At 35.9% G+C, this 72,089-nt stretch overlaps 2 protein-coding genes and 1 long non-coding RNA gene across 3 annotated transcripts; 1 reads left to right on the top strand and 2 right to left on the bottom strand.

The window, feature by feature from the left end:
* Positions 1 to 16,905: 16,905 nt before the first annotated feature.
* On the top strand, positions 16,906 to 19,716 carry LOC141605638 (uncharacterized). The gene is made up of 3 exons (XM_074424500.1): positions 16,906 to 17,063; positions 17,761 to 17,798; positions 19,353 to 19,716. Exons 1-3 carry the CDS (start codon positions 16,991 to 16,993, stop codon positions 19,464 to 19,466), a joined length of 225 nt encoding a protein of 74 aa, XP_074280601.1. The 5' UTR covers positions 16,906 to 16,990; the 3' UTR covers positions 19,467 to 19,716.
* A 17,943-nt stretch (positions 19,717 to 37,659) lies between these two features.
* Positions 37,660 to 40,735, bottom strand: LOC141609001 (uncharacterized). Its single transcript, XR_012527118.1, has 2 exons — positions 40,427 to 40,735; positions 37,660 to 37,839 (listed from the first exon to the last, which is right to left on the bottom strand). It is a non-coding gene; the product is annotated as an uncharacterized LOC141609001 (long non-coding RNA).
* Positions 40,736 to 43,940: 3,205 nt separating this feature from the next.
* LOC141605637 (flowering time control protein FY) lies at positions 43,941 to 54,684 on the bottom strand. Its single transcript, XM_074424498.1, has 18 exons — positions 54,192 to 54,684; positions 53,849 to 53,940; positions 53,674 to 53,742; positions 53,457 to 53,561; positions 52,101 to 52,196; positions 51,938 to 52,020; positions 51,311 to 51,382; positions 51,132 to 51,229; positions 50,855 to 50,914; positions 50,719 to 50,779; positions 50,542 to 50,629; positions 50,307 to 50,370; positions 49,104 to 49,182; positions 48,013 to 48,102; positions 47,480 to 47,568; positions 46,157 to 46,659; positions 45,317 to 45,532; positions 43,941 to 44,366 (listed from the first exon to the last, which is right to left on the bottom strand). The coding sequence occupies exons 1-18, from the start codon at positions 54,538 to 54,540 to the stop codon at positions 44,301 to 44,303; spliced, it is 2,280 nt and encodes a 759-aa protein (XP_074280599.1). The 5' UTR covers positions 54,541 to 54,684; the 3' UTR covers positions 43,941 to 44,300.
* Positions 54,685 to 72,089: the final 17,405 nt, after the last annotated feature.

The following is a 72,089-nucleotide window of genomic DNA, read 5'->3' as shown; positions in this document are numbered from 1 at the left end:
GTTTTAAAATAGTTTCTGACCTGTAGGGTACTCGATCAAGTAGCGTTGGTACTCGATCGAGCAGGAGGCACTCGATCGAGTACGTCAGTTACTCGATCGAGTAGCCCGGTTTACGGGTAATGTTTTGTCGGGTTTTGTTAGTAATGCGATTTAGTATTTAAACCTTTCCGTCACTTTCATAAAATGCTTTTACAAACTTAATTACTTTGAAAAGAGATTGCAACCTACGTACTTCGCATCCGTCGCATTATTGACAAATCCCGGAGCTTGGGAGGTCGAAATTCATCGTTCTTTACACTCTTGTGTTCTTTGCGTCGAGGGTAAGATCTACATACTGTTTTTATGGTATTTCATTAAGGTTGTTTAAACCCTAATTTAGGGGTTTGGGGGTTTTGTTGTCTTTTATGATTGTTAGTAATTGTATAATCATATGTTAGGAGGAGGATTCGTAGAGGAGGCCTTTTGATAATAGCTGTTGAGACCGTCTGACTGTATTGCATTCCAGGTAGGGTTTCCCTACTCATTTTTAGTCACATGATGTGTTGGTTGTGCTTTGTGATTGTTGAATATTATCATACGAGTATTGTGACGGTTGTTGGTTTTGATTGTTGATAGTAGTTGTGGTTGATTGTATCTGTCTGTGTTCTTCGGGGTGCGTCCCTGGCTGAGTGGAGTCACTTGCAGGAGTGGCTTCACGCCCATTATTCGCCTTCTGTGGAACCCGCCACAGAAGGGATGTGCACATTAATGGATTTGGGTTTATCGCTCGATGGAGATGAGTGGGGCTTACGTGGGAACGGCTGCGGTCCGTCCCCCACTGGCGGCGAGGAGTAACCTGTTGCGATGGGTACTCTGGCAGGGCTACACACTTTAGTGTGTAGTCAGTATTGTGGAGTTGATGATGGAGTTCGGAGTATATCTGTGACGATTGAGCTGTGATGTTTGTTGTATTGTGGAATTATATAAACTGTGTGATTAGTACTGACCCCGTTTATTGTTTTAAAAACTGTGGTGATCCATTCGGGGATGGTGAGCAGTTGTTGAGAAGGTATGAGTCGAGATACATGGGATAGCTGGGATGTGTCACCTTCAGATGATAGAGTCTTCCGCTGTAGCTTGAGTAGTTCATCAGACATTTCATTTAGTTGTTTAGACAGTTGTTTTGGGAGCTTGTAGCCCGTATTTTGGGTATTTGGTTTTGGATTGTTTTTATTCACTAAATTATTACTATTTAAATGTTGTTTCGTTATTGTCTTATAATTATCATTGCCTCGGGAAACCGAGATGGTGACATCTTTATACCTAAGTGGTCCCGGTAAGGCACTTGGAGTATGGGGGTATCACAAAGTGGTATCAGAGCGACGATCCTGAAACCTGTAACTAATGAATATAATGAACATAGGGAGTCAATTAAAATGAACCCGGAGTAAAGGTTGTAGGAGCTAATCCAAAGGCTTGGGAGACGTCCTAAAGTCGCGAACTCGCCCTAAAATTTTGAACCGGTCACATGGGGGGTATATGTCAAGGTTGTATGTGGTGTCCGTTAGTTTGTATGTGAACGTAACGATACATGTTGTGAATTGCTGGAGTATGTGAATTGTTAGTTTGGATGTTGGGAGTGGAGGATTGAAATCGTGATTGAAAAATTGGTGGGATGTTTTATATGTTGGTTAGCATAAAGAAGCATGATGGTTGTTTATTATGTGGCATTTAATAACATGAAGTAGACTAATTTTGTTGATTGTATGAGGAATTGTGTAGAAATGCATGCGTAGTTATATTATAATGCTGAGATTATGAAGCTGCATAGTATGTTGGGTTATGTGAGATAACATGCGGGTAGTATTCTCGAGTCTCATGACTCGATCGAGTAGGGGGGTACTCGATCGAGTGGGTGAGGTACTCGATCGAGGGGGTCTGACTCGATCGAGTGGGTATTTGACGTTTTTATGATCAGAATCGTGTTTTGGGTACTCGATCGAGTACATAGGGCACTCGATCGAGTAGGGGGTCACTCGATCGAGTGGCTAGGCTGCTCGGTCGAGTATGTCAGAGATCAGAAGGTCTGTTTTGGGTCTGGAGTCGGGGCACTCGATCGAGTACGTGGGGTACTCGATCGAGTAGCCTCTACTCGATCGAGTAGGTTTAGGCACTCGATCGAGTGGGTTCTGGGCAGGTTGTTTTCGTGTTTTGGGTTATGGTATGTATGTTTATATCTACCTTTTCTTATATAGTTTCAAGATGTTGCCAAAGAAAACCGCTTTGTATGCGAGAGTTGAGAGCATGAACATCGACGATATAGTTAAGATGTTGGAGCATCAAGATGCTCTTACTGAGGCCCTAAAGAGAGTGGGGAAGGATAAGGAGGTTGATCACTCTAAGATCAGTCTTTATATAGCGAGGTTAACCCAAAAGAGTATAAGGGAACCGGGGAGCCAATTCTTCTTGACAATTGGCATCGTGAGATGGAGAACATTCTGGATCTGGTACATTGTCCTGATGAGATGAAAGTAGAACAAGCTGCGTTCTACTTGAGGGAAGCGGCTGGTAAGTGGTGGGACAAGGTGAAAGAGAGTGCTAGAGAGATTTATGCGAAGTAGGGTCTGCCTGCTATACCTTGGGAAGAGTTCCGGAGGGCTATGAGGAGAGAGTTTGTACCTGAGCATGTGAGGAGTAAGCTGAGAGAAGAGTTTGATGGGTTTAGGATGACATCTGATATGTCGGTTGCTGAGTACTACAAGCAGATTAATGAGAAGTCTAGATATGCCGAGGACATGGGTTTGAGTGAGGAGAATCTAGCGCTGAGATTTGAGAGGGGGTTGACCCCCAGGATTATGGAAAAGTTACCCGTAGGAGTCCTTACTGATGTTAAGCAAGCTTATGAGAGGGTTGGGAGAGCTGAGAGGTTGGTGGAGATGGCTCGGGATAGAGGAAGTGAGAAAAGAAAGGCTGAGAGTGAGGGTGGTGGCCAATCTAACTACAAGAAAGGCAACCACAATCAGGCTAGAGCGTTTTCTTCTGGCTCGGGGTTAAGTGTTGGGGCTTCTTTTGGGCGTGGCCGTGGGAGCGGTAGTAGTAGTTGGGGGATGACCTGCTTTGGCTGTGGCGGTGTAGGCCACAAGAGACATGAGTGCACGAGTGTACCGGGAGCTTTTCAGAGATCGGCTCAGGGGAGCTATTCTCAGGGGCTGGCACAGAGTTATGCGAGTAACAGACCGGCTGGGTCATGGTCTAACCGGGGAGGTTAGAGCAACCAGGGTGGAGGTAACCGCAATGGCAGTAATTCTTATCAGAAACCAGCTACGAACAACAACAACAATCATGGATCGGGTGCTAAGCCGACTCCTTCAGCCAGTACTGTCCAGGGAGGTGGACAGAAGACCAGTGGAAAGCTGTATATGATGGACAAGAAAGCAGATAAGGACGACGCACATGTTATCACTGGTACCTTTCTTGTTAACGGTATTCATACCTTTGTTTTGTTTGATTCGGGGGCGTCTCAGTCGTTTGTATCTTCGAGTCATGTTAAACGGTTGGGTCTGAGGGTATATGAGTCTGTAAGTGAGAAAGTTTTTATACCTTCGGGTGAGTCTGTATCATGTGGGAGGTTGTATAGAGATGTACCTATGATAGTTGGGCAGGTTGATCTACCAGTGGACTTGCTAGAGTTTCCTTTAGACGGTTTTGAGATGATAGTCGGGATGGATTGGTTGGGAAAGTATAAAGCTAAGATAGACTGTCATCAAAAGAAAGTGTCTTTGAGAGGTCCTAAGGGCGTTAGTGTGTCTTATCGTGGGTTTGTGGTCAAACCCAAAGTTAAGTTGATTGCAGCTGTGACCTTGAAGTCCTATCTGAGGAAGGGATGTCCTTTAATCTTGTGCCATGTGAGAGATGACCGGATAGAGAGTCCGATAGTTGATCAGATACCAGTGGTGGATGAGTTTGCAGATGTCTTTCCAGAGGAGATTCCGGGGTTGCCACCGAAGAGGGAGATAGATTTCACTGTTGATTTGAAACCGGGGACGGGGTCAATCTCTAAGGCACCGTACCGGATGGGTCCTAAAGAGTTGGAGGAGCTCAGGAAGCAGATAGATGATCTGATAGAGAAGGGATACATTAGACCTAGTGTATCACCGTGGGGAGCACCAGTTCTTTTTGTGAAGAAGAAAGATGGGAGCTTGAGGTTGTGTATAGATTACAGGGAGCTGAACCGAGTGACGGTGAAGAACAAGTATCCTTTGCCAAGGATAGATGACCTGTTTGATCAGTTGAGTGGTGCATTAGTCTTTTCCAAGATTGATTTGAGGTCGGGGTACCATCAGGTGAAGATTAGAGAGGTGGACATACCAAAGACAGCTTTCACGTCGAGGTATGGCCATTATGAGTATGTGGTGATGTCTTTTGGGTTATCTAATGCACCGGCTGTGTTTATGGATTTGATGAACAAAATCTTCAGTCAGTTTTTGGACAAGTTTGTGGTGGTGTTTATCGATGACATCTTAGTCTATTCCAAGACTAAGAAGGAGCATGAGGAGCATCTGAGGATTATGTTGCAGACCTTGAGGGAGCATGAGTTATATGCTAAGTTGTCCAAGTGTGAGTTCTGGTTAGAGAGAGTTGCTTTTCTGGAGCATGTGATCTCTAAGGATGGGGTAGCTATGGATCCGGTAAAGATTGAAGCAGTGACCAAGTGGGAAGCACCAAAGAATGTGGCTGAGATCAAGAGTTTCTTGGGTTTAGCTGGATATTACAGACGGTTCGTGAAGGATTTCTCCAAGATTTCTAGACCTATGACAGCTTTGATGAGGAAAGAGAACAGGTTTCGTTGGGATGAGAGTTGTGAAACGGCGTTCCAAACATTAAAGGAGCGTTTGACCACAGCTCCTATCTTAGCATTGCCTGAAGGGAGTGAGAACTTTGAGGTTTATACAGATGCCTCAAAGAATGGGTTGGGATGTGTGTTGATGCAGAACGGTAAAGTGATTGCCTATGCTTCTAGGCAATTGAAGCCTTATGAGGAGAATTATCCTACACACGATCTAGAGTTGGGTGCAGTAGTGTTTGCTCTCAAGATTTGGAGACATTACCATTATGGGGCGACCTTTAAGTTATTTTCTGATCACAAGAGTCTCAAGTACATCTTCACTCAAAAGGAGTTGAACATGAGACAGAGGAGGTGGATGGAGCTGATTGGCGATTATGACATGGATATTATCTACCATGAAGGGAAAGCCAATGTTGTTGCAGATGCTTTGAGCATGAAGAATGTACATTCTTTATGTACAGCTCTATCTTTGATGAGGTTGAGAGATGAGGTGGGGAAGTTTGGGATACATATGATGCAGAGAGGGGATGCCATGGGAGATTTGACAGTACAGCCTGATCTTTATGATGATATTCGAGGTAAACGGGTGTTGGATCCTAAGATGGTAGAGTGGAGAGCTGGAGTAGAGAAAGGGACAGTGTCCAGATTCTCTATTCATTCAGATGGTAGTTTGAGGTTTAATGGGAGGTGGTGTGTCCCTAATGATGAGGAGCTGAAAAAGACAATCATGACAGAGGCACATTATACACCATATTCAGTACATCCAGGTGGTGACAAGCTATACAAGGATTTAAAAAACACGTTCTGTTGGCCTGGAATGAAGAAAGAGACAGCTGAGTTTGTGGCCCGTTGTTTGGCATGCCAGAGAGTTAAAGGGGAACAGCGACGACCACAAGGTAAGATTCAGTCTTTAGAGGTACCTGAGTGGAAGTGGGAATCCATTTCTATGGATTTTATCGTGGGTTTGCCGAAAAGTCAACAGGGTAACAACATGATATGGGTAAGTGGATCGACTGACCAAGTCAGCTCATTTTGTGCCGATGAAAGATACATGGACTAAGGCACAATTAGCTATGGCTTATCGGAAGAATGTGCTAAAGTTACATGGGGTCCCTAAGGACATAGTATCTGACAGAGATGCGAGGTTTATCTCAAAGTTTTGGAAAGAGTTACAGGAATCTTTGGGAACGACTTTGAAGATGAGTACAGCATTTCATCCTGCAACAGATGGTCAGACTGAGAGAACAATCAAGACTCTTGGGGATATGTTACGAGCTTGTGTGATGGACTTTGGTAGTAGCTGGGAACAGAGATTAGATTTGATAGAGTTTTCTTACAACAACAGCTATCACATTAGTATTAGTATGGCACCGTTTGAGGCCATATATGGGAGGAGATGCAGTAGTCCAATTTGTTGGGACGATAGTGCTGAGGCAGTGGTTCTAGGACCAGAGATGGTACATGAGATGGTTGACCAGATTAAGATAATCAGGGAAAGGATGAGAGCGGCTCAGGATAGGCAAAAGAGTTATACAGATCTACATCGCCGGGATATAGAGTTTTAGGTTGGGGACAAGGTTCTTCTGAAAGTGTCTCCTATGCGTGGGGTTATGAGATTTGGGACGAAAGGCAAGTTGAGTCAGAAGTTCATTGGACCTTATGAGATCTTAGACCGAGTTGGAGAGGTTGCTTATCGTTTGGCTTTACCAGCTGCATTGGAGAGTGTTCATAATGTGTTTCATGTATCTCAGTTGCGCAAGTATGTGAGCGATCCGTCACATGTGTTAGAGGCAGAGAGCATAGAGCTAGATGAGTCCTTGTCTTATCTTGAGGTGCCTAAGCAGATTCTTGACCGGAAGGTTAGGAAGACTAGGAGTGGTGAGACAGTTTTGCTTAAGATCCTTTGGTCTAATCATGAGGTCGAGGAAGCTACGTGGGAGGCAGAGGAGGCCATGAGAGAGCGTTACCCCTTTCTTTTTGATCAGGTATGTATGGTTACGGGGACGTAACCTTGTTTCTTTTAGGGGGCTAGGAGATGATCGCAAAGAGTTTTTAAGAGTTTTACACCCTTTTTGTGTTGTGTCGATATGTTTTGTTGTGGTTGAGTCGGGTTGAGTTTGGTTAGTAGCATACTTTTATGTTGAGTTTTGTTTTGGTTGTTGTGTCGGGAGCATAGTAGTATATCTTTATTTTGGCTGTGGTTTGAACTTCGGGGACGAAGTTCTTTTTAAGGAGGGAAGACTGTAATACTACGGTTTTATGAGTCTCTGGGTACTCTATCGAGTAGGCCTTACTCTGTCGAGTAAGGGTGTTTTGCGTTTTAAAATAGTTTCTGACCTGTAGGGTACTCGATCGAGTAGCCTTGGTACTCGATTGAGTAGGAGGCACTCGATCGAGTACGTCAGTTACTCGATCGAGTAGCCCGGTTTACGGGTAATGTTTTGTCGGGTTTTGTTAGTAATGCGATTTAGTATTTAAACCTTTCCGTCACTTTCATAAAACGCTTTTACAAACTTAATTACTTTGAAAAGAGAATGCAACCTACGTACTTCGCATCCGTCGCATTATTGACAAATCCCGGAGCTTGGGAGGTCGGAATTCATCGTTCTTTACACTCTTGTGTTCCTTGCGTCGAGGGTAAGATCTACATACTGTTTTTATGGTATTTTGTTAAGGTTGTTTAAACCCTAATTTAGGGGTTTGGGGGTTTTGTTATCTTTTATGATTGTTAGTAATTGTATGATCATATGTTAGGAGGTGGATTCGTAGAGGAGGCCTTTTGATAACAGCTGTTGAGACCGTCTGACTGTATTGCATTCCAGGTAGGGTTTCCCTACTCAGTATTAGTCACATGATGTGTTGGTTGTGCTTTGTGATTGTTGAATATTATCATACGAGTATTGTGACGGTTGTTGGTTTTGATTGTTGATAGTAGTTGTGGTTGATTGTATCTGTCTGTGTTCTTCAGGGTGCGTCCCTGGCTGAGTGGAGTCACTTGCGGGAGTGGCTTCACGCCCATTATTCGCCTTCTGTGGAACCCGCCACAGAAGGGATGTGCACATTAATGGATTTGGGTTTATCGCTCGATGGAGATGAGCGGGGCTTACGTGAGAACGGCTGCGGTCCCCCACTGGCGGCGAGGAGTAACCTGTTGTGATGGGTACTCTGGCAGGGCTACACACTTTAGTGTGTAGTCAGTATTGTGGAGTTGATGATGGAGTTCGGAGTATATCTGTGACGATTGAGCTGTGTTGTTTGTTGTATTGTTGAATTATATAAATTGTGTGATTAGTACTGACCCCGTTTATTGTTTTAAAAACTGTGGTGATCCATTCGGGGATGGTGAGCAGTTGTTGAGCAGGTATGAGTCGAGATACATGGGATAGCTGGGATGTGTCACCTTCAGATGATAGAGTCTTCCGATGTAGCTTGAGTAGTTTATCAGACATTTCATTTAGTTGTTTAGACAGTTGTTTTGGGAGCTTGTAGCCCGTATTTTGGGTATTTGGTTTTGGATTGTTTTTATTCACTAAACTATTACTATTTAAATTTTGTTTCGTTATTGTCTTATGATTATCATTGCCGCGGGAAACCGAGATGGTGACATCTTTATACCTGAGTGGTCCTGGTACGGCACTTGGAGTATGGAGGTGTCACACACATAAACACAAATTATGAGATAATTTGACTTTTAATTAGAGCGTCTAATTAGGATCTATGATCTTTCAACAGCTCGGTCGAGTGCAATACACTCGGTCGAGTGAATCCTTCACTCGGTCGAGTGTCACAACAATCATAATGTTTCCAGAATCTTCCATAATCCACTCGGTCGAGTGGCCATAATACTCGGTCGATTAGGACACACTCGATCGAGTGAGACCTTCACTCGGTCGAGTGTGGCAACTTACAGGAGCTCTTTTGATTCTAGAATGGCATCCACTCGGTCGAGTGGTAGGGGCACTCAGTCGAGTGCTATCTAGTCGACCAAGTTCCTCTCTTCACTTGGCCGAGTACATAACATAAGGGCTATTTACTCTTCTAACTCACACAAGCCCACATATAACCCTATTCACATGTTCCTATACGCAAGCAAGAGAGAGAATATAGACATATGCACAATATATGACACACGTATGATGGTACTTAACACGTATACTTACTCTTATACATCCCACGTATATTTCTCAAAAGTCTACCATTATTTAGCACATTATCATGTAAGACATCACCAAGCATACCAAATTCCACAACATCAAGCAAGAAGTATGCAACAATCATATGCACCAAACACGTCCCATTACCTACGCGTAGTGACCGTCTCAAGTTAAGAGGGCAAGTGGTCAAACTTGAGATGTCTCCCAAGTTTGTCACAAACCCTCTAAAACTCAAACCGGGTTCATTTTAAATTGACTCACCCTAGTTCATTGGTTAGGCTCCAAAATCGTCGCTCTGATACCACTTTGTAACACCCCCATAAGTCGGGGCCCTTCCTCTAGGCAATTCCCATCATATGGAGGTGTCACAAGCCTTGGTTTCCCAAGAGTGTAGTGCGAACAACAAGTAAAGAAGTACTTTAGATTACATAACTAGTTAAGTTATAAAGTTAAGTAACCACAAGTTAGGGGATATGAAAATCATCCCGAAAGTACAACCAAATCGAATGGAGTTTAAATGTCAAAAACTAAATAAGAACAAGTGGCAACAACGAGGTAGACCGCTCCCAAGCCCGCTACTCAAACATGTGCACCTGTCGACACTGCTCCCCATATGGCCGGAAATCACCATATGGTTCATCACAGACATTCAAACCCAAGTGTTAGCCAATGATATAAATGTTCAATAATAAATGAGAGATGCAACTAACTTACTAATTTAATGAGGTGTGAAAACAAGATAAGTGTCCACCAACACATCTCCTTCAACCGTGACTGGGACACGCCCACGACGTCACCAATACCACTAAGGTACTCGGAACACGTCCGTGGTACCGGGCCCGAGTGCGACTCGAGTCCCCTGCCAGACAACATGCCTCACCGCATGAGTCCCTCCATAACCCAAGTACTCAATGTGCACATTCCTTTAGAGTGGGAAGCTCCAAGGGAGACTTGAGCGGAAGACGGTTTCCCAACCGTCTTCCGTCTCCAAAACCATCACCAACATCCTCCGACAATCTCCAATGTCAACAATTCATCAATAACAAGAACAATTAACTAAACAAGCATGCCATTAAATTCATACAACAACCAATTCATGCTCACAACTTCATTAATTCATTTTTCTTCTTTTAATTGCTTATTAACATGTTATAGTGCAAAATAATTAATACTAGGTTCATTCACCATACTCATTCTTCCCAAAATCATCATGAGACCATAATATGTACCAAACCCTAATTGTCCAAAACATGCTATAATGCAACTACTATGAGATAAATGTAATTAATGGTATTAAATGCACAATTAAACACTCATAACACCATAGCTAAGTAGAGAAACCCTACCTTGAGCTTATTTCCACAATTCCACAAGCTAATCCCTAGAAATGCTCCTCAATGAAGCTTCATACACATATTAATTATTATAATCAATACTACAATCTATTATAACGACATACTAACTTAACTCCTTGAATTCTTACAACATAATTAAGTAAAGAGTAACTTACTAACTAAATAAAGTTGTTAAGACAAGAAAGAAGAGAAGAGGAAGTGTAGATCCACTTACAACAAAGGATAAAGGCTAAGGAGACAAGAACTCTTCTATAGAAAATTAGGGTTCTTGACAGGATTTGATGTTGGAGAGTTTAGAGAGAAGTTGGGAAAATGTAGAGAGTGGTGAATAGTGTTTGAGAGGGGTTTTGGTGTAGGAAATCTGAAGTGATAGGGTTATGAAAGCGATATCTCACCAAAAATTTCCCGTATAAAACTCACTCGGTCGAGTGGAAGCCCACTCGATCGAGTGGAGGCTCCACTCGGTCGAGTGGATGGTCACTCGGTCGAGTGACCGACTTTTCAGGCTTTCTAGCCTACTGCATTGGAGTACTTGGTCCTCCACTCGGTCGAGTGGATCTGCACTCGGCCGAGTGGGTTCTTTATTCGGTCTAGCTATACTTAAATAAATACGAGGTATTACAATCGTGGTCTTCCCTGTCAAACAATGGTCCCACCACCTGCCATGACAACATACGACAGCCAACGGCCAACAAACGACATATGACCTGTTTAATTACACAAACACCCATACCCGACATCCACCGTACCAACCATCACCCGCAACCACCCCGACACCACCACTAGGACCGCCTATTACCGACATAACCAACCACTCAGGTCCCATGTAAATTCGACATGCACACAACCCATAAATTCCGTCTTAAAGGCTCACGGCAAACATCCTTTAGACGCCAATTCCGCCACCTACGGTGGTCAACAGTGGTCACGGTTGGTCCTACTAGAATCACGACAGTGAAAGGTAGCTACTAAGGTCAACGTCGCTGTTCATGGCGGTTTATACGGTGCTTATATGATTAACTAATTGAATAGGACGATATAATCATAAATTATGACGGTCTTACCTTGAGGCGATAATACTTTGATGAATTCCCTTATTTTTCTCCCTTAGATCCTTCTTCCTTGCCTTAGATTAATTAGTTGTGTTTTTATTTTGTATATGATTATGGGTAGGTAGATAGGCTATTTATATAGATGTAAGAAAGAAAGAGGGAGGAAATTTCCCAGTTCCAATTCCCTTATTATTATTTTTCCTTTTATTTTTATTACTTAATATTAGTAATAGTATGCAAATATAATTCCGTGATAACACACATACTACCCATCCCACACGTGTACACTACACGGCCCAACAATTCCCTTCTCAATCATTATTTAATTATTTTATTTCCGACTTACAACTTAATTATTCAGTTAATTAAATTATTAAATATCATTTAAAACACATTTTAATATAATTCTACCGACATAAAATACGGGGTATTACAGTAATTGAGTGAAAATGAGAGAAAAATAATTAATCGAATGAGAATTTTTGTAAGCATGCGTGTTTTGTACAAAAATAAGGTTATCGTGTATAATATTTTAAACACAAGGTTACCATGTAGAAAAAACTCAAAATTAAATTACCCACCTCACTTTATGTTAGGTACATAACGGAAAAATTGTTGGAATACAAGTTTAGGGTCACGCCAATACGTATTAATAGAGTTCGGAGTTACCACGTGTGTATTTTGGGAAGGGAGAGTTACCATGTAGAATCGGAAAAAATACAGGGTTACCATGTAGAAAAACCCTATTTTATTTTATAGTAGTTTTTAATATAAAATTTTGACATTTTCTTGTCTTATGTTGAGACCGTTTCAAGAAAGACTTGCTCATTTATAATACGTATAATTTAACCTTGGTTAGAACTTAAACACAAATCAATATATATAACTAAAGGAGGCTTTTTTTTTTCTAATTATACTATTAGCATTAGAATTAGGATATAATTAATTATTTTCAATTTTTCTATTATAATTAGGAATATAATTTTCCTATTAGAAATGAGAATTAATTAATTATTTTACAATTTTCCTATTAGAATTAGGAAATAAATTAACAATTTATTAAGCCTTTTTTTCCCTAATTATACTATTAGAATTAGGAGATAATAATTATTTAAAAATTTTCTATTATAATTAGGAATATGATTTTCCTATTAGAAATGAGAATTATCTAATTATTTTACAATTTTATTATTAGAACCAGAAAATAAATTAATTATCTACAATTTATTAATATTAAAAAATTATTCATTAGTATTTGTTCTCTTTTTATTAAATTAGAAGGAAAAAAACCATTGATATATTTATAATATCCAATTTTATAACAACTTCCGATTAAAAAAAATGGGGTATTATGAGGCTAAAAGGCACTAGGCCGAACTGTGTTGTGACAAATGTGCATGCATAATACGTACTACATGGAATTTACTCATGTAAAGAGTAAAATGAACGCTGAAATATGCCCCTACGTCTTTTGTTATTGCTAATGTCATATTTAATTATACATAATACAAAATTTATTTTTCAAATGTCATATGTATTTCTCCTACTAATTTTAAAGTTACTTCTCTCACAATACACTTCAACTTCTATTGATAATTTATTATTATATTATTTACATTCATTTGTCATTATATAAAAGTATGATAATCAAAATTTAAATAAGATATTCACAAATTATTGATAAGTACAAAGTTTGATATCTATTTTTCAAGGAGTATTAAAAGATAAAGAAAGTTGCTACTAATTTGCGAATCGAAATATAATATTATGACAAATGAGTAAATGTTTTGAAAAACTTTATTGTGCGATTGTTTTACAATTTAAAGTAAAAATGGTACCACGAGTAATAAAATAGATTTGAATGAGGCTTGAAGGTAACTTAGATACACTTATTATAGAAATATGTATAAGGTTAAGATTCAGTTCAAGCAACAATCAACATTAAAAAAAAGTCATGAAAAATACATAAAAGGGTAAGAGTAGCCTTTCCCTAACATAGTGAAGACCGTCTCTCTCAAGCTTTTCTTCTGACAAATTTACATGTATAAAAAACGGTACTATTCAATTATATGGAGCAAACTAATTATTGTTGATGCTATATAATTTTTTTGTGTGTGTAAATTAAGCACATCATCACTATAATTTAGGGAGAGATACGAATTGGGGAAGGCTAAGACATATTCGTCATGCATAATACGATGCTTTAACCACCTTTAGGCAAAAATATAAAAATAAATGAAAAAATTTAAACCTAAAAGAGGGTCACGTACTTGCCAAATCTTCTATAGTTCTCTACCGCATTAATATTCTCATGAAATTTATGACATTTATTTCATATTAATAAAAAAAACGATTATACTACTTCGTACAATTTGTGATTTATAACTTTTATCTAACTTATTTGAACTTGCTTAAATTTATATATTTTAAGTGAAGAATATTAATTATAAATATGATAAGATAAAGTTTGATCTTTAATTTTCTCAGAGATAAAAAAACTCAATTTTTATTTTCTTATAATATACTAATTAATGGTCATAATGTAAAACAGGAAATTACACCACAATCAACTATTTCAATATGTCGATGATCAACACTCAAAATAGCACATTTGTTATTTAAATAGTATAAAAACTCTCAAAATGCTAAAAAAAAAATGTTCAATCTGTTGTTATCAAACAAAACCTAAGTTTCTACATTTTTTTTGTCATGTTCAACTTAATCTTTACGGGGTGTAAAAATGATGAAGTTCAGAAAGTAGCGGTTAGTTTTCTGTTAGTTAGATGGACTTTTCAAGAGAGAGATGAAAGTTTTGCATTTTAGACCGTTTTATTTGTGAACTGAAGGGATTAAGTAGTGGGCTAAAGGTTGTTTCGAGTGGGAATGAGGTTGATTGCGACGAGTTGGTTGATTAAAGTTTTTCCTTACTAGATCTAGAAAAGGGGATAATAATTATGAGATAATAAAATTTGAAGAAAAAAGGACAATAAAAATAAGATGGAGGTAGTAAGATTTATATATGCAAAATGAAATAAATAGCAAAGTTCGTGTATATATATAATATTCAAACTTATTCAGTTTACAAACATAGTACCCAAACACTTTGTTTGAGTATTTGGAATGGAGGTACGGGAGGGGATGAGAAAAAGACTAGGAAGGGAAAGGGAGAGAGATAAGAGGGAAGATTGTTTCTTAAACTTTTCTTTGTTGAAGGAGAAATAAATTGTTTTCGATAAGGGAGATAAGAATCCATATATATCATCTAGAGTAAAGATTGGTGTTTCATGGAGGTGAATGTGATTTATGACTTCTTAGATGTAAAACGAAGCAGAAAGGTAGTGATAGTGGTAGTGGATTGTAGAATGTTTCGAGTAGTAAGAACTAATCACAGTGGCTGATGTTTTATTTTGCAGGTAAATTAGTGGGGTGGAGGGAGGGTGCATTTGTGGAAGGGTGATGCGTTTAACGAGGATAGTGATAATAAACAATGTTATTTATCAGCAAAATATCATTTGTATAAAAACATATAGGTAACATGAATAATAACAAGAAACCTCAAAAGATCATACTGATAAACTTAATCTTGACCCCATCAATCCAAATTAAATTAAAATCTTAATTCTAACAATATTGTCGAGAGCAAGGGTTAGTTTCCATTGGATTGTGGATTTTTCTAGAAGTAGGGGTTTAGTTTTTCACTTGGTTGGATAAATTTGAGAGAAGTTTCGAAGATAAGGATCGATCTTTCAAGGGATGAGATTGTTTTAGATCATGTGTATTGTGAATAGGGAAGAAAAATAGGGGTCTGCGTGAAGGATTTTGTTTCAAATAAAAACATGGGGGGCAAGACTATTGTTATAGGGGGTGTCATAAGTAGCCCTAGCCATGTAGTATTGCGTTGGAATTTGGTTCACATTCAAAGGTATGTCTATAGTTTGACCGGGAGATATAACATTTAACTACCTGTAAATGTTTTTACGTAACTACCATTTGACCCAACAATGATTATTGTTTTCCTTGACCAATTGAAAAATAAACAGGTATTAATGAACAAAATTTAAAAACTCTCAGTCCCAAGTATCATATATATAAACTTCATATTGGTTTTATTTTCTTAAAAAACAACATTGTCGAGAGCAAGGGTTAGTTTACATCGGATGGTGGATTTTCTAGAAGTAGGGGTTTAGTTTTTCACTTGGTTGGATAAATTTGAGATAAGTTTCGGAGACAATGATCAATCATTCAAGGGATGAGATTGTTTTAGATCATGTGTGTGAATAGGGAAGAAAAATAGTGGTTTGCGTGAAAGATTTTGTTTCAAATGAGAAGATGGGGGCCAAGACTATTGCTATAGAGAGAAGGGGGGTTCATAAGCAGCCCTAGCCATGTAGTATTGCGTCGTAATTTGGTTCACATTCAAACGTACTTCTATAATTTGACCGAGAGATATAACATTCTAACTACCTCTAAATGTTTTTACATAGTTACAATTTGATCCAGCAATGATTAAATTATGGTTGTTATTCGAAAGAAGGAGATTTGTTGCATCATTGAGTTGATTATTTTTTTTCTGGTCAAGAGAAGCGGATTACATCTAAAAAAGCGTTAAAAGAAACACACAAGAAATAAGACAGAGCGAAATAAAACGAAACTAAACTAGTACGGAAACATCGGTACGAAACATGGCCACGCCACACCACCCATATCTTGTTGGATTAGATGGAACAACTCCATCGGCATGTTGGTGTGATCCACTCGGCAGAGTTGATGTGGTTGAGATACTCCGAGATTCGCCATCCAGTCGGCGCACTTATTTGCCTCTCGATAAACATGAATCATGTGTACTTGCATGGACGAGTCATTAATAAATGACCTACAAATTTGCATTAGATGTGAATGTGCCGTGGGAAATGACTCATGTGTCTCCATAATCATTGAGTTGATTATACAGAGTAGATATTATTATTTTCCTTGACCGATTGAAAAACAAACAGGTATTAATGAACAAATTCTAAAAACTATCAGTCCAAGTATCATATATATAAACTTCATATAGGTTTTATTTTCTTAAAAAAAGTATTTGATTAATCAAACACTCTTTTATTCTTATGTCAATATTATGTTAACGGGAATTATTTGTTGGTCATACGGCATACATAAAATCTAAGACATGAATGATGTATTATGTCTATATTCCATTTTATTGTGAAATTTATCACACATTATTTTAATATTCGTGCAACGCACGGGCAAGAAAACTAGTTCTTATTTAAGACGGGATATCCCTCATGACCTTAAGACGGGTCAAATATCACATATAAGATAAAAATAAAATGTATTAATATTAGCAAAAGTTGTTCCATACTTCCTTCTATACAATTGAGGGTTATTTGACCCGTTTTACGGATCGAAGAATTGGAAGTTAAAATGGGTGAAATGGAAAGATAAGAAGTAAAAGTAAAAGGCAAAGAAATTGGCTTTTGCGACAAGAAAGACCCCCAAATACAAGTTAAAAGTGGCCGTATATATATATTTACCCTAATAATACAAGATTGTGGTGGCAGTTGAAAAAGTGTTGAATCAAAGAAACAAGAAGCTTGATTAATGGCGAGAGATAGTTGTCTTGCTCGAGTCGGCGCCGGTGTTGCTGTCGGTGGTGCTGTTGGCGGCGCCGTCGGTCTGTTTCTCTTTCTTCACTTTTCAAAATCCCAACTTTTATCCAATTAATTAATTACTTAGTTTATATACATTGATTTTCTGATTTTATTTACTTGCTTTAATTTAATGTTTTGGTGATTCATTAGTTACTTATTTCATTGTTTTCATTCAAAGACTTGGATTATTTACCCTCAATGTTTTAACATTATTCTTGACAAATTAAGCGAATTAGGGTAGGATAGTATCGGTTTCGTTTTTATCGACCCCAATCACCGCAGCAGTGTTAGGTTTAGAACCTATCTCGCTTTTATGCCGGAAATACCTGTAGACATTCGCCAAATTGTTTCATGACTTTGTTCAACTGATGACAAAGAAGCAGGACCTCCTGATTGTTCCTTTGTGTTTGGGCTGGTTCAAGATAATGTGAAATGTGGTTGTGAATTGTGATATGATGAAACATGAGTTAAATAGCTGTGTGATATGATAGAGACATGAGTTAATATGACTGCATCTTGTATGTTAGTTAGCTTTCCTTCGTGTAAGTAGCTTAAGAACAACTAAACCCAGTTCAAGCTGTAATCTAATGCTACTATGATATTTTGTTTGTGTGGATGTCCGGTTAGGGTTTATTTATAGAAATAAACTACGTTCCTTCACTTTTTCAACAGCTTTTTCATATGGAATCATTAACTTTTAAATTTTCTGTTCATGTACAGGTGCTGTTTATGGGACTTACGAAGCAGTGAGGTCCAAGGTTTGATCTCCAAACTCTTACTTTATGCATCTAGGTTATTGCATGACTAGAATCCCTTTGGAATATTTCTAGTTGAGATGCATTTTTTTCTCTAATGTTTCCTCATAGCAAAGTAATTTGTTGTTTTAAATTAAATGGGCTTTCTATGATGTGTACTAGTTACTTGATGAATTTGTCAATTGAGTTTCCAATTTCCACTGTTGATCATCAGAAATAGTCTCTGTGATCTTTTAGCCTAAGGTTCATGTTGCGGACATCCAACCACCTTGTCCTGCCTTACCTGGGTGCTTAGAGGAACTGGAATGCTGTCTAAAATGTAGTTAGAACATTAGTTGAAACACTTGACTTTCTTAATGCCATGTGATTACATGATTGTCTCATTGAAATTTGTCTTTCTACTTCCAATGATCTTCTCTGTCAGATTTCTCACATAGAAAACCATGTTGAATTCTATGTCTGAAGTCTGAACTATTGTATTCCGGGTTTGTGGGAGCTCCACTTTGGAATTACATTCATATTTCTGTATCTGAAATTGTTGTTTACTTCATGATTCCTTGTATGATTCGGAACAATGTGCCTCTTTATGCTCATTTTTATACACAGTTTTTGTTCAGCACCACGTACTTATTTTCCTTGAAATTGGCCTCATTATGTGTTTAAGGGACACATTCTAGTAAACCTGTTTGTCAGCCTTTCTTTCTGTATGTGCAACTGCAACTGACAAAGGTGACCCAACCTAAAGGACCTGAGCTGGAACTTATGTGGACCAGAAACCAGGTTATTGTCTGCAAGGTTGTGGATGGTCACGATGTTTCTGACAGAAATGGGGCTACGATTTAAAAACATTTGCCATTTGTGTGTTAATTATTAAACGTCTAAACCTGACTTGATTTTTTATGTTTGTAGTTACATACACTTAAATACTTTGCAATGGGGTAAAAATAAGACCCCATTTTAATTATTGCAAATACCCCCATTTTACCATTTGCCGGTCTTTTATCAGAAAGTAATACTCTGTAATCTGTATGTATCATAGATAATGTTGCGTAAATATCATTAGTGTTATCGCTATTTCTGAATTACCAGTTGTCGTTGCCAAAATATCTTTGTAAGTGATCATTATAGTCCGTCTCTTGCATAAAAGGCTTTGCATAATGTAACTTAACCGACTAATAGGCACATCTGTTTATTATAAGCAGTTGAGGATCTTCTAGAGATCTAGAGGCTATACACTGAAACTTCGTTCTCTAGGGGCATTGGGAGAACCATAACTAGAAATATTAACTGGTCAAGATCAAGAAGTAGCAGCTTGGGTACTAATATTTATGGAGAAACTATATTATTTTATTGTTGCGGGATCTTAAAGTTGCTAATTCTAGCCCGTCATGTTTTCTTTATTTGTTTTGAACAAAACTGTGGCTCTGAACTTGTTGTACAGTGTTACTGATAACAATAATCTTCATAAAAACCCTTTTGTGACAGAAAGAATACTGTGAGCTTATTTCATGATATCATCATTTCGCTAGGTCAATGGAGTTTGTCTGAATTGTGCAGATTCCAGGATTACTGAAGATCAGGTACATTGGGCAAACTACAGTTGGAAGTGCAGCAATATTCGGGCTCTTTCTTGGGTGTGGTAGCTTAATCCATTGCGGAAAATCTTATTGATTACTTGTGTTGCCCTGCAGTTGCCTTTATATGAGATTTTCCCAAAAAGACTAGTGGTGACATTGGAGATTTCCCTAGATATCATGTCAATAATTTTGATTCTGTACTAGTACTTTGGTTTCTCAAATTTTAAGTTCCTTTTAGTTTAGTGCATTTTCTTTTTTTTGTTTTTACTCATGTTGAAGATGGTTTTTTCCCCTCCAGTTTATTCCGGTTGCCTGTTCTGCTATTTATTACCGGCATTGTCTGAGTTGCTTGTCACATAGTTTATTGTGATATAAGTTATCGCGGGTCTTACCTGTGCGAGGGTGATTGTCGACTACTGATACGAGCAACTCATCGTATTTACCTTTTCTCGCGAGGCTGTTTAGGGGCATAAATTCTTGTTTAAGGCGGAAATATTCGTTTTATAGTTAAAATGACTGAAGTATTACTCACTAGTTTGAATGCACGTGCGTTGCAACGGGATAATTAACTTAGTTATGATGAAAAAGACGGTTTAATGTTTACATTTTATGTCTAATCATTTGTTTACATACTATTATTAATATATCTCTTTAAAAAAAGGTTATTTTATAACAATAATCCATCATATTGGTGGTCTGTAATAATCACTTCATCCTATCAATAATTCCAATTAAATCCGACCTAAGCACCATACCTTCTAATAACGAACCATCTGATATTTTTTTAAGTTTTGTTGGAATATTTGATAGTTTTTGGACAACCTACCTGGTATATCTGATGTTTATGTGTAATATTATCAAGTGATGAATCACGTACTTGGTTTATTTGATACACAGCTGGTTCGTTATTAGAAGGTATGGTGCTTAGGTTGGATTTAATTGAGATTATTGATAGAATGGAGTGATTATTGCATACCACCAATAGGATGGATTATTGTTATGAAATAATCCTTAAAAAAAATGAAAGATTAATAAATACGTGGGTTGACTCCTATTTATAATCATATAATCACACCACCTTATACTAATCTTCCGATGTGGGACAATTCTACTATTTATAAGTAATATATTTACAAAACCTGAATTATTTTTCCGATGTGAGACAATTCTACTATTTATACATAGTATATTAATCAAACCTACATTATTTTTCAATGTGGGACAAATAACATATTAAGAATTACACCATTTTTTTTTCACTTAGTTCGACGTCCAACCAGATCCTGAGTACCGAATACGGACAATTACTACTCATTATATCTAATAGTTATATTTAATAATATGATCAAGTACTCTCCATTAATATTTGTACGTTGTTTTTCTTCTATTTTTTTTATCATAACTGAAATACGGAAACTTCTCGTGGTACACCTTAATTTTGTCTTATTTACCATGTTACCCCTACTTTTAAGAATCTGCCTATGGTACCCTTAAGGTTCCATTTTTGTGCCCATGGTACCCCCTAATGTAAAGGCTGTTAAATGGACGTTAAGTTTGATGACGTGGCGATAAATTAATAATTAAAAAATAATACTCCCTTTATTCTTTTATTGGTACGGATATCTCTCTTTTAAATGGAAAATTTAATTAACTATATCATTATAATATTGGAAATTTCTCATGGTATCCTTGAACTTTGACAGATTACACATAGTACCCCTAATTTTAAGTTTCTACATATGGTACCTCATGTGTTCACCTTTTTCTTTCCCAGAATACCATTTGGCTGACTCTTGCGAATGAAAAAGCCAAACTTGGAAGGGGTCAACCCATTAAATTGCCTTCAGTATTTCGAAGACGATTGCCCCAACTGTCGGTAGGGGATACTCCTGGTCAACACCAAAAAAAAAAAAAAAGAATACCATTTGGCAAACTTTCCTCATAACGATGTTGCTCCTATGACTTGTGATGCTTTTTTTTTTTTATCTATTACACTAACACTTCATCATCTAATTCATAAATCCGTATTTTATTTAATAAACTAACATTTAATACCTAAAAAATAAAACACAAATAGCATGGCCTGCTCAATTACTCATCTAATTACAGATAGGAGTAACGACATTATGACGGAAGTTTGTCAAATGATATTTTGGGAAAGTAAAAAAAGTAAACACAAGGCCACATGGGTACCATATGTAGAAACTTAAAATTAGGGGTACCATGTGTAATCTGCCAAACTACGAGGGTACCAAGGAAAATTTCCGTTATAATATTGACCATTTTATCGCTCTTTCTCCCATCTAAAAAAATGTTACAACTTTAAAAATTTAACATTTAATTAAACATTACGTTTAAAGTCTCTTATATAATAAGTATACTTGAGAGATTCAAAATATTTGGGTTGATGCCTAAGTTCCAAGGATGAATCCTATTTATAATCATGGGATCACCCCACCTTATGATAATCTTCTGATATGGGACAATTCAACTATTTATACGTAGTATATTCATCACACCTACATTATTTTTCAATGTGGAACGAATAACATATTTAAAAGTATACCATATTTTTTGAACCTAATTCGACATCCAACCCGATTTAATAATAAACAAATAATATACTATCTATTAATATTCATATGTTTGTTTTCTATTTTTTTTATCATAATTAAAATATGTGCAAATGATATGAACCTATACTCTAATAATAGATTTTTTTTAACACAATTCTAATTATTAAATATAGTAAATTTACCACACCTACATTATTTTTCAATGTAGGTCATATAACATACTATGAAGTACACAATTTGTAATATGTGCAAATTACATGAAATCTATATATAGTCTAATGATAGCATGTTTTACCACGAATCCAATTATATTATCTTCATAATTTTTTTAACGATATTTTTTTGCCAAATGCAATATAAAAGTTTGCATGTAAAAAATTATAAATATCACTTGAATATAATATAAGAAACATACATTATATAAGAATTATATAATATAGTCAAAAAATTATGAAAATAATATAATAAGATTCGTATTAAAAAATGCTATATTAGAGTATAAATTTCATATAATTTGCACATATTAAAAATTGTGTATTTCATAGTATGTTATATGTCCCACATTGAAAAATAATATAAGTGTGGTAAATATACTACATATATAAGAATTATCTAAGAAAAATACTTGAGAGACTTAGAATATTTTTGGTTGATACCTAAGTTACAAGGATGAATTCTATTTATAATCATGAGATCACCCACCTTATGATAATTTTCTGATGTGGGACAATTCAACTTTTAATATGTAGTATATCCATCACACATATTTAGAAATACACCATATTTTCGAACCTAATTCGACATCTAACCCGATTTAATAATAAGCAAATACTATACTATTTATTAAAATTCGTACGTTTTTTTTTTCTATTTTTTTATCATAATTAATGTTGGAATAAGTGTCCTCCGACAATAATGCGATCACAACTGTTGATCATAAAGATCACATGTTTAAATCTCATTTTAAGAATACATGTGGGATGTAATATTTTACAGTCAACTGGTCCACACATATCGGTAATGATTGACTGACTAGAGTTTGACATTACGTCGTGCCGACGGTGGTGATCAGTTGATCCCCTTAGGTCATACCTATAGGGAAATACTCTTAATTGATTATTTAATTAATCGTATGCCGATACGAGTTAATTAAATTGCTTAAAATTGACGGATGATTTTGTGAGTAAAATTAAAGTATCTTATTGTAATTTGATTAAATGAGACACGGTCTAAGTAATCGAATTGTTTTATTACTTAGATGAAATTATTGTTTACGGAAACAATTGAAACGGAATGAATAAATTATTATAAATACAGAATGTTGTAGTTTATAATTCGGAAACACTTTTGGTACAAGTAATTATGAATTGCTATGTTAATTTTTATAAGTGACATATTTTATTAATATGTTGATTTTTAATTGTTAAAAATACATTTTATATATAAGATGTCATGTAATGTGTCACATGTGACATATTGACAAAATCACAAATAAAATGGACTCATCCATTTTATGAGTGTGTACCGAAATGGAGGGAGTTTTAGGATAAAAATTGTGTTGATTATTTTTTAAGTGGAAAACACAATAATTACCTATAGTCTTAGCCTTGCATGCCTATCTTTTCTTGGGTAGAAAAACTAGCCCATGCATTGGACATCATACTCCCTCTAACCGGTTTTGCCATGGTAATAGAGAGTGTTTCCTCTACAATTATTCATTCACTCTTATTATAAAATTTCTAGTGTAAGAAATCATCATACTCTCTACAATTTGTGAAAATTCTAGAGAAATAAACTCACATAATCACTTCCTCTTGAACCGATTTTTCAAGAGCAAAAATGCAATTTTTGTGTCAATTTTATAGTATGACTTATATTATTTCTAGTACAAAATAATATTAGTTATTAAGAGGTTTCCTTGGGTATATGCTTTTGGGAGAGATTCTAAACTTGAATCTTGTTTATCCATTGTTGGAAAGCTCAAGAACTAACAAGAAGGAGATCTTGTTGGTGCCCATAAAACCGAAATCACATAGTAAGGAAAACGATTTTCTTATCTCTTCTTATTTAGTTTGCATGCATAAGATTTGTAATTATTTTATGACTAAATAATTTCTCACATATATGAATATGTTAATTAATGTGATTAATAATTTCTAACAAGCGGTATCATGAGCCTTAGGTTGTTTGCGTGCAAATCGGTTATAGTTTTTCCGAGTTATACGATTAACAAATAAAACTTATAAATTTGTGTTTATTATGATATATCACGAAATCAATTATGCATGTTAAATTTTCTGGTCCTAAAATGTATTTAGGATATTTTGGTTAATTTATGGATTTTTATTGATCATTTTATATAATAATGGCATTAAAATGTGATTTTATGATAAAAATGTCATTTTTGGACTAAAATTAGCTAAACTTCGTTTTTTCCAGTGTTTTTTGGATATGTTTTCACATATATTGTATTTTGATGACCTGTAATTTTTCATAATTTTATGAGTTATTATGCTCGAAATATGGGTTTTTCAAGATAAAATCGAATTTAAATGGAAAAATAGATTAATATGAGTTATATTTCGAATATGGTCATAGAAATTTATTATGTTGTCACATGCAATTTTACAAGATGTGTGTAAAATAATTGGCTATAATGAAGTCTTTATGCATGATTTATGAATTTTTGATGAAAAAAATCACATAAATAGTGACTTTAATTAGTAAAAATGCTAAAACATACTTCATGACTAAGGAAAAATGTCACATGTTACATTTTATCATATATATTTCAGATCTAAAATTGAAAAGTTGATGAATATATTTTTCTCATATTTTATGGAAATAATTGATAAATCCGATAAACCGTAACATTGTTTTTCTCGATAAATTTTCAAAATTTTTAACCTAAGTTTTTGAACATTATGAGTGTCATGGTATTTTTCCATAATGTTCATGAGTTTAAAATTTAAAATTTTGAATTTATTTGAAATTTTTATGATTTATCTGAAGTTTATGACATAATATTGTAATTTTAAGTCCTTTTATGAACAATATTAAGAAATATAAGTTAATTATTGTCAATATGTTAGTGGAGACTAATTTTGAGTCCTAAGTTGGTTAGGGTAATTAACTTGTACATAAATATGAATTTATGTAATTATTGTGATTATAAAAGGTTAAATCACGCAAATCCGTAAAAACCGATTAATATACGATATTTGCTCCTTAAAGGCGATTTAGCATAAAAATTGGGCATGTTCATACATATTATAATGCTGCATTTTATTTATGATTGTCATAATTTTATTTTATGTAATTTTTGAATTATGTAATTTTACTTTGTATGGCCTTAGTTTTAATTGATATTACCCGAAATGTATGGGAATATCGATTCGGTTGTAATTTATTGTGATCTCGTATCACCGTTTTGTAATTTAATAGATTTATTTTATTTTAATTACAAATGTATAATAGGAAATTATGTAATTTGTTATGTAATTTATTTATTCCGGAGATCCTTGAAGACGGCGCCACTCGAGAAGGCGATCCATTAAAGACGGTGTTACCTCGAAATACGTGCCAAGACCGAAGTTCAAGGGACCAAAGGAGTTGGTTTCCGAATTTGTAATAGGTAAATTAGATTTACTATTTTAGGAAGGCCATACTAGGATTTTATTTTTATGCTTTGCATTTTATTTATATGTTGCATGCATCGCTAAATCGCCATAACTAAACATGCATTTTAATCAGGTTTATCGACCGTGTCAATTACAATTATCGTAGTTCACCGCTTTAGTTCACTTAAAACGTGATAGATAATAAATTGACATGACCTCTCGCTAAAATAAACAATTGAGACTTAGCCTTACCAAAAAGTAGAAACCATGAAAACCTATTTCGTGAGGGAGTGCACTCGGCCACACCGGGGTACAAACCTTGTTACGTAGGGAAAGTGGGTGATAAATGTCAATCAACCGAATTTATGTTAATAAAGGGTATTTCGGCACACCGTGCCCTAAGTTAATATGAATTTGGATCATGGACACATTTATTCGAAATTTGGATTGAACTCAACGAAAGTATTCACGACGATTTCCGGATGTTTTTCAGGCTAAAGATAAATATAAATGTAATTTTATCGACCAAGAGTTCTAAAAGTAGAATTGATTAAAGAGTTAATCCACCGAGTTATATTAATAAAGGGTATTTCGGCACACCGTGCCTCAAGTTAATATGAATTTGGATCTTGGAATCATTTATCATAGTTGGGTAGAGGTCACTATGTAAATGCTTTACTTGTTATTTACAAGTATTAATAAAACGATAAATGTTAAGTTTTCCACTATTACGTTATCATATTGTTCTATTTCTTTACCACAATTCATATACGATATCATTTCGATTTTTGATTCAAATCTCCATTAAAACATCATAACTAAAGACAAATATGAATTTTCTTCTAAAAACCTCGAATTATCCATTGTAAGAATCTCTTGTGAAGAGTATAGATGGAAGTTATTTGTGATCAAAAGGGTTTTTGATTCTTGACTAACATATCTACTTACAATTGTTTCTCATATGCTTAATTAAGTTAAGTACTATGAAACGTTAAATCATTTTGGTAACTAGATTTGTTGGAAATCAAAATTGACCAAAATATCGCAACCACTTCAATGAAAGTTTGAAGACTAAACGAACGTATGAAGAGTAGTCTTCATGAAATTAAATTTTGCTTCTCTAAGCAAAGACTCATTGAAATGAGTGGGAGCATTCTCTTAAACCGTTAAGAAAAAGGATAAGGTTTTAAGAAGTAAAATTAGAATGGAATTGATACAAGGTAATGTTAAAAGTAACGTTATTGAGAATAACAATACTAGACCTATCAATCCCGACCGATAAAGTTTCCATTGTCTTAATTGTTGGAGACTAGAAAGGAAACTACCCCAAATTATTGAAGAATTAACAAGTTAGTTGTGAGACATCTAATGGGACCTTCTTCTTTAAATGTTTATTTGATTGACATAAATTTTGCTAATACTACTTCGTCAATATTAGAAACCGATGGTGGTTTTCATCATTGTATTTGATATATAGAATGATTAGAATATGACGACTAGCAACAATGATGTTGAGAGATAGAGTCATTGTGTACTCAATCTAGTTTTAGGTTTATATTTATACCTTAATTGTGACTATTAAGTGAATAAACTCTAAATAAGAATATAAACTTGTTAAGATATAAAAAGAGGTTTCACTTTTGTGACCCTATACACCATGATTTGATGTATGGCTAGCCCATTATCAAGGTGGTTATATTCTAAACTAAACTAGAATGATATATCATGTAGATGATGCAAGACTCAAATTGGTAACCCAAGATTAAACCTTAAATTCTGGAATGATGAACGCAAAGAGTTATTGAGTACTCTTGAAACCATTAGATTGTTAATCTTATGGTATATGCGTATCTTGTATTCAAAGCAAGATGTCTCGTGCCTTTTGGTTGAAAAGGAGATCGAGGTTGTAAATCACTGATCCATAATTGGTTGATCATTTTCTTTTACCAACGATTTAAGTTGACGCTAATGTGTTCACTTAATAAGGTAAATAGAGAAATCTTTGAAGGTTCAAAGAGTTCAAGGAATCACGATTTAGTCGTGATGGGATTATCAAAGTGAAGACTTTGATATAAGCCAAAGGAAATGTGATTTAGTATCACAAATTAATCTCTCTTAGCACGCATTATGGGATAATGTGTGGTTGGATAAAGAAATCAAACGCCATTCGATATGGTTTGGACTTCGATCAAGTTACTTTGAGTTACTTGATCCTTTTGGGGATTTTATCATTTTGTCTAAATTATTTTTCCACTAAATCTAAAACGAATCATATGAGATATGAAATGGTAGGGTACCATGTTTGTAAGTTTTTCAAAAGAAACAAATGCTCATTTTTCCTTATTATAATCAAGAGTACAACGGGTTTGTGCTCGTGAAGCTGTCTTTCTAAAATACAAGTTTATTTCTAGAAGACAGAGTGGGAGAAATTATTCAAGAGCCACAAAGAATGTTATGTCGCAAGAAACTGGTCTTTCTTGGCTACATGAGACGTTTTGTGTAAGACGTTGTTTCTTCAAAACCTAGGAGGTTAAAGTTACTTTCAGAAAGTAAATAGTTTGTAACTTACAAATAAATTGTTTGATTCAAGTTAATTACTTCTGGAAAGTAATGAATATATGACTTACATGAGAGTGTTTAAGTCACAACTCAATACAAGGCTTGGAGCCATGAAAATCCGAAATAAATTTCAAGTGAATTGTTAGATATCAAAGCTTGATTGGTTGCAAAGGGTTTTTGCACTAGTTGAAATGCTTAAGTCTATTTGGATCTTCTTAGGGATTGTGTTTCATTATGATGATATACATATAGCAAGTGAATCTAAATCCCACTTCTTCGATTAGAAGGAATGTATTTAATACATGTCTTGAGTTTTGTAGATTCTTGCAGTCCTAAGATAATGTGAAACTTAAGAGAGAGTCTTAAGTAGGACATCAATGAGTTGGACTCAATGTTTTGATCATGTTATTAAACTTTTCTCGATAAGTCAAGAACTTATGTTTATACATGAAGTTTAGTGGGAGTTACGGAAATTTTAGTAGTCTTATATGTGGATGACATATTGATCATTGCGAATGATTTAAGACTTGGAGTAATATAATACATCTTTAATATCAAGATTTATGTAGATAAATCTACATGATATTAGCGTCAAATAAGAAGTCTTATGTTGATAAGATTCATGATTAGTTCAATCAAGTTGAACATATTTGATTGATTCCATTTGCTTCCGCTGCCGGATCAATTAAATAGGAAATGATGTATAACACTTCATATACTTTGAGTATGATGAATTGTTTCAAATCGAATTTAAGTAATAGTTACCAAGTAGCCATATAGATTATTCTTAAGTGCTTGCAGAAGTATTAAGGATGTAAAGCAAAGTGTTTTTGATGCAATCTTGTGTAAGGGTGTTACACAAATGACAATTGACAATTGAGATTGCGCATGGTTTCCGACAAAACCATAATCAAAACACATTAGGATGGTTAAGATACCATTGTGGCTATGTTATTTAAGAAATAGATTTTCTAGAATCGTTCTAGGCAATAAAGAACAATGAGAAATATTTACAACGGAAATTGAGTACACTTGCAATAATGGGATGTGCAAGAGGGATGATTCCCGCACACTGTGAAAGCAGTGGGAGCTATTCTAAGGCTAGAGAGCTTATGTCCAGACTGGATATAGACACGTACTCAGAAAGTTTTGTAATGCAAATGTATACATTACAAAGGAAAACGAGTATATAGTAAGGTTGAGTTAGGTACAAGAAATTGATAAAACCTACTAACCAAAGCCTTCTTATAGGCTTAACATAATGAGTCATGTCATATGTCATTTCAATTGCATTAAGATGAACAACTACATATAAGATAAAAATGGATTATAAAAATATGAAGTAGTAATCAGGTATTGACTTTTCATATGTGATAATCACATTTGTCGTTCGAGTTTTTAAATCTGAAAACTCCTTTTATACTTTGTCACATCCAAACGGGTTGTAGAGACAATATTGAACCCCGTTAAAGTGAACTCGGATTAACATAGTATTTGCACATAGTCACTTGTATGAGGTGACGTCTCGAAGTGGCTAGAGTGTGATGCGATTGATGGCAAGTTCAATTGCCATAGAATCATGTGAGATGACTAGTCGATCACATAGGCAGACTGTTAGGAACACCTTGTCGGGCCTTATGACCGCTTATAGAGTTCTGGCAAATTTATATAGCATGGTCGTGGCGAGAGCTACTATAGTATTCTAATGAGTCGATTCTTTTGACTAAAAACTATTCGCCTAAGGTGGCACAGTTTCAGATTAACTTTGAGTTGTGTTACTACGACCTTCGTAAATGGGGTCAAATGGGCATATTTTGGGTTATGATGGCTGTGGCTAGTCGAAGGGAATAAGTGCGATAGGAATTGTCCACCCCTTGTCAGGGTTAAAACAATATTTCAGGGCCACTCGAGGAGTAATGAACTGGAAATGCGTGGCCACGCTCGGAAGGTATCTATGGTAGATGATTCCGGTCAAGCAGTTATTCTCCACATCGAGGAAACCACTCTCGATATGATCACTTGCAAGTACGACCTGAAAGACACCTTGCATTGAGTGGGAGATAGTAATAGGACAAGAGAATTGGTTACGCACACTTGTCGAGGACAAGTGAGAGATTGTTGGAATAAGTGTCCTCCGACAATAATGCGATCACAATTGTTGATCATAAAGATCACATGTTTAAATCTCATTTTAAGAATACATGTGGGATGTAATATTTTACAGTCAACTGGTCCACACATATCGGTAATGATTGGCTGACTAGAGTTTGACATTACTGTCGTGCGATGGTGGTGATCAGTTGATCCCCTTAGGTCATACCTATATGGAAATACTCTTAATTGATTATTTAATTAATCGTATGCCGATACTAGTTAATTAAATTGCTTAAAATTGACGGATGATTCTGTGAGTAAAATTAACGTATCTTATTGTAATTTGATTAAATGAGACACGGTCTAAGTAATGGAATTGTTTTATTACTTAGATGAAATTATTGTTTACGGAAACAATTGAAACGGAATGAATAAATTATTATAAATACAGAATGTTGTAGTTTATAATTCGTAAACACTTTTGGTACAAGTAATTATGAATTGCTATGTTAATTTTTATAAGTGACATATTTTATTAATATGTTGATTTTTAATTGTTAAAAATACATTTTATATATAAGATGTCATGTAATTGTCACATGTGACATATTGACAAAATCACAAATAAAATGGACTCATCCATTTTATGAGTGTGCACCGAAATGGAGGGAGTTTTAGGATAAAAATTGTGTTGATTATTTTTTAAGTGGAAAACACAATAATTACCTATAGTCTTAGCCTTGCATGTCTATCTTTTCTTGGGTAGAAAAACTAGCTCATGCATTGGACATCATACTCCCTCCAACCGGTTTTGCCATGGTAATAGAGAGTGTTTCCTCTACAATTATTCATTCACTCTTATAATAAAATTTCTAGTGTATGAAATCATCATACTCTCTACAATTTGTGAAAATTCTAGAGAAATAAACTCACATAATCACTTCCTCTTGAACCGATTTTTGAAGAGCAAAACTATAATTTCTGTGTCAATTTTATAGTAAGACTTATATTATTTCTAGTACAAAATAATATTAGTTATTAACATGTTTCCTTGGGTATATGCTTTTGGGAGAGATTCTAAACTTGAATCTTGTTCATCCATTGTTGGAAAGCTCAAGAACTAACAAGAAAGAGATCTTGTTGGTGCCCATAAAACCGAAATCACATAGTAAGGAAAACGATTTTCTTATCTCTTCTTATTTAGTTTGCATGCATAAGATTTGTAATTATTTTATGACTAAATAATTTCTCACATATATGAATATGTTAATTAATGTGATTAATAATTTCTAACAATTAAAATATGTGCAAATGATATGAAACATATTCTCTAATGATAACATTTTTTTTCCATGAATCTAATTATTAATTATATATTTTTCATATTTTTTTTACGATATTTTTTTGTCAACTGAATTAATTGTATAAGTTTTTATATAAAAATTATAAACTTCACTTAACTATGATATAATATAGAAAATATATATCATATTTTGGAGATAATGATACAAATTCTTAAAAGCTCTCCAAGACAATACTTAAGAGACTCAAAAGATAAATTTGGGTTGATACCTAAGTCCCAAGGATGCCTCCTATTTATAATCATATAATCGCCCACCTTGTGCTAATCTTTCGATGTGAGACAATTCTATTATTTATATTTAGTATATTTACCACACCTATATTATTTTTCAATTTGAGACATATAACATACTATGATATACACATTTTTTAATATTTGCAAATTATATGAAATCTATACTCTAACGATAGCGTTTTTTTACTACGAATCTAATTATATTATTTTCATAATTTTTTGACGATAATTTTTTTGTCAAATGAAGTAAAAGTTTTTATGTAAAAATTAGAAACATCAATTGAATATAATATAGGAAATATATATATTATATGCTATAGTATAATAATTAAAAGATTTTCCAATTTATTTTTTGCATCGAAAATATTATTTATGATACTTTCCTAAATTAATTTTTGATGATGTGGACGCTCTAATATCGCTCGAAAAAACTCTCTTTTGCATAGATATATAGATTTGGATAGACTAGGTTAAGACTTAAGAATAACCTAAGAATAACAAATGTTTTCTTTTATCTATTTAAAAGGGTAGTACTTCCGCATTTTAATTGTAAAACAAATATCTTCATCTTAAGGGGAAGGTTTTAAGGACAAAGTTGGCCTAACCTAGATTATATAAAAACTAGTGTTGATCACGCGAAAAAAATGGTTTTTGTAGATCAAAATGTTAGAAAATTGAAGATAATTATATTTTTTCCATTTTTAAAATTGTATAGAATTTGCTTGTTCATGTAAAAGCTAAACAATAATTCATGAAAAAATTGTGACCATAATTACCATTAATATATATGGTATATAATTAATTAGGAAATAAATATTGTATAAGACTAAATATAGGTAGTGAGATCAGTTATTTAGAAGACAAATATTTTACTTAGACGGGAAAACTGAGCACGAAAATTTAGAGATTTATTAATCTTTTAGTATAAAAAAAGGGATTTTGTTGCCTGGAAGTGCTATCTATAGAATATATATGTACATGTACATGGTAAGAAAAATAATTACCCTTTATACTCTGATTTTAATTAGTTTATGACATTTGGTAACAGTTTGAATGTGAAGCAAATGTGGCAACCGTCTAAATTGTGCTAAAACAGTCGGTTTTTGCAAGAGAAATGAAGAGCGCAATTGCAAGATTCCATGGAGAAAATGACAACAAATGGTCCTCTTTTGTGTCTCCTAAAGGTGCCAAAGCAAATTAAAGAGAAAGGAACAACTTTGTAAGCAACAAAAAGGACAACCAAGGCTTTGTTTACAGCTCAAAATCAGCCGTGTATTTTGGCTGCCCAAAAGTTGTATATTTTGTCTTGTTTTTAATTGTTAGGTGCAATATTTCAACTTTGCATTTTGTTTTGTTCCTCTTTAATTTGTAGCCTTTAGATTAACACTTTAGATGGATGGCTTAGATGTATTTTGAGCCCCTATTTAAAGAGCTCATATCCCATTGTAAAAATCAAATTTGAAGATTTGTTGGAATGAGAATATGAGGTTTTATAAACCCTTTTATTTAGTTCTTTGCTTTGTGCTTGAACAACCTCCATTACTTAGTGTTTGGAGATGAATTCTATACATTTGCTTAGTGCTTTGGAAGAGTATTATCCTAGGCTTAAGCTTGCTTTGTGATCTTGTTTAAGTCATATATTTCTATCTTTCACACAAATAAAAACTCCAAAAACAACCCAAAAACCGAAAGCAAACAATACACAAAAAACAGCCTGTTTTCTGTCCTAAAGCAACAGTCCGCCTGACTGTTACTTTTGTCATTTGGGTCGTGTATTGTGTCGAATGTTAGATGGGTTGTTGTTGGCCGTGGATCCTCCTCTCTTTATCGTTTACTCATAGTAATGCGAGGGTGAGGTAAAGCTAAACGGTTTCCGGGACCGTCATATCCTTAGCCCGGTTTTAGGCTTCTTTTTATGTTATTTTTGCGACGATCTTAAATTATGTTGCAATTTGTTGCTGTCTTGCTGCGTTTTGTGGCCTGTTTTGGACTGATTATGGACCACCCTCTTATTTTACTCCAGAATGAAAAATTGATCTAAAATATCTAAATTGATTACCGATAGGACATTCGATGAGCTATATAACCAAAACCTAAACCAGGCTCTCTCTTGGTTTGAAGTGGGAGTTGTTGAATCGAATTCGATTCATAAAGATACCCGAACGTATATACATCTAAATCATTAATAATGAACGATTTAAAAATATTTTTATTCTCACAATATAACTTGAGAGATTAAAAATATTTGGGTTGATACCTAAGTTCCAAGGATGAATCCTTTTTATAATCATGGGATCACCCCCACCTTATGATAATCTTCTGATATGGGACAATTCAACTATTTATACGTAGTATATTCATCACACCTACATTATTTTTCAATGTGGAACGAATAACATATTTAAAAGTATACCATATTTTTTGAACCTAATTCCACATCCAACCTGATTTAATAATAAGCAAATACTATACTATCTATTAATATTCATATGTTTGTTTTCTATTTTTTTTATCATAATTAAAATATGTGCAAATGATATGAATCTATACTCTAATAATAGAATTTTTTTTAACACAATTCTAATTATTAAATATAGTATATTTACCACACCTACATTATTTTTCAATGTAGGTCATATAACATACTACGAAGTACACAATTTTTAATATGTGCAAATTACATGAAATCTATAGTCTAATGATAGCATGTTTTTACCACGAATCCAATTATATTATCTTCATAATTTTTTTTGCCAAATGCAATGTAAAAGTTTGCATGTAAAAAATTATAAACATCACTTGAATATAATATAAGAAACATATATTATATATGAATTATATAATATCGTCAAAAAATTATGAAAATAATATAATTAGATTCGTATTAAAAAATGCTATATTAGAGTATAGATTTCATATAATTTGCACATATTAAAAATTGTGTATTTCGTAGTATGTTATATGTCCCACATTGAAAAATAATATAAGTGTGGTAAATATACTACATATATAAGAATTATCTAAGAAAAATACTTGAGAGACTTAGAATATTTTTGGTTGATACCTAAGTTACAAGGATGAATTCTATTTATAATCATGAGATCACCCCACCTTATGATAATTTTCTAATGTGGGACAATTCAACTATTAATATGTAGTATATCCATCACACATATTTAAAAATACACCATATTTTCGAACCTAATTCGACATCTAACCCGATTTAATAATAAGCAAATACTATACTATTTATTAAAATTCGTACGTTTTTTTTTTACTATTTTTTATCATAATTAAAATATGTACAAATGATATGAAACATATTCTCTATTGATAACATTTTTTTTCCATGAATCTAATTATTAATTATATATTTTTCATATTTTTTTTACGATATTTTTTTCTCAAATGAATTGTGACAGGCTAAATCGCACACCTATCAAAGATAAACCAACTGGCCTAAACTAATGCAGTAGAGGAAGTCGGGATCGTATCCACAGGGAGACAAATGTGTTCTATTTGCAATTCTAAGTCTGTCTAAGTCACAAAACTGGGGGTTTGATTGGTTTTGTCTATTAACTAAAGCAGCAAGCAAAAGAAATTAAATTAAGGGAAAGGAATTCAAATAGGAGAAAAGGCTAGGATATCGGGTCACCACAGTCACCAACGATCAAGGTAAGGTCAACGGTCGGCACAAATACGGTCTGAGGGGTAATGAAAAGGTCCTTTCAGTCCGCTATTCGCCCTAGAGTACTAATTTAGCTTTCGCTCTAATCAGGATGGTGTATTGTTTGTAGCAGGTCTAACTTCTTTCAATCTTTCGATCTAGGTCGAAGTTTCCCGGGTCAAATAATCAATTACGTCGACTTAACCAATTAAATGCTATTAGATGCTACAATTAACAACACAGATTTATATTAATGCCAAACCTAATAATCTAATTAAGACCGTCTTATAACCATGACTCCCCTAAATCCTAGCAAGGGAACTTAGCTACGCATAATTGAATTAATGAAATTAACAATAAAAGCGATAACTAGATAAAACATAATGAAAATACAAGAATAGCAAATAAACATAAGATAAAAGAAATAAAGAGAACAAGAGAACAGGAGAAAAAGAGGAATAAAGATAAAGAATTAAAATTAAGAACAAGGGTTGATTGAATTACCGAATAAAGGAAAGAATTACAAGTTTTAGATCCAAAAATCCTAAAGCAAAGCAACGTAGAAAAGTTTCTACATGTAAAAAGATAACCTACTAATATTTACTAAGTCCTTCTTAAATAATAATAGGAGTAATGGGCCGAAATTATAAAGCAGATTTCGACCATACTATAGATAAGTCGATCGACCAATAAGAACAGTCGATCGACTTTTCTGTCGTCACGCAGTTCCTGCAATGCGCACTGAACTTCAAACGGCTGTCATTTCTTCGTTACTTGGGCAAATAGAGCGTTTTGGTGGCGTTAGAAAGATAAGAGGATAATATTTCACCTCCAATTGGAATCACTTGATTATCAGTTATATAACTCGAGTTATGGCTCTTCAAATTAGGTACTAGTAATGTGAAGCTCATATATCACTCCAAACTAACACCAATTACCAAAGAAGGGTCTAATTCAACCCTTAACCTCTTCAAATGTTCGATAAGCTTCCTTAGAAGTAGGAAGTCCGATCTATAACTCTTCCAAATCTCCATGTGCTCGAGAATTGGCTCAGAAAGCACAACAAAGTGTCATTTTGCTGGAAAACCAATACGAATACACCGAAGTAGCAAATGTGGAGGATTTGACAATAAAATAGCTACGAAGAGCATCTAATGTGCATAGAAATACGTGCAAAAAGATGGAATAAAATCATATAAAACGCACGCATCAAATTGTATAAGTTTTTATATAAAAATTATAAACTTCACTTAACTATGATATAATATAGAAAATATATATCATATTTTGGAGATAATGATACAAACTCTTAAGAGCTCTCCAAGACAATACTTAAGAGACTCAAAAGATAATTTTGGGTTGATACCTAAGTCCCAAGGATGCCTCCTATTTATAATCATAGAATCGCCCACCTTGTGCTAATCTTTCAATGTGGGACAATTCTATTATTTATATTTAGTATATTTACCACACCTATATTATTTTTCAATGTGAGACATATAACATACTATGATATACACAATTTTTAATATTTGCAAATTATATGAAATCTATACTCTAACGATAGCGTTTTTTTTACTACGAATCTAATTATATTATTTTCATAATTTTTTGACGATAATTTTTTTGTCAAATGAAGTAAAAGTTTTTATGTAAAAATTAGAAACATCAGTTGAATATAATATAGGAAATATATATATACTATATACTATAGTATAATAATTAAAAGATTTTCCAATTTATTTTTTGCATCAAAAATATTATTTATGATACATTCCTAAATTAATTTTTGATGATGTGGACGCTCTAATATCGCTCGAAAAAACTCTCTTTTGCATAGATATATAGATTTGGATAGACTAGGTTAAGACTTTAGAACAACCTAAGAATAAAAAATGTTTTCTTTTATCTATTTAAAAGGGTAGTACTTCCGCATTTTAATTGTAAAACAAATATCTTTATCTTAAGGGGAAGGTTTTAAGGACAAAGTTGGCCTAACCTAGATTATATAAAAACTAGTGTTGATTACGCGCAATAAAATGGTTTTTGTAGATAAAAATGTGACACCCCGCGATAAAGCGAAAATATAACTTATAAAATTCAAGCGGAAGTTTGGAAGTTTTTGAAACTTTTAAAAATTTAAAGCGCGGGTTCATTAAAATCCAAAACATAAATAAAGAATGCGGAGATAAAGTTTAAATTATACAAACGTGATAGTCAAGGTGAGGGAAAATATATCCCTCGAATGACAATACAATAAAAGGTGAGTCTAAGCAATCCTAATGAATCGACTACAAGGCCAAAGTGCTCGCTAGCTCACACATGTCTTCACCCCATGAATGCACCACTAATACCTGTCATTCATGTAAACATGAACGCACGATCGGTGGGGAGTAACTCAAGGTTCTCCCAGCCACAAAATGTCAAAATGAACATAACCAATAACTAAAACAGGTAAGTCATATAAGATACTCGCAAGAGATAAGAATATCGAGTTTATATTTAAACATGGCAATTAAAGGAAATGGGACGAGATAGATCAACATTAGCATGATAACGATTAAACTATTCATGTGAGACAATTAAATAATATGAAAGACAAGAATACGGTAATCTACACCAAAGCACGCATTTCAAAGAAATACAATATAGATGTGAGATTAGAGTCCGAATCATGTGAAACAGTTAAGTAGGGATCAACCAATGCAAATTACAAGAATAGAAACTGTAGCCATTATTTGGAAAACCTCTTAGCAAACATTGTACGGGACGTGGCTACTAATGTCACATTCATACTTATGGCTTGCATCTCACCATAAAAACGGATGGGATCATCAATCCCGACGATCATATCGCAACTAGAGGGCTTATAGCTCACCCCTAGTACCCGATAGGACCAAAACAAACAACACGAGGCATAACTCTTACCTTAAAAGACTAATACCAATATCTATAACCAAGCAAGACCTTTACTACTCATATATAAATATATAATTCCCTTGGTAGGACGACAGTGGTACTCCCAAGACTCACCCTAGTCTAAATCGCCGAGACTCTCGGGGCGAACGGTCCCCGATTCGACATGCGGAGAAGAGCGATCCGCATCCAAGACTCGAAGACAGATCGGAAATCGAGAACCCACAATCGGCAGAACAGTCCGAAAGAGGCGGAAAATATGAGCTAAACCCACAATCGGCAGGACAGTCCGAAAGAGGCGTAAAGATAAGTCAAGCAATACGGTATAGTATAAAGGCATTATCAAACGAATACGACTCAACCAAGCGATACGAATCAACTTGGAAAGAGACTACTACATATAATGAGCGAATGATAATTCAAGTAAGACAATCCAAGTCCGGTTATACTCGTAAGCATGGATTAGTGACTCATTTCTCAAATACTTGTCACTTGAATAAAAATGTAAATAAACGAAAATGAACAATTTATAATAAGGACAAGAATTTAATTATAAATGACTTGAATGTAAGATAGACCATTTACTACTTACAAAGTGTAAATAATCGAATTGGATGCGTATTATAAGGAAAGCACGTTATATATAAATGAGATAATCAAATAACGAATTCCACAATTATGATTCATGTGAGAAAAATATATAAATGAACGGTATTTAACAAATTAAGTTATATAAAGCATGAGACGAGATTTAAATAAACCAAACACGAATTTAAATCGATTCAATCAAGGTACACAACCCGAGGCTAGGCCACGGCTCAATCATGGCCATGCCTCTACTCGTGACTAGGGCCATAACCGGCCAACCCAAGCCACAGCGGCCCCTAACTGGCCACAAGCCGCCCTGAGCCACATCCATCCCCCCCGCCTAAGCCACCAAAGACCCCTCCTCAAGACCCGCAACTCTAATGGGACAAAGATTAAACACGACTTAAAGTTCCCTTTGACAAAGACACCCAAACACGACTCAAGGGTGTCATTTGGACAGCCCTAAACACGACTCACGACTAGCCGTGACCAACATCCAGCGGCCTTGGCCCATTTGCGAGCCACAACTATGCCCAACCATGCCACGCCCAGGCCGATAGATAGGTGGTGGCCCGCCACGTTCCCCGCACTCCCACAACAAATCCTTACTCTTGTCCAAAACAGACCACCAAAACCTTACTCGATTGTCCTAAAAAAAGTCCTAAATGATCCCTCATCGGTCCACAAACAGTCTGCTCGACTCATTACAACAGTCCCAAAAAAAACAAAGTAAACCCGTCCCACACCAGTCACTCTTATGCCCCAAACGGAGTCCCAAAAGACTCCATTTTATCCGTCCCAAAATGCCCCGAAGTACCTGCAAAACTAATCTCAGAAACAGTCCTACAAACTGCACCAAAACGCCCCAACACTCAGAGTTACAAAATTACAACATTCAATTCCGAGTCTTCCGAACAAAGCACAGACAGATCACATTAACGAGCTAAGTGAACATAGTCAAAATTGACAATTTACAAAAGAAGTACACCATGTCATTACATCTATAATGTTCCATAACTGAGTTAAGCAAAATTGACTCAAAACCAGTTACAATTTCCGTCCTAAAAATGCATACAACCCATCCCCAAAATTCAACATGTATCCATCTTAGTTTCAGCTTTTAATTCCTCCAATTAGACTGCCCATAACGCTACACAAACCGGACCAAAAATGGTGATCCAAAACAGTCCACAAATCACCATCTTTGTGACTAAAATCAGTCCCGAAAACGCAATACGAAACTATCAATTTCCGACCATTTTACCACAACCACCACCATCTTATACAAGTAAATAACCATGGAGCTAAAGACTCGATTTTTCTTCAAGTAAACACAATCAGGGAGAAACATAAACAACATACAAACATACATATGAAATAAACGATTCACATAAACACGTAATCTTGACATAATGTCGAGTAACCTATCACCGTTACCTTTTTGCTCTCCTAAACGACTGAGGAATCGCCCAAGGATGACCTTGAACCCAAAAATGGAAGAAATTATACCAAAATTCGAATCCCTTGTAAGACGGCCGTTCTGAAATAGGACGAAAGCTTGGCTCTTTCTTACATATAAAGAAGAAGGACAAGAAGAGGAAGCTATTGGTGCAAAAATAATGGGATTTGGTTGAGAAATAAGAGAGAAATCGGGATTTGAATGGTCGAAAAATGGTGTTTGAAGCTGCTGTGATTGTATGTTGTTGTTCACTGAGTTTTGTTGCTGCAGGTAATCCGAAAAGAAGCAAGAAATAACGGGTTGGTGTTGGGGTTGGTGAGGGAATAATAATAATAATAATAATAATAATAATAATAATAATAATAATAATAATAATATTTAAGTTAGTTGTGTTGTAGGAATTGGGTTGGTTCGAAAAGAAGTAGTTTTATAAGAGAAATGCGACGATCTTTGCTAGACGGTAACATAAGACGGAAATATCATTATTATTTTCACCTATTATTAATATACGTAATTTTATATAAATTAAGGTTTAGAATATTCTTTTTATAAAATTTGTGCTTAAAAAGAATTAATTAAATTAAATAATTTAAAAATACAAAATAAATTAATTAAACGGTTAGATAAATTTTAATTGTCAAAATGAGAAATTCGCGGGGGTTACAAAAAATGTTAGAAAATTGAAGATAATTATATTTTTTCCATTTTTAAAATTGTATAGAATTTGCTTGTTCATGTAAAAGCTAAACAATAATTCATGAAAAAATTGTAACCATAATTACCATTAATATATATGGTATATAATTAATTAGGAAATAAATATTGTATAAGACTAAATATAGGTAGTGAGATTAGTTATTTAGAAGACAAATATTTTACTTAGACGGGAAAACTGAGCGCGAAAATTTAGAGATTTATTAATCTTTTAGTATAAAAAAAAGGGATTTTGTTGCCTGGAAGTGCTATCTATAGAATATATATGTACATGTACATGGTAAGAAAAATAATTACCCTTTATACTCTGATTTTAATTAGTTTATCACATTTGGTAGCAGTTTGAATGTGAAGCAAATGTGGCAACCGTCTAAATTGTGCTAAAACAGTTGGTTTTTGCAAGAGAAATGAAGAGCGCAATTGCAAGATTCCATGGAGAAAATGACAACAAATGGTCCCCTTTTGTGTCTCTTAAAGGTGCCAAAGCAAATTAAAGAGAAAGGAACAACTTTGCAAGCAACAAAAAGGACAACCAAGGCTTTGTTTACAGCTCAAAATCAGCCGTGTATTTTGGCTGCCCAAAAGTTGTATATTTTGTCTTGTTTTTAATTGTTAGGTGCAATATTTCAACTTTGTATTTTGTTTTGTTCCTCTTTAATTTGTAGCCTTTAGATTAACACTTTAGATGGATGGCTTAGATGTATTTTGAGCCCCTATTTAAAGAGCTCATATCCCATTGTAAAAATCAAATTTGAAGATTTGTTGGAATGAGAATATGAGGTTTTATAAACCCTTTTATTTAGTTCTTTGATTTGTTCTTGAACAACCTCCATTACTTAGTGTTTGGAGATGAACTCTATCCATTTGCTTAGTGCTTTGGAAGAGTATTATCCTAGGCTTAAGCTTGCTTTGTGATCTTGTTTAAGTCATATATTTCTATCTTTCACACAAATAAAAACTCCAAAAACAGCCCAAAAACCGAGAGCAAACAATACACAAAAAATAGCCTGTTTTCTGTCCTAAAGCAACAGTCCGCCTGACTGTTACTTTTGTCATTTGGGTCGTGTATTGTGTCGTATGTTAGATGGGTTGTTGTTGGCCGTGGCTCCTCCTCTCTTTCTCGTTTACTCATGGTAATGCGAGGGTGAGGTAAAGTCAAAACGGTTTCCGGGACCGTCCTATCCTTAGCTCGGTTTTAGGCTTCTTTTTATGTTATTTTTGTGACGATCTTAAATTATGTTGCAATTTGTTGCTGTCTTGCTGCGTTTTGTGGCATGTTTTAGACTGATTATGGACCACCCTCTTATTTTACTCCAGAATGAAAAATTGATCTAAAATATCTAAATTGATTACCGATAGGACATTCGATGAGCTATATAACCAAAACCTAAACCAGGCTCTCTCTTGGTTTGAAGTGGGAGTTGTTGAATCGAATTCAATTCATAAAGATACCCGAACGTACATACATCTAAATCGTTAATAATGAACGATTTAAAAATATTTTTATTCTCACAATATAACTTTGGATGTTTTTCATTGATTCTTTATTTAAAAATATACTTTGAATTGTTAAATTTTAATTGAAAAATACAAGGGATGCTAATATTATATTATTCACGCGACACCCAGGAGATTTGACATTTTGTACAAAATACCCAATTTTTTTATTCGAAAAACTTTAACATGCCATAACCTGTTTTTACGAGTTCAGAAAGTGGCGATTTTTTTTCAAATCGATCATTTTTCTGAAAACTACAATTTGAAAAAACAAATTGTTCGTATTTGGATCTGTGGCTAAGGAGTTTTTGTATGTCAATTTTTTTTTATTAGAAAACTTTGAATGCCCATATCTTTTGGTCACGAGTTTCAAACTCGACCATTTTTTTTTCCAGATCGTAATACTGGGTAAGATGGTCGATTTGAAAAAAAAAAAAAAAGAATCGTCATTTTCTAAACTCGTAAACACGAGTAATGGTCTCTTAAGGTTTTCCGGATCAAAAAATTAGATATTTTGTGCAAAATGTCAAACCTCAGGAATATCGCGCCAATTTTCCGAATATAATATTCTAACCCTTAGTTGAAAATTATGGCTCAAAAATCACCTAAATTTATATTGATTCGACTCAGTCCATACAAGACTCAAAGTAGCACCAACCAATAAACGCAGCCAATGTTGTTAGGATCGGGATTCTACTTTGAATCGATGGGGAGGGTAGGATCGAATCGGTAGAATCGGATCGTAGAATCGTAAGATTCTATAAATTCATTAAATATTGTTTTTTATTTGGTAAAAATATATAATTGAAGTTCGAAACGCTTATTTTATACACAAAATATTGATAGTTAATGAGTTTAATATCATTTCGTAAACATATTTCTACAAATTACACGAAATTTGGGTTTTACCATGTCATTATATAAAAATAAATTTTAATATGTTTGCTATGGAGTCAGATCGAAGGATCGTAAGATCGTAGAATCGTATTATGATCCTACCTCTAGAGAATTTCAAATAACTAGGATCGTAAGATTCTACAAACATGATAGAATCGTAGGATCCGGGATCGGTCAAGCATTTTTGAATTGTAAAATCGTAGAATCATAGGATCGAATCGGGATTCTGACAATAATGAACGCAGCTAAGCGATGTGAATTCAAACCAATGGGAGCCAAGGAGAGTCGAGATCCTTTGACGTAAGCAAAAAACTCGCAATACAAGATGGAAGTTTATTACTTTTTTTTTTTTTTCCACTGCCAATGAAGAAAAGCGTGAAGGCATTGCAAAAGAGGAATTGTTCTCTATTATACCTTGATCCCGCAGTAATATGTGGGAAGTAAAATATACTGGAAATTAACCTCTGTTATTAAGTACACTTCTAATCTCCAGTTGAGCTAGTTCTTTGATAAAGAACATACCATAATGGATAAACTGCTTATACAATTGCAAAACCAACACATTACAATAGGGCACAAATCGAACTAAGCTATGCTATTCAGAGCATATTTTACCTGTCTGAGAAAATTAATCAACTAAAACTGAACAATAATTAACTAAATCAAACATTAACCAGCACATGTGGGAGTCATGGCACAATGGCTCCTCATAACAATGTTACTCAGTAGTGAGAATCTGTTCAATTACGTTTGCTGTGGAGGTGGACCAGGCGGTAGAGGTGGCTGTGGCATGCCACTTGGATTCGCCGGCTACAAAAAAGCATAACACAATTATTTTACCAGATGAACAAATATATGCAAAATTTTCAAAAAAAGTGAACAAAAATATCAGACTTCCCAGCAGTGAGGTCTCACAAAATCGACACAAGGTATCATACACTTGAAAAATATATTTATAATTGGATGAAATTTTGGCAGATTTTCAAGCATAACAAAGAGCGACTGGCGAGGACATTATTAAGATAGATACAAGAAGATATATTTTTGATAGATGCATGTACTACATTAAGACACTAGGAAAATATTTGTAATTGGATGAAATTTTGGTTATATTGTCTCAAGTGACTACTCACCACCATGAAAAATATCTCAAAACCTCGGTCACCACAAAATATAAATTGTGAAACCTCGGGGAACGATGTTGAACTTAACTCAGCATCAACAAAAGGTCCAAAAACAAAACATTTGATTGGTTAGTCTGACATGGGTTTAGAGTGTTGGATACACCTTACATATATCCAAGTGTTGGACTTGGCAAAAAATACACTTCTAATCTAAGCTTGAAATATTTCAATTTCGTTTAAGTATAATAGGAAGAAGTTTGAAGAATAAGACTTAGAATCATTAAATATAATACTAAACACCTAATAATACTCTCATCCTGTACTTTTGTGATGCAAGCCTCACTAGTTGAGCTTGCTTAGGAGAAGTGTTGGGTACGGAATTCATACTCATATCCATGTCATGTTGTGTCGACACGGATACAGTCCTAAAAGTGAAGAGTCGAATTAATAGTAGAGAGCTTCTAACTACAAAACGGATTAAATTGGAATGTTTTAAGCCAAAAGAACTATTTCCCTCTGAAATTTACTCTCTTATCTTGTTTTAACAGTTTATGGCCATGACAAGAGAACCACAGTATATAAGCAATTAATTATCCAATCATTTGAGTCACAGTCTCCAGGTACTCAAGCTTGTACCTGGTAAGGATTAATCCCGGGCATCATTGACATTTGTCCACCCTGAGGACGACTGAATGGTCCACTAGGGCTAGGAGGGTACATTTGTGGACCGCTGGTATTTTGTTGGCCTTGGTTTTGAACTCCATTCGTAAAGCCACCAACAGGTGGGCTCAGGCCCATAAAATGACCTTGCTGCATTTGTGGAACCATTTGATTTGATGCATTTTGCATTCCCTGAAACAAGTACACAAGTTCAACAGTAAGGCAAAGAAGAAAAACAAAGTAAATGGGAGCATGACAAGCAAAGGCGAAGAAAAGAGTATATATCAAAATATACAAACAGCTCATTTCCAGAATAGAAGGGGTAAGCTCAGGGGAAACTGCAAAAGTGCCAAGCAAAAAGACAGGGACTCCTAACAAATCCCAATCCAACTTTAACATATGAGTGAAAGAACCGCCTAAAATAGCTCATAGAATGGGAATATGCATCGACCATTGCTCAACTGAATCACATAAATAAAGTTCAAGTTGTTTAGAAGTTTGAAAGACTGCAAAATGGGAGTCAACCTGACATGGAATACTGCCACAGTACCAAGCATTCTCTTCGTCGTTGACCATCTTAATAGGTTGAAGTACACAAAATACACTTAAAACACTTATTTTATTCCAGAACAGTTATTGTGCGAAAATGTTTAATGTTTTCAGCCTAAATAAAGTGTCAATGTTTCGTATCTCATCAAAATTTAGAGTTCGACAATGGAAGTAAAAGTAACATTGTTTTAAACCCAGAAATATACCGACTTCTGATGAATTTACAAAGACTGCGCAATGGAAGCAAATCCTGACAATAGATTTTACCATTGGACTGGGCATTCCCATTGGCATTGACGCTGGTGGCATCTGCATTGATCCTGGCATAGAAGATGGAAAGCCCTGGGGCATATTATGAGGAGGCATTTGCGGAGGTCGGGCAAGATGAGGATATGGATGCGGTGGCATGTGAGGTTGTAGCTGAGTCATATTAGGAGGCGGCTGAGGGAAAGAAGGCATTTGTTGAGGAATTTGCTGAGGGTTATGTTGAAATTGAGGTTGAGGTTGACCGCCAGCCAGTAGCGAAGGATGTGGACCTGGTGGAAGCGGGGGGGCTCCCATAGGCATTGAGGATGAATGGCCGTGTCTTTGCTCTCCCTGAGATGTATCAATAGAAGGCATTGACAGTGGCATCGCAGCTCCAACACCAGGAATTGTACCTTCATTTCGTGACAGCCCAGGTGGAAATGGCCCCGGTGTTGTCGGCGAGTCAGTAACAGAAAAATTGCCGGCTATACGATTACCAAAAGCGGGATTCTGTTCGCCAAACCCTACACGAAAACATTTAAAAAAACAATTTAAAAATAAGAGCGCCTAAAACTTTTAACCTTTTCTCTTATTTGGTTGTTACACAGTAGCACCATTATGGGTTACACAGTTTTGAGCACAAGGGTAAGGTTGCGCACACATATGGAACAAGTATTCCTTGTGCTGTAGTTGTTCATATCTGCTTTAATCCCAAAATATGGGTTCTGCTAACATCAGCCATCATTGGAAAACATAAATGCAAGATAAAACCAATAAAAAGAAGGAAAAAGATAAACCAAAAAAAGGGGAAAAATAAATAAATAAATATATAATTAGTGTGAGTAAACTCCTTGGTTTGATGAAGAACAAACAAAAGACAAAAGAAATAAATGTGGAACTTCTTTTGAAAGAAAGCCCACAAGAGAAATGGTAATACAAATAAAAAAGATATGAAAGATAATACAGAAGAGGTCCAAATAGAAAAGAGGAAAACAACAGTTTCAAGACTCAAAAAAGATGAGTAACATGATCAAGAGAGTATTATATTAAAACAAAAAAGTATCCATTGTCCACATGACCTGTAGCTAACCACTTCACCCTATCAATGTCGTATATGCTTCAATCCCAAGACCCATATCATTACAATCACCTTTATCTAAATTCTCCGCGCCTCTTCATATGAGCTGGTTAGACTAAGGTGAGGAAAATATGGCCCATAGTTCTTCAGATATAGTTATACCAAATGAGGCAACTCAGTAGAAGCCCAACAACATGCTAAAGAGTGCAAAGAGCTAGAAAAGAGAAACATTTGAAGAACAAAAAACAAAAATAAATAGCAGTAACCTTGATTGAAGCCTCCGTTGTATTTATCACGGCCAGTATCTCCAGGCCTATTTCTGCACCAAAATTTTGTAGTGTGATCGTTGCTCCCACTGCATCAACGGATTCAAGAAAACAAATATGAACATCATACAGATTTACAGTCAGAAACAAATACACACTTGAAAGTTGAAAACTTGAAACTATGTGCGACAAGGAGCATTTGCTCTCCATATACTTTCATCATTTTGGAAGATCAGTTTCTGTGCTCCTTTGGACTCATTTCACTTTCATAGACAGCTTAGTATACGAAGGAACAGTTGGACCATGTAATAAGATACGGGAAACCAGCAAAACCAGTTCCTCTTATTCATCCCAGTTTGCACTGGTTGCTCTAATAAGGACAAAGACAAGGACATAGGAAAAAACGTTTGAGGTGCCATTTGTGCAAGCCACTGCACCGAGGTGCTTTTCTTCGTAAAATTCATTGGGGCTAGATATCCAGCATACCAGCAAAATCTACATGCTACATTCTCCACCAAAAAGATTGAGCTCACCTGCACAAAATGTATCCAACAGGATGCCAAGAAAGGTCCCATACAGCACCATCATGGGCATTTTGAACTTCAATCTGTGGAGTCTCATGCCTGCCACACAAGTTATCATAGCACACAATGAGATAAAGGATTTGCAATAGAACTTCCGATCAATTGTAAGACTTCTTTTAACTACCTCGAGTCCTCAGCAATTTAAAGGTGCAACAAGGGGAAAGGGGGTTGATGAAAATTTAAGAAGGCCTCAAATCGTGCAGTCATGCTTAAATAAAATCTTTAAGCTTCTATCGATGAGAGATTTTATGAATTTCCTGTATTTTTAAAAAAAGAAAGAAAACATCATTTCTTAAAGTAACCTCCTAGAGTCCTAGAGTCCTCTTTCATGATAATCAATTAGATTTCAAGTGTTGATCCCGCCAAGCTAGGGTTTTAAGCTCATCGCAATGTAAAAAGAAAAAAACATTATCTCTTCCTTTGATCTTAAAATAGCTCCTTCAAGATCACACTCCATTATCATCATCATGCAAAGGGGCTTGCTTCCACTTCACCCACCATTATTTAAACTAGTTTTCTTCCATTAAGTTAAATTCTTCCCACAATGATTAGTAGCCATAATATAGCTAGCTGGAACTACACAGAAAAGTAAACATATTTGAGCCCACTTCACGACCAGATGCCACTCACTCAACTCAGAGCCATGGTTTAAATTGTAGTGTCGGTCGCGACCGCCGTCGCAGTTATCGTGGTGATACTTATTTAAAAGTTTTTGTAGATATTTTATCCTCAATTGTCTATTTCATACAAAGTTAAGTATAAATCTATTTAGATAACTATTTTGACAAATGTTATAGAAATTTTTTGTGCTTTTCATTACAAATTATAATTCGATATCTTGGGTTCTTCACGGGCCATATCGGACCGAGTTGGCCGATATACGTTATCGGTCGTCTTGGCCGAATTTTACCTCTTTTTAATATACACGATACATCCCTGGATATCTCATATTGGCGGCCTGTGATACTGATACATTTCGGACAATACGAGACGCATCGGCCGAGATTTAAACCATGCTCAGAGAAGGCAAGAGAGATTACCCAACAAGCCAATGGAAAATAGAACCATCATAACTTCCGCTGACAAAGTATTCTTCATGGAATGGATGCCATGCCAATGCTGCAAGGAGAGGAAGAAGAAGAAAATCAGCACCAGCACCAAGAATACAATGCATGTAATTCATAGGTGCAAAACCAGCCATGCAACCAAATATCACTGCTACCGTGACCCAGAATCTACCCTAAGCCAAACATCCAACGAAATGCTCCCCTCAATGATGCAAAATTAAGTGTGATCACAAACCATAAACCGGCTCGACCTAGAGCAAAAAAAACTGATCCCAACACAATACTTTAAAACCCACACCTGATCCATGAGACAAAAATCCACCCACGCCACTAATTCAAACCCTAAACCAAAGCCACTTATCATTTCATGCCCAAAATCGACTCGATCCCACTAACATACAAATTTCTTGATTCTGATGGCTTTGTTGAGTGATAGTATAGATTTAACAGGCAAAATTCAGGAGGAACCGAGTTCCAGATTGAATTGTTAAAATCAATTTTTTTTTATCTCGGTTGGATTTGGATTATATAAAAAGGATCATGGTTTGTTTTGGGTTGTAAAATTTTTAATTTGAATCAGGGTTGGATTTGATCATTGATCTGATAGGGATCTGTTAGACAGTTAGACTGTTACCCTTCGTGACAATGAAAAATCCAACAGCCTTTCGTTAGACAGTTAGTCTGTTACTCTTTCCCCTTATCATTACCCAAACGACCCCCTCCCAAAGTCGCTACATTTCTCTACTTGAGTTTTTGGGTTCATACCGAGTTTGATAACAACAATTCCCAAAGTCCCTTTTCATTTAGACCAATTTGCAACTTTCTGCTAGGCAAAGTTTGAAAAGAGTGGCTAAATGGATAAAATGAAGGGAATAACCATGTAAGCGACGGAGAATAATGCCACATAAAAGCCTTCATCTGGAAGCCCGTCAGTGCTGCTATAATTACTTCTTCAATAAAGGAATTTTCTTGTTGAAAGAGTAATAATAAGCATTATCATCTCAGAACAAAATGATTCACCCAGCTCCCCATCCTCCACCTTACTAAGGAGAGTGGAGAATATATAAAGTGCTAACGAACAAAAAGATGGGCTACGGCAGTGCAACATATTTAAAAAATCTCAATGTTTTATAGGATATTATGAACTACACAGCAGAGAAATTAGAGTATCCTTACAAGTAACATCCTTCTTATGCCCCCGAAATGATTCAAGCTCTTTCATAGCCCTAATGTCATAAAGCTGAAACAATCAAATTAAAATGATAAGTGATTACACTGAAAAGAGTAAATAATAAAACATTAACAAATCCCCTCATTTCATATGCTAAAAACATTAGTATCCTTACAAGTGACACAATTTCAATACTAATCCTTTAAAAGAAAAACAGGTATAAGAGGATATGGTTTACACCTTAATTATCTGATCCTTAGAGGCAGTGAGCACCCAGTTGCCATTGTCATTCCATTTCACACACAGCACCGTGTTCTTGTGACCATGGCTGTACGACACAAGAATGATCAGAAAGCACAAAAAAATTGCAGATAGAATGCAGGATCAAAGAGTAGAATATTAGATATTTATATATACAATGAACATAGTTCCTTCCCGCTCTTAGCGTCCCAAAGCTTCACCAGGTTGTCTTTACCACCTGCACAAATAATTAAGCAATCACCATCAACATTCCATAAAATTGCACCAGAGGAGATCCTCAAAGTTCACACACCTGATACCAGCAGAGATTTTGTAGGGTGCCAATCAACACTTTTCACATCCCAACCATGGCCTGTCTGAGTTCAACCATTTGTAACAGTTTTAGGTTACTTTTAAGAACACTAAATACTTATGAAAACAGAAGGAAAGAGACAATGGAAAAAAAGTATTGCAAACTTATATAAGAGATGATAAAAGTAAAATAGAGAATTAAAAGTCAAACTAAAGTTTGAAAAATATTCACCCAAGGTTTAGAAAATAGTCACAACCAGATATTCGGACCACATTACCGGTTAATGATTTTTCCTCTTGACACCTCGCGAAATCCCAAACTTTAACAGTTGTGTCATCAGAGCAAGAACAGAATTTCAGGTCTGTTCTGCAGAAACTGTTCCAGATGCAAGAACCCAAGTTAATGATATAAATCCTCTCATTCTAACCTCAAATATTGAAGAACATAAATACTTACCTTAGATCCCTCACTGATTCTTTATGAGCCGATTTGTTGGCCTTGACATTATTCATGTTATTCTGCCAGTACCTAGCAGAAGTCCCAACAACAGCATAGTATATCAATAATAAAATGCGTCCAACAACAACATCAGAGCCTTAATCCCAAAATGATTTGGGGTCGGCTGACATGAATCATCCTTTAGAACCGTCCATGGGTGAACACACACCTCTAAATGCGAATAGAAAAGGGAAAATGAAAAACAAAAGGGAGAGCGAAAATGTAATGGAAAGTCAAGGTAAACTTGGAGGTTTTAAAATCAAATTCCGGATTTCTTTTATAAAAACTTAAAATTTAGATCGAGAGAAAAGATTAAAACGATTTTGAAAACCGAAATAGAATTAAGGATCCGGAATGCCTTAGAAGTAAACCAAGTAAAATATATAAGAAAGTGGTTGGTAAAAAAGTGTAATAAAGGAGAGAAGAACAAATAATTTAATTTTTTTTTAAATTAAATACACACTAAATATGTCAAAAAAAACATCAAATACTAAAAATCCACATGTATCCTTTCCCTCCATTTAGCAAAATCCAGAACAAAAAAGGGCAACTAACTGTAAGTTTATAATAAGAAAAAAAAATTACTTTATTGACCCCCCATCATCTCCAGTCACCATCCAATTCTCATTGTGACTCCACACCATAGACCTAACTGCTTGCTCATGAGCCTGCAACAAAACAGGAACTGAGGTACTTTTGAGTTTTGATATACGTAAATTATAGATTTATTGGTTTCAGCCACACATACCTGCAGGATCATCTCAAAATTGAAAGACTGCCCATTCCAAAGAGTGAATTCACCACTGTGTGAACCTGTAATAAGACGCCTTCCATTGGGAGTCCACTGTAATAGTACAACATATAGGTATACAGTCCGGCAATAAGTCAGATAGAACAAAAAATGAAGACATAATGGACAGCCAGTGTGTTACACCATTAATCATTCATGATTTTGATAGTAAGAAACCATACATTAGAATATTAGATTAGAAAGACGAAGCAGCACAAAATGAGGAAAAGAAGTACTCAAATAAAGGGGTGGTGTAAAAGCCACGACATCAATATTATTGAGATTCTTAGTCATGATTTTCATTATTAAACCCTAGTTTCAGAATTTCTAAGTTTGTACTTGAACTTTTTCTTCCTTACAAAGGCTTGACAAAGTGGCTAACACTATAACAAGACTGGTATTTTTATTCCTTTTGTGTTTTTCCAAAGAGTGATAGAACCCTAGTATTCATGATAGAACCCTAGTTTCAATAGTTCTACGTTTCTACTCCAGTTTTTTTCTTCCTTAGATAGGCTTGGCGAACACTGTAAATCTGTAATAGGTGCATGTGTGCAACTTCTTTCCTTTTCTGGAGGAGCAATGAAACCGACTTTATCATATCAAAGACAATTATCTCCACTCAGTTCTGTTCAAGATATATACTTCCAATATGCTGGGTCTATACCATCACCATGAGCTACAATAAAGCCCTTCAATAAAGGTAACTAGTAACGGGCCACCCATAGGATCTCCCCTCAGTTTTGTTCAGGCACATGCGCATGGAGGAGGCTTTGCCTCTTAAGAGATGAACTAGCAGATGGTTATGAGGGGACTGGTGGCAAGAAGAGGATAAGGTCTATACTGTGAGAAGAGGGTATGAGTGGCTGTGTACTAACAGGCCAGCAGTACCTTGGTTTAAATAAATATGGAAGACACCTGCAATTCCTAAGCATGGTTTGTAGTATTTTTCAAGTTGGCTAACATGTCAACGAGTAAAGTTGGGAATAATGAGGAAAAGAAATGGCGAACCTTGTCTAAAAGATGTGGAAAGTGCGTACTAGTTAGCCTTGTTAGGTGAGCCTTGTCTAAAAGGAGCACCTCAAAAGCACCGATGCGTTTTGGCTAGTGCCTCATCCAAGGCGCACCTTATTAAACTAAGCTACCGTTTCAATCACGTAAAGTTGTACCAACACAACAGGATGGAGAATACCGCCGAACAAGTTTATCTTCAAATCAGTGAGAACCCAATTGATAAATCTCTAATGAAAGAAAGGTTTTCAACATGAACAGCAGGGGTTATATATTGAAGAAGTTAGGTATCTAATAGCAACGTACCAGGACACGATTGATAGAACATCGATTTTTGTTGAGAGATGTATGGACAAATTTTGCAGCAAAGCTTGTTGACGGATTATCAGAATAAGCAGCAGGCGGCAACAACTGCAAACATGAAAATACTCACGTTAAATCTGTAAGAGTGATTGCTAATTTAAAGCACTGTTCCATTTAACAAATTTTCAGTAGGCCTAAAAAGAAGAGGAAAGCAACTAACATCGATAGCAGCTGCAGGAGTAGGCTGCAATATGGTACGATCCCTTAAATCCCGTTGAGACATGCGAAGCTTGAGATAACATATGAGAAGAAGAAAGAAACACAAGTCAAGAAATGTTAAAACTAAAACGTAACGCATTTGATGAAGCAATGTAGTTGAAGATGCAGTATTCAACCTGAATGTAACGGACAATAGTGCTAGTATAGTCAACAGCCCTTCGTTGTGTATTCCTTCTCATTCTTTTAGCAGCAAAACTATCAGGATGGGCTGCATTGAGCAAAACAGCAGAATTGATTGATCATACAACACAGCACATATACGCTACGCGGCTACGCCTCTCGATTAAATCCATTAGTACGCTACTCGTAATAAAATCCATTAGTACGCTACTCGTAATAAACAATGAAATGTCGATAATTACTCATCCAACTTCATAAAACGTTGTTGAACCTTGATCTCAATTCTGAATGTATCCGATTTCATATAAATAAAAGAAGAAGAAGAAAGAAAGAACATACAGTCATAGGGAGGAGGGGGCATAGGAGGAGGTTGGTGTTGGTGTTGGTGTTGTTGGTGGTGAAAATCAGGAGGGGGCTGCAAGTTAGTAGAAGAAGCGGAAGGTTGGCGCTGCATCATTGGCGGTGGCGGACCGCGGTGGAAGTCCATACCTCCAGGACCGTGTTGAAACTGCATGTGCTGCGGCGGAGGTGGAGGCGGAGGACCGTGTTGTAGGTGCGATGGATGCTGCTGTTGCTGTTGCTGTTGCTGCTGATGTTGATGATGTTGTTGTTGTTGTTGTTGCTGCTGTTGCTGCTGTTGCTGTTGATGTTGCGGTGGTGGCGGTGGTGGTGGCTCGCCGTACATCATTGTCTTCTGTCAATTGGGGATGGGGGTACAGAGGGGTGTCCTTGTTTCCGTGGATTAGGGTTTTAGTTTAGATTTTACAGGCTTTGGGGGTTGTTTTTCATTCTCTTTTCTTAGAGCATCTCCAATGGACAGCTACAACACGTTGTAGCTTGATTTGCCAATACGGTTTTTTAAGCTATTTTGTTCTTCGACTACATACCGCTCCAATGGTTAGCTACAACACTTTCTAACTTTATGGGTCCTACAATCGAATTTTTCTCCAATTATAAATTTTACTTTTTATTTTATTTTTATTTTTAAAAACCAAGCTACATGCTTGGGAGAGCTACAATGCTCATAAGCTACATCAATTTTTCCTCACTCCAATGATAAGCTACTTGCTTGCTATTTTATAAAAATTGCAAGCAAGTCCCTAGAGCAAACCATTGGAGATGCTCTTACCTGCCTGCCTACTCAGTATAGTCGGTACTACTCACTCAGTGACCCACTCCGTCCCTGTTTCCTGCGTCTAAACTACAACAATTACAAATTCTCATTGAAGACATGACATATCCGTCACTCTTGAGTGACGGATACCATTTTACCTCACAAAGTACTCACTTTTTCTCTCTCTGTAACACTATTCATGTGGTCCCCTTTCTCCACTAACCCATTATGTTACCATTTGTACTCACAAAATATCCGCCACAAATGGTGACCCGTCACAAGGGAGACCAATTGCTACAACAATTAGTCTTGCTGAAGACGGGTCGGAGCAAGTGACGGATAATGCCACTCACAAAACGAATAGGGGAACAAAGTGGGGGCACCCCATGTGCTTCCCTCTCTCCTTTATTTGGGTCATTTGTGAGGGAAAATGGTATCCGTCACTCCAAAGTGACGGATACGTGCCGTCACAAAAGAGATTTTGTGAAACTACAAAACCCGCATGTGTCAAATTCATGTTTCAGACGAACCATTTTATAAGACGAGGTTTTGAAATTATTTTATGGTTAAATGTGACTATAATGGCTCAATTAATGTTTACGCTAAATACACTTATGGTGAGTTTTTTTTTTAAAAAATTGTCACATTTGACTATAAAATGATCTCAAAACATCGTTTTATTATTTCAAACGAAAATAATCAGTCTTAAGGGAGACTTACTCAACCAATGTAGACTAGCAAATAACGATGTCAATGGGGCGAGCTGGGTGCAGAGGTGAGGTAACCCACACCACCCGCATCCGCTAACTATAATGTGTACCCACGACCTGTGCGGGTGGAACTTTTCAAACCCACCCCAGCCCCGCGGGTACCCGCGGTTGACTCGCCAAATTACTTGTCCCGTCATAAAACAATTTTCAAAAATATACTTCTTGAATCTAAAACATACTAGTTTCATACAACTTATACAAATAAGTTGCCGCAAAATGGTCTGAAATAATTTGGGTGGGCAAATAAATGGGCTTTGATGAATCGTCAATCTAGGCTTTAATCATCAATCTACGCTTTGATGAATCATCAATACGTATGGGTCCAATTATGTGATCGAGGTGTTTTGATCACACGTGTTATATAGTATAACCGTCTAATTTGAGTATGTATTTACAACGCATGAAAAGTGGTTGTATAAGACTCCGACCCTATGAGTGGTAGTATAAATGTTATTTGCAAATATGTCTTTTAATTACTCTGTGAAGTATCAATAATATGCATTGTGATTTAATTATCAATTGTTTAATTGAGTTGTGATGTTATTATTATTATTATTATTATTATTATTATTATTATTATTATTATTCCTTGTGAATAATTTGTGTTGAAACCGTGTTCATGAGAATGGTATAAAGTGCGATAGATATCAAATGTGGCGGTTGTGTTTTCGCACTACGGTGCAGTTGTTGGTGACAGAAATGTGATACCGTGTAGCGGTGGAGACGGAAGGGTTGCGAAACGAATTTTAAAATATTATGTTCATTCTATTATTGTCATATGAATTGGTATTGCGTTTTTAGTGCTATTGTTTGCTTCCCATGATTTCCTGCTTATGGATAAAAGGATGGAATATACATGATGGATTGGAAATTTTAACTATGATTGTTGCGTCGATATATTTTCATAGATACTCGCTCCGTCTCACCCATTTCTTTACGTTTACTTTTTCACGTTTACCATTGCACATTTTGTTTTGTTCGTATCTTTATTTATATATTATTAAAAAGTATAAAAATTTGATATTCTTAATGTACTCATTAAGACGATTCAAAAAAGATCTCACATGACTATGTTTTATGTTATATATTAGAAATTATATTAGAGACTCTCTCCACTCATGAATAGTGCCAAAAATTAAATGTAAAGAAATAGGTGAGACAGAGGGAGTATTTGTTAAGGCATAGTCGTTGGAGCACTTATGAGTTTGACTTAGTTGAATCATTCGTAGACTTGTAGTGACAAGTAGTTAGCGGAATATGTGTTGTTTTGAGTTAGAAGCTACATATGGTCCATAGTCGTTTGTTGGAGTAGTCAGGGGGTTAGAGTATTGGGGATAAGTGTCATATTAATGTATGAGCGAATCTACTACTGATAAAAAAAACTTTGGAGGATCTCATTTGTGTGCAAGGATCTTAAGTCATGCGTTATGTGGTCGGGGTAAGTGCGTGAGTCGCGGAGGATGTGGTTGAGTGACAATGTGAAGGGTTAATCGAGTGGATTATGTTGAGGATTTCGCCGTAAACCTTAGATAATGAGAGGTGTGATTGGAGCCTGGAGGCATGCCAATTATCATATAGGATACTACACGTGAGAGTAGTTAGCGGTGTGATATTAAAGCAATAATCAATTATCGGCGGGACGGGATGATGTTAATGAACAAAAATAGGCAAGAATATAGTACGAGTGGACATTCTGTGGTATACGTCGTTTGCCTTTTTGTGCTATTGAGGTATTACTAGGTACGAAATACGATGGAACTTAGTTGTAGAATTGAGGATAAACTTGAGTGTGGATATCATTAAAAATATTGGCGGCGCTTGCGGTAATACTTATTTGGGGTACTTTTGATATTACTTGTTGGAAAGGAAAGGAATCACAATGTAAAGTTGCAGTCGTGTATAATCATGATAATATTGAGGGTGTTGAGTGGGAGCGAACTTTGATGGTGTCGTATGTGAGCGAACTTCGAGGACGAAGTTAATTTTAAGGAGGGGAGAATATAACATTTCATTTTGGTAGATGTCCTTTCTTGGTGAATGTCATTATTATTCGAGTGTTAGTGTTGTGGGACGCATAGTGACGATGATAGGTTGAATGTGATATTAGTTGTAATTCTTGGGAGTCGGTGTTGGATTAGTGGATTAGTAGTGTTGGTGCTATGGAGATTGACATGTAGTACTAAGGGTATTGCGGTGGTGTGAGTCACATGTGAGGTTGACCTTGTTCGTTGAGTTAGTGTTATGAGTTGTCGAGACCTCTTTTCGTTTTAGGGTTGCTTTAGCTTTGTGAGTGGAGAGTAAGGCTGGAGGTGTCTTGTGAGAGTTGGGTGTGAACTTCAGGGACGAAGTTAGTTTTAAGGGGAAAGAGTGTAATACCCTTGACTTTCTTAGTTGTGCACTCGACCGAGTACAGCAGAGTACTCGACCGAGTGGCCCTCACTCGACCAAGTAAGTGGACCGAGTGCACTCTGAGCTCAAACCAAGTTTTGTTTGTGTATCGCTCGGCCGAGTGGTTGGTGCACTCGACCGAGTGCCTTCGTACACTCGACCGAGTGTATGGGTTCAGGCTCAGAATTCCCGTGTTGGGCTCCATGTGTTGGGCCTTACTATATAAGCTCTTTTTTTCTTCAGATTTTTCCCTTCATTATACAACCCTAATCATTTCGAAACTCCCTCTCTACCTTTCAAAACTCTCTCAAACAACCAAGCAACCTTATCCTTTGGAAATCTTACCTTATCTTGAGGATTTGGTGTTCAAGCTTCAACCTTTTCATTTCTTTACACTACAAGTGGGTAATTAACCTTTTTCTTCTCTTACTATTATTAATAACCCTATTCTTACTATTATTAATAACCCTAGTTTTGGGGGGATTTATCTTGTGAATTTTAATTAGGGCTTTGGGTAATTAAGTGGGTTAATTAGTATTATATTGTTGGAGGATATTGATATATGCATATTTTATATCCTCTCCCTCTTTATTCCCATGCATTTTGACTCCACTTGACACGGTTTTGCCTTTTACCGCTTGCATTTTACCCTTTTTATTCCATGTTATTCCCATGCTATAAATTCCCGTCTCATCTTGTAAGGAATGGGCCGAAGTGGAGGCAAGATGGAATAAGGAACAGGCAAGAAGCTATAACTTGTGTTATCATAAGGAGAAGAAGAGGAGAAAGCTGGGAACCTGTGTGCTCAGCCAGTTGGTCGTCGGCTGGGCAACACAAGAAAAGAAAGAAGCAAAAGAAGAAAATGCTTGGTGCCGGTTGACGCACCGGCAGCCGGTCAACCAGCATCCACACCTTGCCCTTTTGAAGAAATGAAGGAAACGTGAAGAAGAGATGCTCCCTGCCGGTAGGTCGACAGACGGCTCACCGGCAGGGAACTCATGCACAATTCAAGTTTGTCAATTTGACACAAAGAAGAATGGTCTCACTGCCGGCAGGTGCACCAGCAGCCGGTGGCCCGGCTGGGAAGATGCTGACACGAGATTGGGCTTAAACAACCAAGCAACCTTATCCTTTGGAAATCTTACCTTATCTTGAGGATTTGGTGTTCAAGCTTCAACCTTTTCATTTCTTTACACTACAAGTGGGTAATTAACCTTTTTCTTCTCTTATTATTATTAATAACCCTAGTTTTGGGGGGATTTATCTTGTGAAGTTTAATTAGGGATTTGGGTAATTAAGTGGGTTAATTAGTATTATTTTGTTGGAGGATATTGATATATGCATATTTTATATCTTTTCCCTCTTTATTCTCATGCATTTTGACTCCACTTGACACGGTTTTGCCTTCTACTGCTTGCATTTTACCCCTTTTATTCCATGTTATTCCCATGTTATGAATTCCCGTCTCATCTTGTAAGGAATGGGCCGAAGTGGAGGCAAGACGGAATAAGGAACAAGCAAGAAGCTAACTTGTGTTATCATGAGGAGAAGAAGAGGAGAAAGCTGAGAACCTGTGTCCTCAGTCGGTTGGCCGGCGGCTGGGAAACACAAGAAAAGAAAGAAGAAAAAGACGAAAATGCTTGGTGTCGGTTGACGCACCGGCAGCCGGTCAACCGGCACCCACACCTAGCCCTTTTGAAGAAATGAAGGAAACGTGAAGAAGAGATGCTCCCTGCCGGTAGGTCGATAGCCGGCTCACCAGCAGGGAACTCATGCACAATTCAAGTTTGTCAATTTGACACAAAGTAGAATGGTCTCGCTACCGGCAGGTGTACCAGCAGCCGGTGGTCCGGCTGGGAAGACGCTGACACGAGATTGGGCTTTCCTTTTTTTTTGAGACCTAATCCAAGGGGATACTATAAATACCCCTCTCTTAATACACTTAAGACAAATTACCCTAGACCAAGAATACCATAGTTTAAGCTTGTAATATTCCTTAATCAAAGTACTAATCTTTCCTTAATTATAGCTTAATTACTCTTTAAGTATTATTAGATCCACTACTTTCAATAGTTTACATTTAGTAATTGGGTTGTAATTTGAAGACTTGAAGAAGTTTATCTTGTATTCATCACTCCAAGTTGTCTCCTCTAATTAGTATTGGTATAATTCTCATCTTTATTTCACTTCCTTTCATTTGCTTACATGCTTATGCTTGTTTAATTGTTCTATTTTCATAACATGTTTTCTTTTGTTTGTTTCATGGCAAAGTCTTCATCTTTTATGTTTGTTGTTGTAATTATGTGTGGGTAGTTTCATACTAGAGTAGTGGGGGAGCTTGTATAGGATTTTATGGATTGATTATTGGTTTTGATACAAAAAGGAAGTCTTTGGGTAATTTGCTTTGTTTTTGAGCACACCAAGTGTTTGTTTGAAGGCTTGAATGAGAATTTGAATTCCTTCATTAACTTTTTGCATGTTTAAGTGAGAGCTTAGACTTGAGTCAAGTTTGTGTGTGACAATAGCGCATTAGGGACAGTTAGAGGGAGAGTTCGACCCAACCTAGCCTAGAGGATCGTCTTTCACTGAGAGGTGGAGACCTACCTTGACCTTACTCTTGGACTACCCCTAGTTGTAACTATAAGTCGACCATAGCCTACACTTGTGACCCCAAACACCCTAGTTTCTTAATATCTTGAGTTAATCCCTATCATTTACTTGCTTGTTAGTTATTTTTCTCGATTTAGTCGTAGTTCACTATTAGCTATCAACCAACTTCGCTTTTGGTTAGAATTAAACTAGGATTAACTAAACCGTCTTAAAACAATAGCTTATCGTCCCTTGGGTTCGATCCTCGCATCTACAATGATCACTCGTTACACTCGCGAGGCTACAAATTTAAAGCATATCAAGTTTTTGGTGCCGGAGAAGGCAAGTATTGGATAAGATAGTTTAATTAATTTTAGGCTAAGTTCATTTGTTTATTTGGATATCACGAATTTCTTGAGTAGTGACTTAGCTTTATTTTAGAGGAGTTTGATCACCACGTTAGGAAGAAGCTAAGGTATGAAGCAAAGAGATATGTTTGGGAAGGCCCATTTCTAAATAGAAGGTGATATGATGAGATTTATAGAAGATGTGTAACACATGAAGAAGGTAAGATAATCCTCCAATCTTACCATGCAACAACTTATGGAGGCCATCTATCCACTTCAAGAACTTAAGCTAGAGTTCTTCATTGTGGATTTTATTGGCCATCTTTATTCAAAGATGCCTATACTTTTATTCACTCTTGCGACTCATGCCAAACAAGAGGCAACATTGGGAAAAGAGACGATATTCCCTTGAATAACATCTTAGAGGTAGAGTTATCTGATGTATGTGTAGTGGACTTTATGAGACTGTTTCCTACTTCCTTTGGCAACCAATACATCTTGGTTGCGATAGATTACGTGTCCAAGTGGATCAAAGCTATTGCCGCCCCCACCAATGATTCAAGGGTGGTATCCAAGATCTTCAAGGAATACATATTTCCAAGGTTCGGTATGTAGTACCGCGGGCTGTGATTAATGATGGCGGATCACACTTCATCAACCGCACAATCTATGATTTGCTCAAGAAATACGGTGTTCGCCACAAGGTTGCCCTTTCATATCATTCACAAACCAAACTGACAAGTGAAGTGTCAAACTTGCAAATCAAGGCTATCCTAGAGCGTGTGGAAAACAAGTCGAGGAAATATTGGATTGCGAAGCTTAATGATGTACTTTGGGCATTGAGAACCACTTACAAAACTCCGATAGGCACCACTCCCTATCGATTGGTTTTTGGTAAGTCGTGTCATCTTCCTCTTGAATTTGAACATCGTGCTAGATGGGCTTTGAAAGAGCTCAATTATGACTTAGACATGGCGGGTAACAAGCGCTTTCTTCAACTGAATGAGCTCGATGAGTTTAGAATAGATGCATACGAGAATGCAAAGCTTTCAAGGAGAGAACCAAGCAATGACATGAGTCCAAAATCATGAGAAAAGAGATAAATGTGGGGGACAAGGTTCTCCTTTTCAATTCGAGTTTCCAATTGTTCCCCGAAAATTTGAAGTCTAGGTGGTCGGGACCTTTCGAAGTGGTAGCCATTTACCTGTAGGAAATATCGGTATACTTCCTTTAAGATTATTAGGATTATAACGAAATTATGATAATGAAAAACTAGTCATAAATGAAATTGCATAAACAAAAAGAGAAGAGATTAATAATCAACCTTTGGTCCTAGCAAAAATGCCTAAGAACAATATCAAAATGATATTCTCCTAATTTTTGCACCCAAGATGCTCCGAGAAATGCCCCTCAAATTGCTAGAATGAGATCCCCAAATTCACTAATTAATTTTAGGGTTTTTGTGATTTTTGATGAGAGAATATTAGGTCAAATTGGAATGAGAAGAAATGATCTCCTCTTTGCCCTTTTTGTAACCGTGTATGAGAGTCCAAAGGGGAAGATTTTATTCTTCCTCTTTTCTCTCTTTATTTCGGTTTTCCACCTACCAAAATAAGGAGATTAAATCTTCTTATTTTGGTAGTTTTACATAATGTATATAAAGTGTATTATTTATAAATTGTCATTTATTTTATTCCGTATTAATAAGTCTACACACAACAGCTTGCAGTCGATTTATTAATGCCGGTCTGTAATAATTTATTATGACAATATCGTATAATATATATTTTAACTATAAATATCGCATATTTATAATTAGCTAATTAAATATAACCGATTACGTTTAATTACGAATTAACATCTTAATTCGTTCAAGCTAACATTATATACATTAATTAAATATAACTGTTTATATTCAATTTACGAATTTGTGATTAATTGTCTCGTCTCAACTACTAATATTATTTAATTGTATTAAATAATCGTCTTATCATCACATTGACTAACTGTTTAGTCAAATACATGGACTAACCTTTTAGTTACGTAAGGCATCAATGTGATTACATTTCCATAATCACATCTCTCAAACACATCCTTTAGGTGTGACTTTTAGGGACCAGTTGATCACCGCCATCAGTATGATTATAACGTCAAACTTTCCAGCAAGCCAACCGTTATTAGGTAATCGTTAATCAACTGATAAAATACAAAGTATACCCTTGTGAACCTATAAGAGATTTATATACGTTATCACACTAACTGTGGAGGACACAAGCTCCAACAATCTCCCACTTGTCCTCACAAGTGTATGTGCGATAACCGATTCTCATATCCTAAAATTTCTCCCACTCAATGTAAAACAATTTGCAAAATCCGTATTCACAAAGGCCGTATTTTACAAGTGATCAATATCAAGAGTGGTTTTCCCGACTAGAGAGTAACTTAACTGATAAACGAATCATCATTCGAGCATGGCCATGCATTTCAGTTACAACTCCTCGAGTGGCCCTGAGAAATAACTAAACCTGATAAAGGTTGGATATTTTCTTCAACTCGAATCCTGCAGATATAAGCACGGTATGAAATGACCCGAGAAAAAATCGCTTAGCCTCCGATTACGATCGACCATGAGAAAGAAACCAAAGTCACCCAAAAACTGCCTTAATCTCAAGAGACAGTCGATAGTCAAAAGAATCGACTCTAGGAACACAATGGACGTCCAATCCATGACCTGGCACCGAATGTTTTTAAACATTTAGGACTCCATTACGTTGTCACAATATGTCCTACGAGGTATCGTTATAACTCGCATCTGTGATCGATCAGCCAACTGTTTGACTTATGGCTCGTTGAACCCACCATCAATCAACTTCACAAAATAATAGCCAGAGTTATCAGCTCATGTAGGCGATTACGGACCAAAACAAATATAATGTAATTCAGTTCACTTTGTGGCATTCAATGTTGTCGGTACAATCCACATGAAAAACAAAATATAAAATAAAACGATGAAGTTATAAATAGTATATGAAAAAGATAATGTATCGAATCCATAATAAACTACTACAACTCAGGAACACGTTTAATTACCATGGAAATAACGTGCCCTTCATGCTTATCATAATTCAACGGTTTAGTGAGAGGATCCGCGATGTTGTCATCCGAAGCTATCTTGTCAATCACTATCTCCTCTTGCTCCACGTAATCACGGATCAGGTGAGCTTTCCGATGTACATGTCTAGACTTGTTGCTAGACTTTGGCTCCTTAGCATGGAAGATGGCACCTCTATTGTCACAATAGATGGTGATCGGGTCATTCGAACTAGGAACTATAGTAAGTCCTTGTAAGAATTGACGCATCCATATAGCTTCCTTTGCTGCTTCCGAAGCGGCATAGTACTCGGATTCAGTAGTAGAATCTACTACAACATCCTGTTTGGAACTCTTCCAGCTGACCGCAGCACCATTAAGAGTGAAGACGAACCCGGACTGAGATTTTGAATCATCTCGATCCGTTTGGAAGCTAGCACCTGCGTAACCGATTGCGCATAGCTTAGTATCTCCTCCATAAGTCAATACCCTATCCTTAGTCCTCCGTAGGTACTTAAGAATGTTTTTAACAGCTATCCAATGTGTTTCACCTGGATTCTTTTGGTACCGACTCGTCATACTCAATGCATATGCCACGTCTGGATGTGTGCATATCATGGCATACATGATTGATCCTATGGCCGATGCATAAGGAACACGACTCATGCGCTCAATCCCTTCAGGCGTCGTGGGTGACTGAGACTTGCTCAAATGCATCCAGAAGTCATTGGAAGGTTCCCCTTCTTGGATTTGGTCATGCTGAACCTTTCAAGAATCTTATCCAAATAAGACTCCTGACTTAATGATAACGTCCGTCGTGATCTATCTCGATAGATACGGATTCCCAATATGCGTTGTGCCTCACCCAGATCTTTCATCTGGAAATGGTTCTTCAACCATCCTTTAACCGAAGACAAGAGAGGAATGTCATTCCCAATCAAGAGTATGTCATCGACATACAATATCAAGAAAACAATCTTGCTCCCACTCGACTTGATATATAAGCATGATTCCTCGACCGATCGAGTGAAACCATACTCTTTTATAACCTGGTCGAAACGATGATTCCAACTCCGAGAAGCTTGCTTAAGTCCATAAATGGAACGCTTAAGCTTGTACACTTTCTTAGGATTTTCAGGATCTATGAAACCTTCGGGTTGCACCATGTAAAACTCCTCCTCCAAATAACCGTTCAAGAAGGCGGTTTTCACATCCATTTGCCAAATTTCATAGTCATGAAAAGTGGCAATCGCTAAGATTATCCGAATGGAACGCAGCATAATTACGGGTGCAAAAATTTCATCATAATGCAATCCGTGCACTTGAGTGTAACCTTTTGTCACTAGTCGTACTTTATAGGTATCTGGTTGCCCGTCTACAGAACACTTTATTTTGTAAAGCCATTTGCACTGTAGAGGTTTTATCTTATTAGGTAAATCAACTAGATCCCATAAGTCATTCTCATACATGGAGTCCATCTCGGATTGCATGGCTTCAAGCCATAGCTTTGAGTCGGACCAGGTCATGGCACCTTTATAGGTAGCGGGTTCATTACTCTCTAGGAGCAAAACGTCATTCTCCTCGACCTTACCAATGTATCTGTTTGGAGGATTAGAGACTCTACCCGACCTCCTAGGTTCCTGAGGAATATTAACCGTATCATCAGTTGAAGGAACAACTTCCTCCATCTGTTCCTCGGTTGTTGGTTCTTGAATCTCCGACAGATCGTAGGTTCTATTACTCGACTTGTTCTCGAGAAATTCTTTCTCTAAGAACTTCGCACTAGCCGCAACAAAAACTCGATGTTCGGTAGGCGAATAGAAGTAATGACCAAACATTCCCTTTGGATAACCAATAAAGTATGTCTTGACCGATCGCGGGCCGAGCTTATCCTCGTGTCTCCACTTGACATAAGCCTCGCAGCCCTAAACCCAAATAAAGGACAAGTTAGGGACCGTTCCCTTCCACATTTCATATGGAGTCTTGTCGACAGCTTTAGTCGGACTTCGGTTAAGTATAAGAGCAGCTGACAAAAGAGCAAAACCCCATAATGAATCAGGTACCATCGTATGACTCATCATGGATCGAACCATATCAAGTAGTGTTCGATTTCTCCGTTCGGATACACCATTTAATTGAGATGTTCCAGGTGGAGTTAACTGTAAAACTATTCCATAGTCTTTAAGGTGTTGATCAAACTCATTTGAAAGATATTCGCCACCCCGATCTGAACGGAGTGCTTTAACCTTTCTACCCAGTTGGTTCTCAACCTTATTCTGGTATTCCTTGAATTTCTCAAAGGACTCACTTTTATGCTTCATTAAGTAGAAATATCCGTATCTACTCAAATCGTCCGTGAAAGTGATAAAATATCTATAGCCATCTCTAGCGGTAATTGACATAGGTCCACATACATCAGTATGTATGAGTCCTAATAGGTCACTAGCGCACATTCCAACACCTTTGAAGGAAATTCGAGTCATTTTGCCGATAAGACATGATTCACACGTGCCAAATGTAGAAAAATCGAATGCGGGAATAGTCCCATTCTCGACGAGTTTCTTTACACGTTTTTCATTTATGTGTCCCATTCGATAATGCCATAGATAAGTTTGATCTTTGTCACCAACCTTTAATTTCTTATTATTCACGTGTAATATATCTGTGGTTTGATCTAAGATGTAAATTCCATTCATGGAAATCGCTTTGCCATAAATCATTTCATTAAAAGAGAAAATACAAAGAATTATCCTTTATTGAAAATGAAAAGCCGTCTTTATCAAGTACGGAAATGTAAATAATGTTCTTAGATAAACTGGGTACATAGTAACAGTTATATAAATATAACTCAAAACCACTTGGGAGTTGGATTACGTATGTTCCCTTTGAGAGGCAGCAACTCGTGCTCCATTCCCGACTCGCAGTCCACATCACCCTTTGCGAGAGGTGTGATGTTTTTTAGGCCCTGCAAATGATTACACAGATGAGAACCACAACCAGTATCAAGTACCCAAGTTCCGAAACTTGCATGGTTAATCTCAATCATATGAATATAAGATGACATACCAACAGGAGTGACGCGGCCTGCTTTTATGTCCTCACGGTACACGGGACAGTTCCTCCTCCAATGTCCAGTCTTGTGACAATGGTGGCATTCAACGTTACCGTCATTGCTCTTTGCCTTGCCTAGTGAGCCACTAGTCTCACCAGGCCCACTCTTACCGTTTCCTGACTTTTTAAACTTTGGCTTTTCTACAGTTAGGTCGCCGTGAGCCTTGCCCTTACCCTTATTCTTGTTGGAAATCATGAGAACATATTGCTTCATGCTCCCACTCAATTTCATATCCTTCTCGGTCTGTACGAGAAGTGAGTGTAGCTCATGAGGACTTTTCTTCATGTCATTCATGTAGTAATTTGCCCTGAAAAGGGCAAAACCATCATGAAGTGAATGAAGCATATGGTCAATGACTATGCTCTCAGTGATTTTGCAATCAAGTGCCTCCAGCTTCTCGACATTCTCAATCATGTTAAGAAAGTGTGGGCTAACCGGTTGGCCCTTCTGGAGTTTCGCATCAAAGAAGCGACATGTATGCTCATAAGTAACGATTCTCGGTGCTTTTGAGAACTCGTTAGTGAGCGTGGTGAAAATCTTGTTTGCACCTTGGGCAATGAAGCGTCTTTGCAAATTGGTTTCCATTGCAAAAATGAGTACGTTCTTTATCGCACCCGCTTCCATGACGAAGTCACTATAAGCAAGTGACTCGTTAACTCCTGCATTGGGGCCTGCGTTTACCGGTATTGGCCCAGTTAAGTACTTGAGCTTACCGTCAGCAATGGCAGCATTCCGTAATGATGCCTCCCAGTCCGCAAAGTTGGACCCTTCATTTTTCAGACGTGTGAACTGATTCATGTTGTCCATGAAAGCTTTTAGCCAGGACTCGCGTCCAAGTGTGGCACTTGACATTGGGATTTCGTTATTTTCAGCCATTTGTTGTAACAGTATTATCAAAATAAACGTATTCTACACTGCGAAAAGAAGAATAAATATAATAAGCATACTCATCGTTATGATTTAAGTCTTAATGCAATACTGTTATAACGCGAAGACTCAAGCATTTATACAATTGACCTCCCTCAAGAATTATATAAATGATTCCAAGACTCAATTATCTGTAAATTGATAAGCCAACCTTTTGGCTAATTCTACTGTTAGAATTCTTGGTCGATAAATTTCTGTAAATTCTATCTTTAGTCCATCATAATCACGAGAAACTCTTCGGATTATAATGTTGAGGTAAACTAAGTCAACACAAACTACTTACCCAACGTAGAAGGGGTCATATTGAGAGTAAGGTCCTATATGCCTACCGACGAAGAAGCGATTCATAGCTGTTTGGCCTATAAAAGACTAGTCTCAATTTCAGTTTTAGAGGAAGATCCCATCAACTTTATTTTAATTCATTTTAAGTGAACTAATATCTAGCATGCGTGAATGAATAAACTAAGATGATGGCTTATAATTGTGTGACATCTGTATGTCTATGAAAACTAACATACAATCTATATGAGTCAATTTTCATGCATTTTAGTAGGTGGTTTGGTTTAGGCGGAAAATGATGCACTAACTATCAAGCAATGAAAAGCAATAAGAATGGAAAAACGTAAAACAAAAAATAAAGTCCTAGTGTGGCCTATTTACCAAAATGAACATAAATACAACTTTGGAATCCATCCTTGGACCCGAGAAGCTTGTCTTGATGTTCCATCTTGGTCCATGTAGCGGGAGTGAGCAATCCAATCTCCATCTTTAGTCTTCTCAAAATTACAATTTAAAAATTACATAATAAGCCTATTTACATACTAATTTCAAAACCATAATACTTAAAGAAAACCAAAAGGAGATACGAGATCTCAAAATTACATTAAAAATTATGTTTCCATCATTACGAAAACATACTTTAACTAAGGCCACACTAGGTATTACAAATTACAACCGATTGCAAAAATACGTAAATTAAACCATTCAACAAAACATTCAACTAAATAAAAATGCATCAACTAATAAATTAAACATTCAAGACATAATTCCTTAATTATGTAGAGTAATTTATCCAAACCACCTATTTAATTGATCAAATTATGTGACAATTCCTCAATTACTCACAATAATTCCAATCTTAATTCACATTAAGCTATAATATGAATTAATCCAACATTATTTTAAATCTCTTTAAAATAATTAGGTATCTTTAATATGTGAACTTTTTCACAACAAACAATTATACAAAATATGGAAATGATGTATAATAATAATCATTGGCCAAAATAAAACAAAAACAGAAATTATTTTTTTGTTATTCTCGGCTGCACACGGCATATTTGCCAAAAATTTTTTTTTCCCTTTTGCTTTTTGTTCTCGGCAAATGCAAAAAAAAAAAAAAACAAAAACATAATTTTTTTTCTTTTTTCTTTTCTCGGCAATCCCTCAAAAACCGAAACAAAAAAAACAGAATTTTTTTTTTTACTCGGCAAAGCTGAAAAAAAACAAGAACTGTTTCCTTTTTTTTCTTGCGGCATAATGCCCTAAAATAAAAAAAAACATAATTTTTTTCGAAAACAACCCAATTAATAATGAACAAGTTTGTTTAAAGTTGCTACTAGAACAAGATTGGCATTATCATCAATATTAGTGAATCATGATCTTAAACAACAATTTAATCATGTATGCCAAAAACTATATAGCAAAAACAAAAATCATTATTAATCAAAACAATTCCATTTACATTTCAATTTAATTCTTATTAAATCAAAACATCTACAAATTTACCATATTATCATTTTAACCTATTAAAACAACAATATTAATAAATCAAATGGAAACAAGAACAACAAAACAAAAAAAACAACACGGCTGAAAAAAATTTCATACGACAATTTTTTTTTTTCAAAACAGCCGAAACATTTTTTTTTTCTTCAAATTTGGTTAAATCCATTTATGAAAATCATCAAAAATAATTTCGTGGCTTATGCTCTGATACCACTTGTAGGAAATATCGGTATACTTCCTTTAAGATTATTAGGATTATAACGAAATTATGATAATGAAAAACTAGTCATAAATGAAATTGCATAAACAAAAAGAGAAGAGATTAATAATCAACCTTTGGTCCTAGCAAAAAGGCCTAAGAACAATATCAAAATGATATTCTCCTAATTGTTGCACCAAAGATGCTCCGAGAAATGCCCCTCAAATTGCTAGAATGAGATCCCCAAATTCACTAATTAATTTTAGGGTTTTTGTGATTTTTGATGAGAGAATATTAGGTCAAATTGGAATGAGAAGAAATGATCTCCTCTTTGCCCTTTTTGTAACCGTGTATGAGAGTCCAAAGGGGAAGATTTTATTCTTCCTCTTTTCTCTCTTTATTTCGGTTTTCCACCTACCAAAATAAGGAGATTAAATCTTCTTATTTTGGTAGTTTTACATAATGTATATAAAGTGTATTATTTATAAATTGTCATTTATTTTATTCCGTATTAATAAGTTTACACACAACAGCTTGCAGTCGATTTATTAATGCCGGTCTGTAATAATTTATTATGACAATATCGTATAATATATATTTTAACTATAAATATCGCATATTTATAATTAGCTAATTAAATATAACCGATTACGTTTAATTACGAATTAACATCTTAATTCGTTCAAGCTAACATTATATACATTAATTAAATATAACTGTTTATATTCAATTTACGAATTTGATTAATTGTCTCAAACCTAATATTATTTAATTGTATTAAATAATCGTCTCATCATCACATTGACTAACCTTTTAGTCAAATACATGGACTAACCTTTTAGTCATAAGGCATCAATGTGATTACATTTCCATAATCACATCTCTCAAACACATCCTTTAGGTGTGACTTTTAGGGACCAGATTGATCACCGCCATCGTATGATAATAACGTCAAACTTTCCAAAGAAGCCAACCGTTATTAGGTAATCGTTAATCAACTGATAAAATACAAAGTATACCCTTGTGAACCTATAAGAGATTTATATACGTTATCACACTAACTGTGGAGGACACAAGCTCCAACATTACCCCTATGGCTCATGCTAGTTGAAGAACAAGAAAGGTGAATGTTTCAAAGTTAATTGACAAAGAGTGAAGTACTTTTATGAAGGCCAACCTATTGAACCTCAAGGTGAAGTAGAACTTGAAGATCTCCCACCCTTGGGGGATGAAGGATTTCAATCAACAATCAAGCAATAATGGTTTGGTGGAGTTCCTCAAGAACCACCACTTGCACATAGTGCATGCATATAGTTAGTTCATGAGTGAATTTGGATTCTTTTAATCTTATGTAAATTTGAATTTGGTGATGTATTGTTACATCAAAGTCGCTTGGTGGAATGAGGAACACAAGCATTACCTTCACTTGTCCCATCTCCCGACATGAGGAGTTGGTTTGAATGAGAAAAACACGAGAAGACGGACCAAATGAGGAAGTCTGGTTTTATTATTTCAAAATAGAGGAATACAAGTTCAAATACATGCATTGAGGCTCTCTGCCGGTGGATCGGCAGTCGTTGCCACCATCGACAGAGAGGCAAGTATATATGAGTTAGAATTTTTTTTTAAGGAAATCAAGGTATTAAGCTCTCTTCCGGTGAACCGGAAACCAGTGCCCCCACCGGCACCGAGCAATTTTTGATTTGAAGAAAAATTAAAGAAGTGAGGTGAAAGGAGGTGCGAGCCGGTAGGCCGGCAACCGGCCAGCCAGCTGGGAACACCCTCATTGAAGAAAACAAGTCAAAATGAGGAAAAGAGAGTCCTCTGCCGGTAGGCCGGCAGCCGGCTCACCGGCAGGGGACATCGCATAGGCTAAATACATGTAGTATTTGAGAAAAGGGAATTTTCCAGCC

The sequence above is a fragment of the Silene latifolia genome, chromosome 10 (genome assembly GCF_048544455.1).
Source record: "Silene latifolia isolate original U9 population chromosome 10, ASM4854445v1, whole genome shotgun sequence".
NCBI classification, from domain to species: Eukaryota; Viridiplantae; Streptophyta; class Magnoliopsida; order Caryophyllales; family Caryophyllaceae; genus Silene; species Silene latifolia.
The sequence above is the reverse complement of the archived record's forward strand: the minus strand, read 5'-3'. Positions and strand labels throughout refer to the sequence as shown.

Bases quoted from the DNA above. Each gene is read 5' to 3' on its own strand.
- LOC141605637 (XM_074424498.1), bottom strand. From the start codon at position 54,540: ATGATGTACGGCGAGCCACCACCACCGCCACCACCGCAACATCAACAG. The intron at 51,383-51,937 runs GTAATTTTTTTT...GACTTCTGCTAG, and splicing joins GATGATGGGGGGTCAATAAA to GTACTGGCAGAATAACATGA. The intron at 46,660-47,479 runs GTTACTGCTATT...GTTTTCGTGTAG, and splicing joins CAACGGAGGCTTCAATCAAG to GGTTTGGCGAACAGAATCCC.
- LOC141605638 (XM_074424500.1), top strand. From the start codon at position 16,991: ATGGCGAGAGATAGTTGTCTTGCTCGAGTCGGCGCCGGTGTTGCTGTC. The intron at 17,064-17,760 runs GTCTGTTTCTCT...GTTCATGTACAG, and splicing joins TGCTGTTGGCGGCGCCGTCG to GTGCTGTTTATGGGACTTAC. The intron at 17,799-19,352 runs GTTTGATCTCCA...TGAATTGTGCAG, and splicing joins ACGAAGCAGTGAGGTCCAAG to ATTCCAGGATTACTGAAGAT.